General features: G+C 45.3%; 3 protein-coding genes and 1 pseudogene across 11 annotated transcripts in view; 1 reads left to right on the top strand and 3 right to left on the bottom strand.

Moving 5' to 3' along the window:
* Positions 1 to 12,854: 12,854 nt before the first annotated feature.
* LOC111590239 (uncharacterized) lies at positions 12,855 to 12,979 on the bottom strand (annotated as a pseudogene).
* A 2,497-nt stretch (positions 12,980 to 15,476) lies between these two features.
* LOC100192586 (putative cinnamyl-alcohol dehydrogenase family protein) lies at positions 15,477 to 19,245 on the top strand. 6 transcript variants are annotated; one of them, XM_008659826.3, is made up of 8 exons: positions 15,477 to 15,688; positions 15,782 to 15,848; positions 15,958 to 16,056; positions 17,036 to 17,149; positions 17,288 to 17,515; positions 17,945 to 18,230; positions 18,654 to 18,804; positions 18,888 to 19,245. In XM_008659826.3, the coding sequence occupies exons 3-8, from the start codon at positions 15,968 to 15,970 to the stop codon at positions 19,082 to 19,084; spliced, it is 1,065 nt and encodes a 354-aa protein (XP_008658048.1). In that variant the 5' UTR covers positions 15,477 to 15,688; positions 15,782 to 15,848; positions 15,958 to 15,967; the 3' UTR covers positions 19,085 to 19,245. The 6 variants fall into 6 exon arrangements, with proteins under 6 accessions (XP_008658048.1, XP_008658047.1, NP_001131273.1 ...); NM_001137801.1 differs by having other exon boundaries at positions 15,512 to 15,688; positions 15,963 to 16,056; positions 18,888 to 19,219; XM_008659830.3 differs by having other exon boundaries at positions 15,539 to 15,688; positions 15,943 to 16,056.
* A 1,169-nt stretch (positions 19,246 to 20,414) lies between these two features.
* Positions 20,415 to 26,230, bottom strand: LOC542365 (sucrose synthase). 3 transcript variants are annotated; one of them, NM_001347883.1, is made up of 16 exons: positions 25,984 to 26,230; positions 25,044 to 25,157; positions 24,420 to 24,540; positions 24,181 to 24,332; positions 23,908 to 24,100; positions 23,639 to 23,757; positions 23,324 to 23,540; positions 23,011 to 23,106; positions 22,742 to 22,915; positions 22,544 to 22,660; positions 22,284 to 22,450; positions 21,979 to 22,203; positions 21,526 to 21,844; positions 21,150 to 21,394; positions 20,851 to 20,989; positions 20,415 to 20,725 (listed from the first exon to the last, which is right to left on the bottom strand). In NM_001347883.1, exons 2-16 carry the CDS (start codon positions 25,136 to 25,138, stop codon positions 20,696 to 20,698), a joined length of 2,409 nt encoding a protein of 802 aa, NP_001334812.1. In that variant the 5' UTR covers positions 25,139 to 25,157; positions 25,984 to 26,230; the 3' UTR covers positions 20,415 to 20,695. The 3 variants fall into 3 exon arrangements, with proteins under 3 accessions (NP_001334812.1, NP_001105411.2, XP_020399433.1); NM_001111941.2 differs by having other exon boundaries at positions 26,184 to 26,230; XM_020543844.2 differs by lacking the exon at positions 25,984 to 26,230 and adding an exon at positions 25,227 to 25,810 and having other exon boundaries at positions 20,447 to 20,725.
* Positions 26,231 to 64,390: 38,160 nt separating this feature from the next.
* LOC103639732 (phosphoinositide phosphatase SAC2) overlaps positions 64,391 to 70,479 on the bottom strand; it is a 10,094-nt gene continuing 4,005 nt past the window's right edge. The window contains exons 8-16 of one of the 2 annotated variants that reach the window (XM_020544408.2): positions 70,161 to 70,294; positions 69,946 to 70,074; positions 69,420 to 69,825; positions 67,985 to 68,106; positions 67,780 to 67,869; positions 67,145 to 67,321; positions 66,884 to 67,000; positions 65,969 to 66,044; positions 64,391 to 64,977 (exon numbers count right to left, since the gene is read on the bottom strand). In XM_020544408.2, the coding sequence (XP_020399997.1) occupies positions 64,891 to 64,977; positions 65,969 to 66,044; positions 66,884 to 67,000; positions 67,145 to 67,321; positions 67,780 to 67,869; positions 67,985 to 68,106; positions 69,420 to 69,825; positions 69,946 to 70,074; positions 70,161 to 70,294 (1,338 nt within the window). In that variant the 3' untranslated portion in view covers positions 64,391 to 64,890. The remainder of the gene's footprint in view (positions 64,978 to 65,968; positions 66,045 to 66,883; positions 67,001 to 67,144; positions 67,322 to 67,779; positions 67,870 to 67,984; positions 68,107 to 69,419; positions 69,826 to 69,945; positions 70,075 to 70,160; positions 70,295 to 70,479) is intronic. The other variant, XM_020544409.2, reaches the window with a different exon arrangement.

Here is a 70,479-nt window from a genome sequence, read left to right as displayed (position 1 = left end):
CCCCCAGTCGGCTGCCTGTGAAGGCCGCGTTTATCTACGTTTCTTTTCCGCACTTTGATTTACTGTAAGAACTATATGGACGTCTCAGACGTATGATGTAATCAACTATTATTCCCTTTAAATTCTATTTTGAGCACTGTGTGATGATGTCCATATTATGTAACTGCTGTGTACGTGAATAACTGATCCTGGCACGTACATGGTTCGCATTCGGTTTGCCTTCTAAAACCGGGTGTGACATAAGTGGTATCAGAGCCGTGCTGACTGTAGGACCGCTAACCTAGAGTAGAATGGTCGTTCTAAGGACTATGGACCTCTGTCCCTGCCTTGACTTTGATATCTCTTCAAAAGTTGGTCATACCGACCAAACCTATGTTCTACTATATATTATACCTTGCTGAAAAACATGTTTTATTCTAATCCTTCATTCACTTATGATTCATTATTTGCTGGTCATATTGATTCTGTTCTCACCCTTTTGCTTGCGATGTCTTTTATAGATGGCTCGACTTAGACACACTGCACGAAAGTCAGTCATCCCCTTCTTACCCTCCCGCCTTGCTGAGCGTCCGCTTCGCCGTCCCGTGGCCGGACAGTCCAGCCACTTGGAGAGACTGCACCACCGCCTGCATGAGGAGCAGGAACGTCGACGACAGGAGCAGGAGCAGCAGGGCTCTTCCTTCTCGCTCCAGCAGGAGATAGAGTCTGTGAGGAGCTGCTCCCCTGTGCTTCCTCTGGAGCCGCCCCCTGCACCACCACTGGGCGTCCCAGCTTCTGGAGTAGCTGTTGGAGGAGACCCAGACGACGGAGATGGCGACGACAGCTCGAGCCACGACACCGACTTCTCTGCTAACCTTGAGCCGGAAGGATGGGTTGCTCGACCCATCACTCGCGACGCTGCTCGCGGGTGTCACTTCCACGATGCGCTCGACACCCTACTACGTCGGGCATTTGACCGGCATACTTGGTCCGTCGAGTATCGCTGTGTGGTCTACCAGCACAGTCGCGGGGTCTACCCGGACCGCTGGGAGGCAACCTGCTTGGTGCGCTGCCCGGAGAACAGTCTCCAGGGTGCTGAGGTCTGCTCAGAGCACTATTCTATTTCTGAGCGGGACTCAGCTGAGGCAGCCATGCAAGATGTTGCACGACGTGCGCTTTCGCACTACTGCTCGGTTTTCGGAGGGGCAGCTGACGGTCTCGACCTGAAGTATTACCCCCGCCGTCCATCTGGCAGCACAGGAGGCGTGATTGTCTCACCTGTCGGTGAGGGCAATCCTAGGTTGAGCAGCACAGTCAACCTAGCCGCCGTGCTAAACACGGAGCTGGACCATGCACTAGACGAGCTGAGTAGGGCTCGTGCTGAGATCGCCCTGTTGCGGGCTGAGCGCGCGGAACGTCGTCACTTGGATGGTGGTTCCCCCGCTCCCGTCGGGACTCAGCACCCGTACCGCTCACCCCAGCGTGGACACCAGTCTTATGGCAATCCCGACTGCAAGACCAAGATAACTCTAGAACCATAGATCGTTAGAGTTGGATCTTGTAATTAATACGATATATATATATATATACATAGAAGCTTCAGTCTTAGCGTTAGTCTCGCTCTTAGTTAAGTCTTAGTTAGACAGGGTAGTTTGCTATATCCTGTGCATTTATGTTTGTCATGATGAACCTTGTTTGGTTTGGATCTTTGTAATGATTGTCACCAGAGTGTGGGTATCCCCTGCATTTTGGTTTACCTATTATGGTAATAAAGTTAGTTATATAGTTGGGAAACCTTTTATTCCACTTTCCTCTTTATCTGAGAAGCTGTGTGGTCTGTGTTGGAGATCAGTGAAGATGCTCATCTGTTCAGTGCTGTTGAAGGATTCTATTCTCTTTCCTTATGCTGCAAGATTTGCCAGATCAGTTCTGATGTGTGGTTGCATTCTGCAGATGTCAGAGAACAGGCACAGAGGAGGAAGGCGTGCTCAGCAGGAGCGAGCCGCTCAACAGGAAGAGGTGCCCCAGCAGCAGCACCTGCCGCCCCCGCCCCCGATGTCCATCGAGCAGATGTTTCTGATGCAGACTCAGGCAGTTCAAGCCATCAGTCAGACCTTGGCCGCCATTCAGCAGCAGCAGCAGCAACAGCAGCAGGCCCCACCTCAGCCTCAGATGCCTCAGATGCCCAGAGACAAGCGTGCTGAATTCATGAGAGGTCATCCACCAACGTTCGCTCATTCTTCTGACCCCATGGATGCTGAAGATTAGCTGCGCACTGTGGAGCGGGAGTTGCATATCGCTCAGTGCGATGACAGGGAGAAAGTTCTGTATGGTCTCCGTTTGTTGAGAGGAGCAGCCCAGTCATGGTGGGAGTCTTACCTCGCCACCCATGCCCACCCTGACGCCATCACCTGGGAAGAGTTCAGAGGTAGCTTTCGTCAGTACCATGTTCCTGCAGGTCTGATGACAGTGAAGAAGGAGGAGTTCCTGGCTCTCAAGCAAGGGCCATCGTCTGTCAGTGAGTACCGAGACAGGTTTCTGCAGTTGTCTCGTTATGCTCCTGAAGATGTCAACACCGACGCCAAGCGACAGTACCGTTTCCTGAGAGGCTTGGTTGACCCTCTGCAGTACCAACTGATGAATCACACCTTCCCGACATTCCAGCACCTGATTGACAGAGCAATCATGACGGAGAGGAAGCGTAAGGAAATGGAGGATCGTAAGCGCAAGATCAGTGGACCCCAGCCTGGAAGCAGCAGCCGTCCTCGTTTCTCAGGCAATCAACCTCGGCAGTTCAGGCAGAACCAGCGTCCACCTCAGCAGTTTCAAAGGCAGTATCCTCAGCACCAGTACCAGAACCGTCAGAGCAATCAGTCATGAGGTCAGTTTCAGAGGCAGAATCAGCAGGCACCTCGTCTTCCTGCCCCAGCAAACCAACAGAACAGTCAGGCAGCACCAGCTCAGGTTGGAAACAGAGCATGTTTCCACTGTGGAGAGCAAGGCCACTGGGTGATGCAATGTCCGAAGAAGGCAGCCCAGCAGCAGTCAGGCCCCAATGCCCCAGCAAAGCAGAATGTGCCTCAGCCTGGAGCAGGCAATCGCTCTCAGCCGCGCTATAATCATGGAAGACTGAACCACTTGGAGGTTGAAGCAGTTCAGGAGACCCCCGGCATGATAGTAGGTATGTTCCCAGTCGACTCCCATATTGCAGAAGTGTTATTTGATACTGGAGCAACGCATTCTTTCATTACTGCATCATGGGTAGGAGCACATAATCTTCCAATTACTACCATGTCAACCCCCATTCAAATTGACTCAGCTGGTGGTAGAATTCGAGCTGATAGCATTTGTTTGAATATAAGTGTGAAAATAAGGGGGATAGCGTTTCCCGCCAACCTTATAGTAATGGGTACTCAGGGAATAGATGTCATCCTAGGGATGAATTGGCTAGATAAGTATCAGGCAGTTATCAGTTGTGATAGAAGGACCATCAAGTTGGTGTCTCCACTAGGAGAGGAAGTGGTGACCGAGTTAGTCCCGCCTGAGCCAAAGAAAGGAAGTTGTTATCAGATAGCTGTTGATAGCAGTAAAGCAGACCCAACTGAGAGTATCAAGGTTGTGTCTGAGTTCCCAGATGTGTTTCCAAAGGACTTACCGGGTATGCCACCAGAGCGGAAAGTTGAATTTGCCATAGAGCTTCTTCCTGGAACCGCCCCTATCTCTAAGAGAGCTTACAGAATATCTGGACCAGAGTTGGTTGAACTTAAGAAGCAAATTGACGAGCTGTCAGAGAAAGGTTACATCCGGCCAAGCACCTCGCCTTGGGCCGCCCCTGTCTTGTTCGTGGAAAAGAAAGATGGCACCAAGAGAATGTGCATCGATTACCGAGCTCTGAATGAGGTCACGATCAAGAACAAGTATCCCTTGCCCAGAATAGAAGATCTGTTCGACCAGTTGAGAGGAGCCAGTGTGTTCTCCAAGATTGATCTGAGGTCAGGTTATCATCAGCTCAGGATCCGACCTTCAGACATTCCGAAGACGGCATTCATTACCAAGTATGGTTTGTATGAGTTCACAGTGATGTCTTTTGGTTTGACCAATGCGCCAGCGTTCTTCATGAACTTGATGAACAGTGTATTCATGGATTATCTCGATAAGTTTGTGGTGGTATTCATTGATGACATTCTGGTTTATTCTCAAAGCGAAGAAGAGCATGCAGATCATTTGAGAATGGTGTTGCAGAGATTGCGAGAGCACCAGTTGTATGCAAAGTTGAGCAAGTGTGAGTTCTGGATCAATGAAGTCCTGTTCTTGGGTCATATAATCAACAAAGAAGGATTGGCTATTGATCCGAAGAAAGTGGCAGACATTCTGAACTGGAAAGCGCCAACAGATGCTCGAGGAATCAAGAGTTTCATTGGAATGGCCGGATATTATCGGCGATTCATTGAAGGGTTTTCGAAGATTGCGAAACCAATGACCGTGTTGCTAGGCAACAAAGTTGAGTTCAAGTGGACCCAGAAATGCCAAGAGGCCTTTGAAGCGCTGAAAGAGAAGTTGACTACAGCGCTTGTCCTAGTCTTGCCTGATGTGCACAAGCCCTTCTCGGTGTATTGTGATGCTTGCTACACAGGTTTGGGATGTGTGTTGATGCAAGAGGGAAGAGTTGTGGCTTACTCGTCCCGACAGTTGAAGGTTCATGAGAAGAACTACCCAATCCATGATCTAGAGTTGGCAGCAGTGGTTCACGCACTGAAGACATGGAGACACTATCTGTATGGACAGAAATGCGATGTTTACACAGATCACAAGAGTCTGAAGTACATATTCACTCAATCAGAGTTGAACATGAGGCAACGAAGATGGTTAGAGTTGATCAAAGATTATGAGTTGGAGATTCATTACCATCCAGGCAAAGCAAACGTAGTGGCAGATGCTTTGAGCAGAAAGAGCCAAGTCAATCTGATGGTCGCTCGTCCGATGCCTTATGAGTTGGCCAAGGAGTTTGACAGGTTGAGTCTCGGATTTCTGAACAATTCGCGAGGAGTCACAGTCGAGTTGGAACCTACCTTGGAGCGCGAAATCAAAGAAGCGCAGAAGAGTGATGAGAAGATCAGTGAGATTCGGCGACTGATTCTAGATGGCAAAGGCAAAGATTTTCGAGAAGATGCAGAAGGCGTGATATGGTTCAAAGACCGCTTGTGTGTTCCCAATGTCCAGTCTATTCGGGAGTTGATCCTTAAGGAAGCTCATGAGACAGCTTATTCGATTCACCCTGACAGCGAGAAGATGTATCAGGATCTGAAGAAGAAATTCTGGTGGTACGGAATGAAAAGGGAAATCGCAGAGCATGTGGCTATGTGCGATAGTTGCCGAAGAATTAAGGCAGAGCACCAGAGATCTGCTGGATTGTTGCAACCGTTGCAGATCCCTCAGTGGAAATGGGATGAAATTGGTATGGATTTCATAGTCGGATTGCCTCGCACTCGAGCCGGCTACGATTCCATTTGGGTAGTAGTGGACCGCTTGACCAAGTCAGCCCACTTCATACCTGTCAAGACCAACTATAGCAGTGCAGTATTGGCAGAATTGTATATGTCTCGGATCGTTTGTCTTCATGGTGTGCCAAAGAAGATAGTGTCAGACAGAGGAACGCAGTTCACCTCTCATTTCTGGCAGCAGTTGCATGAAGCTTTGGGCACGCATCTGAATTTCAGTTCAGCTTATCATCCGCAGACAGATGGCCAGACCGAAAGAACCAATCAAATTCTCGAAGACATGTTGAGAGCCTGTGCGTTGCAAGATCAGTCCGGATGGGACAAGAGATTGCCTTATGCGGAGTTTTCCTATAACAACAGTTATCAGGCCAGTTTGAAGATGTCACCATTTCAGGCGCTCTATGGAAGGAGTTGTAGAACTCCGTTGCAATGGGATCAGCCTGGAGAGAAGCAAGTGTTTGGGCCAGACATTTTGCTTGAAGCCGAAGAGAACATCAAGATGGTTCGAGAGAATCTGAAGATAGCGCAATCGAGGCAGCGAAGCTATGCAGACACAAGAAGAAGAGAGCTGAGTTTCGAAGTCGGAGACTTTGTCTATCTGAAAGTGTCACCGATCAGAGGAGTCAGAAGATTCGGAGTGAAAGGCAAGCTAGCACCCCGCTACATTGGTCCGTATCAGATTCTTGCAAGACGTGGAGAAGTGGCCTATCAGCTCAGTTTGCCCGAGAATTTGTCTGCTGTGCATGATGTCTTTCATGTGTCTCAGTTGAAGAAGTGCTTGCGTGTGCCAGAAGAGCAGTTGCCAGTGGAAGGTCTTGAAGTCCAGGAGGACTTGACCTACGTTGAGAAGCCAGTGCAAATCCTTGAGGTTGCAGACAGAGTCACCCGAAGGAAGACCATCAGAATGTGCAAAGTCAAATGGAATCATCACTCTGAGGAAGAAGCAACCTGGGAGCGTGAAGATGATCTGATGGCTAAATACCCTGAGCTCTTTGCTAGCCAACCCTGAATCTCGAGGGCGAGATTCTTTTAAGGGGGATAGGTTTGTAACGCCCTGAATTTGGGGGTAGAATTTTTTCTTCTTTTCTCTCACCAAATTCGGGCGTTACTCTCTTTTCTCTTTCCCCGTTTGCTCCTTCTCCCCAATTTCAAAACCAGTATAACGGCATGTGTCCGTGTCATGTATAAACCAAAACCTAAGTGTCATGGGTGTTGCATCATGCCGAAGCACATTTCTTTGTCTGATGTTGTGTGTTCGTCTCGTTCCGTTCCGGATTTCGGTTCGCGATTTAAGTCCGTTTAGTGGTCCGCGCTCGTCGTGGGTTTTCAATCCGCGAAGTGGCTCGGCCCAGCCCAACTTAGCCCAGCCCAGCTCAGCCGGCCCGCCCTGGCCTGCGCGCCCCCGGCGCCCAAACCCCCCCATGCGCCCCCACCTCTCTCCCTCTCTCATTTGGATCTCCCGCGCAACAACCTCTCCTCTCCCTCTTCCACCTCTCTCTCCCCGTGGTGCCCTAGGATTTGGAGACGGCGATCACCGGATTTTGGACCCCGAGGTGAGCTCCCCTCCCCTCCCCTTCTCCTCTCTCTCTCCCTCTCCCTCCTCTTCTTCTCCCCACGCGCGCCCCCTTTCTCTCCCTGCCCGCGCGCGACTCCGACCCCGGCGGCGCTCGCCCGCGGCGGCGCGGCGGCGCGGCCCCCGCCCGGCCTCCTCGGCGCGGCGGCGCGGCCCCTGCCCGCCCCGGCCCCCGCGCGGCCCCTCCCCCCTCCCTCCCCGCGGCGGCGCCCCCGCTCGGCCCCTCGGCGTGGCGGCTCGGCCCCCTGCCCGCTCGCCCGCGGCGGCGCTCGGCCCGCCCGCTCGGCCCCTCCTCGCGGCGGCGCTCGGCGCCCGCCCTCGGCCCCGTCCCCGGCCTCCCTCCCCGGCGGCGCCCGCCCGGTCTCCCTCCCCGGCGGCGCTCGGCCCCTTCCCCCTCCCTCCCCGGCGGCCTCGCCCGCCCGGCCTCCCTCGGCGCGGTGGCGCTCGGCCCCCGCTCGGCCCTCCCCGCGGCGGCGCTCGGCTCCCCGCCCCCGGCTCGCCCGCCCGGCCCCCGGCGGCGCTCGGCCTCGCCCCCTGCCCGTCCCCGGCTCGCCCGCCCGGCCCCCGGCGGCGCTCGGCCTCGCCCCCTGCCCGTCCCCGGCCCCTGCGCGCGGCCCCGCCCCTCGGCTCGGCCGGCCGTGGTGGCCCGGCGCCCTCCCGCGGCGCGGCGAGCCCCGCTCGCCCGCGCGCCCCCGTCCCTGGCCGGTTCAACCGCCCCCCTGGCCGGTTCAACCCCCCCCCCCCCCCCGTTCGGCCGCCCGTTCCCGTCCCGGCCTCGCCCGACCGTATCTTCGCTCGCCCGCGCTCGCGGTGATTATTCGTTAATTAGCGTGTTGCGTCGCGCGCTTCGCCGCGCGACGGATTTGTCTAAATTCAGATTCTATCTTGTGTTGCGTCGTGCGCTTCGTCGCGCGACAATCCATTTTTGTTTCAGGTTGTTTAAGGTGTAGCGCCGCGTGTGTATTCACGCGACGTTCCACTTTGGACTCAGTTTAGTCGACGTATGCCGTCGTGCGCTTCGTCGCGCGACGTTTAACGTCTCCTCGTATCTAAGGCGAAGTGTCTCGCTGCGTGCTCGGTCGCGCGACGAGTCGTTAACTTTTTAATTTGTTTTAGAGAGCTTTGTCGCGCGTCTCGCCACGCGACCATTCTTTTTATTTATCTCCACCTGCTTATAATAATTAGACATGAAACATGACTTTACTTTATGCTAAACATAGTGTCTACATTAAATTTCCTTCCATTAAGCGAGTGGTTAATTTATAGTCATGTAACGTGATCGTTTCTCGACTGTCTTTTCCTCTTTCTCTCTTAACCGTACTCGCGAGCCCGCGTGGAACGTCTGTTTACTTATTGCATTCTATTGTATGGTGTACTGTTCTTTTGTATTAAATGTGTGGATGTATGTATGTTTGCGCTCGCATAGAGAACGATCCGGTTGAAGAGCCCGAGGAACTCGCAGGAGAAGCCCCTGAGCAGCAGTCGGTTGGTGGAGGCAAGTGTCCTTTGACCTATCTCTGTCCTATTCATTCTTTAATTCACCTCCCGCTTTACATATTTATACCTAAGGTTTGACTAGCTTTTGTTATCCCTATCCTTGCTTACCTATTTGGGTTGGATTATTACTGTTTAGCTTTATGCTATTGCTCAACTCTAATCAATGAACATGATGAGATTATCTATGATACGCTGTTTTCCCTTCTCTTATGATGATGTTGTACTTGTGACCTTCAAGGGGGCTCGAGCGGTTTCTCGAGTGCCTCTCCGTAAGGACCTGTTCTATGGATGACCGCCCGGGAAAATAGTGCAACCATGAGGGTGGAATGGGATGCCCTTAGCTGAATAATTAGAGGATCCGGGGTGTAGTTCACTTAGCCGTCGTGCCGTCAATGGGGCTCGGTGTATGCGGCTCGCTCTGCCAAGGTTGATTTGTCCCTTGGGGAGGAGTGCGGTACATTTAGGAAACCTAACGGGTGGCTACAGCCCCGGGGAATCTTTGTAAAGGCTACGTAGTGATGCCCTGCTAGGCCACCTAGGTAGTGGTCAATGGGGAGTAGCTCTCTCCGGGCAGAATGGGAATCACGGCTTGTGGGTAAAGTGCACAACCTCTACAGAGTGTTTGAAAACTGATATATCAGCCGTGCTCGCGGTTATGAGCGGCCAAGGGAGCTCCAGTGATTAGTGAGACTTGATCAGAGATACTTTGGTACAGGTGGCAATGAGATTGATGGTTTTAGTTATGACTATGGTGCTGGTAAGTGGTATTCTTTCCGTTTGGAAAGGGTACATCGGGTTAATAACTTGGGTTAGTGCTAAAACTTGGCTTTCTACTAGTAAGTAATAATCTGACCAACTAAAAGCAACTGCTTGACTTATCCCCACATAAAGCTAGTCCACTACAGCCAAACAGGATACTTGCTGAGTATGTTGATGTGTACTCACCCTTGCTCTACACACCAAACCCCCCCCAGGTTGTCAGCATTGCAACCACTGCTCAGGCGAAGATGAAGCTGTGGAAGGAGACTTCCAGGAGTTCCAAGACTACGGCGAGTTCTAGGCGTGGGTTAGCGGCAACCCCCAGTCGGCTGCCTGTGAAGGCCGCGTTTATCTACGTTTCTTTTCCGCACTTTGATTTACTGTAAGAACTATATGGACGTCTCAGACGTATGATGTAATCAACTATTATTCCCTTTAAATTCTATTTTGAGCACTGTGTGATGATGTCCATATTATGTAACTGCTGTGTACGTGAATAACTGATCCTGGCACGTACATGGTTCGCATTCGGTTTGCCTTCTAAAACCGGGTGTGACAGGCCATCAGGGCTACGGCAACACAACAAGCCTTCGTAACAAACGCAACATGCGCAGTTGTGACTCGATAGTCGTGGTACAAGACAGGTCCACACAACATGCGCAACAGGCGCAATTGTGGCTCGATAATCACGAAAGACGAACAGTGCCTACAGGGCATACAAAAAAAAATACGCGACTTGACGATGACGGTCCAACTCAACAGGGGCGGTCCGATTAAACGAGAGTGCGACATAGCAATCACATGACGCAGCCAAGTTCATACGACACAAATACTGCGTCGTGTTGCCAGGGCGCAGCCAATGCCAAAACTTAGCTGATTAATAACGCAATCTCATCGGTGCGTCCGAATACCCACTATACAATTTAATCGCTCGATGTGAGTCCAAAATCTCAACGTATCATAAATATTTAGAGCGATACAAAAGTACACATCATAACTCTCATATGCATTTTAATAATTTTCTGCTAATTATCTACTATGGAAAATAAAGCAGAAAATAGTACTATAATTAATGCATAAGCATAAGCAGATCATGTGCATGAAAACATTTTCATATATTTAAACATGCATTTTTCTACTAATTATTTTACTGTGAAAAATAATTAACCGCAATATAAAATATGTTTTATTCTATTTCTTATTTGTAACCAAAAATAAATAGACTAAACAATATAAAGCATATATGAAATAATTCAACCGGAATTTTTTTATGGCGATTTTCAAGCCAACCATCGCGCGTGCTCTGCAACTATCCATCACATGGAAGCGTGATGCAAACGTGAAGTCCACCTTCACTCACGCCATTTCGCATGCAAGGCTGCTCATGCAAGGCTGCATGCAAGGCTGGGCGCATACCACTTCGCATGCAAGGCTGTTCCATAGACGCGATTCCTTTTTTTCTAACTGTCACGAGGATAACGGATCACCGCACGGTCGAATCGGATCCTAGGAGAAGAGGTCGCATCTCCGCCAGACGTGGCACACCGCCGGTGCGGGCGCGACACAGGGATGGCGCAGGTTCCCAGCTGGGCCTCGACGTGACTGTTCGGGCCAGCACTGACGCGCACGTATGGATCATGGAAATACGACACGCACGCAGTGGGAAACAGAGGGATCACAAGCTCTTGAGCGATTGAGTCCTAACAATCAATCCATCCGCGAGGACATCATCCGGCGTCATTGGCCTGCTCGCCGCCGTTGCAAGCAGGACCTGCCCGATCAGAGTACGCGCGGTGTACAGCGCAGGTCCCCGACGCGAACACACGTAGGAGCAGCGGCTCCAGGCGGCGCTCCCTAAAGCGGCGAAGGTGCTTTTTTTCACCGCTAACAATAGATTGAAAACTAAATCACAGATTCAATCCAGAAATTACATACCCCATCTCTTGATTCAGTAGACAAAAATGATAGCTGTCGCGTAGGACAGTTCGGCTAGGCCGGAGACCTGCCGACTTGACGGAGAGTTGATGCAGATCTAATCCCGTAGCAACGTCGAGGTAGAGCGTGCTGATAACGTGTTGAGAACTACGTTACCACGGATCACCAGATCCGCTCCCTTCCCTCCCGTCAGCAATAGAGGCGCAAGAAGCTGTAGAGAACCCGTCTCCCTTCCCATGAGCACGACAGAGGAAACACACGAGACACAAGATATAGGGTTGGGCCTCTGGCCTCTTTCTAATCTCTGTAATATGATGGGGTGTACATGTTCCTTATATAGAGATGTGAGACCCCTCAGGGGCAAAGCAGGTATTTGCCCACATAACCCTAACTAGGGTTACTTAACAGTCTGGTCGTTTACCTAGCTGGTAAGCCACCTCGTCAACACGATAAATCGAGCCGTTCTACCATTAATCGCCTCGTGACCCTAGCTAATCGGTAGTTGTCTTAGTTGCCCATCGCATATCTAAGCCATCGATTTGGGCCGGCTAATCGGGCTTTTGTGAGGTTTAGTCGCCCCTTGCAACCGATTAATTGGGCCTATAAACTGATAAGTCGAAGCCGTGGTGGGGTTTAAGGGCTTTTTGGGGGTAATTTTGCTTCGTTCATCTTCAAGTGCCGACAGTTTATATTCCCGAGTGTGAAAAGCTAGTACTGGATAGACGGTTTAGATACGTCACTGAGTGCCCCATGGGTCATCTTGTTTCCTATTTATTGGAAGCTACATAAAGCATCCCTATATTAAGATGAAGTAAGAAAGCATCAATCCTCTTTTTCCTGTCTTCTATGAAAGAATGTAGCTAGTTCTTTCAACCCTCTGCGGAACTGTTTGAGTTTTAGCATTGACCCCATTTCCTTTTGATCGCTTCAAACCTTTTTAGTTAGTAATGCTACTTGCAATATAGGCTAATAATACTTACAATAATAGTCCATGTTATTACTAATTTCAAGGTGGTGGTGGCAGTGCTGTTAGTAGTGGTGGGGTGGTGGTGGTAGCAGTGTTGGTAGTAGTGGTGAGTCTAAGATGGCAATTGCGATACATTTAATAGATATCATTAAATTTGGTTCTCAATAAACTAGTGATTGTTATCTAGCCATATTTTCATAACTATGTAAGGGAGTCTCGGTTTGAATGCGCTACACAAGACTAAAATCATGACACACTTAAGGAGCGTAGGACCACGTTCACGGGTATGTGATACCGAGGCCTACATAAAGCCCATTGAACCCCTAGACCAGGCTCGTCTTCGTCCCTTCTTCCATATGTGAATTATCTGGTCGACTGTTGTACTCGTTTGATTGCGATTTCAGATTTTTTGCAGTAAATCTTGTTGTGAATCAAACACCGTAAACTTCACCAAACACATCTATACGGTAACTTTATATATATATATAAAACAAAGCTATTTTTATTAAAAATTTGAAGCTGATATGGCACGCGAGAAGGCACGTAACTGATTATTGGATGTTTGGATCCACGCTACTAAATTTTAGTTCTGTCATATCATATATTTGGATGCTATTTAAAAGTATTAAATATAGTTTAACTAGTACAATGGTCGTACGTTGCAACAATACAATCATATTTGATACCTATATATATGATCTATATATTAAATATTAAACTAGTAAGAACAAATATTACAACTTATCTTAGCCAAAAGGTCAAGAAAGGTATAAATTGAAAAGGAGTCTGACCTTTTTTATAGGTCGCTCGTCCTCCTTCAGCTAGCGGGGTGGTATTATGTGGGAGCCTTGCGCTGCTTGTAGCTCCATGTCGTGTTAGGCTTGGGTTGGGTGGTTGGGTTGGATGGTTTCTCATGGGTGATAGTTGTATAGAGGAGGTGAAGACGCAACTCCTAAAAATTCACAAATTCAAACAAACTTAATCTAAATTATAAGTTAGCAAAGAATACATATCAAGCCAGAGTGAAGGAACAAGGTTCTTGCACTTGTTTGCTCTCTTGATTGTAGAATTTAGAGAGTATAGCAAAATCTCAAGTGAATATAAAAAACTTAGAATGAGGGAGGAAGAGAAAATTGCAAAAAGAAAAGCACGCAAGACACACAATTTTTTCTGGTTTGATCATCCACGTTGTGGTGTCCAAAGGACGAGGGTTATATTCAAACCTTCTCAAGTGCTGCCATGATTAACTTGAGGCCACAAATCTTCCTTATAATAGCTTCTCGAAAGGATCTCCACAAATCAGAGTCTCTTGCAGCCGTACACAAGTTTATGAAAGTTAGAACTCCAATGAACAACACGAGCACAAGAACAACATCAAAGAACAAAAACGCAAGCGTACAATAGCAATACAACTCTATCTCTCAAGAATGGGCACTTGAATTACATTGACATGTTTCTCTAATGCATAGGAATGATGTACTAACTTTTGAGTGACTTGGTATAAAGAGGATGCTGGTTAGGGGGCTATTTATTGCCCAAAACCCTCAACTAGCTATGGTGAAATTCTGCTCAGATCTGTTCTCGGCTGGCGCACCGAACTGGTTCGGTGCATTTTCGGACCGTGAACAGTAGCAGCTACCCCAGGATCCTGAGTGATGCTTTCCAAATCTTGCAGACACTGGACCGGTCCAGTCCACCACCGGATCGCCACGTGTCAAGTAGCCGCTAGAGATGCATGTTGGAGCCGCAAGTAGTCGTTACCCGCGAGGTCCTGTGCACCACGGGACCGAGGTCCGATGAATTTTAGCCAAAACTCTCAAGACTAAGTAGTTCCAATATGGTCTGGTCTGACGTGCCAGACCGTCGAAGTCGTCTACAGGGCTCTCTGGTAACTTGGTCCAGTGCACCACCGGACCAATCTCGTGAGTCCTAATCGGCTAAGTTGAAGTTCGTTTTAGCCAAAACTTCTCCAATTTGATTTGGATGGTCTTGGGAGCTATTCTATAACATAGACAAACTTTATTATTAGAGTATGTCAACCTAATCTAAGCCATAGGTTCATACTTTCAACTCATCTTTTCTCATCGTTTTACTTTTTTTTCAAAATGTTGCACTTTCTAGCTTTGTTTGAGCTCGTTTGAACTTGAATTCCTTAATTTGCACTTGAGTTAACACGCGCTCATAGTCTATGCAAATTAGTCAGTCCATTATGTTATGTTGGTCATTAATCACCAAAATATTATAGAAATGACTTATTTGCTCATTTCTCTTTCAACGACGCTTCTGTAATGTAACCATCCATTGTTAGGTGAGAAAGCGGGAAGAGGGACAAACGTACATACTTCGCTGGTGAAGCACGGCACACAAAACTATTACTTTAAAATAGCAGAGATTACAAAACTAATTAGTAATTAACACAGATGGAGACTAAATGGTAAGAGACAAACCTATTAAGGGAGTGTTTGGAATCGCTCCATGTTCCAGCTCGAGTGTGAAGCTGTAGTTCATAATATCAATTTAAATATTTTTAAAAATAATTTTAATCTAAATAATAAACAAAATGACTTATCTAAATGTCTTCTAAAGACTTACAACTCTAACTCCACGATTTTCTGAGCACATTAGGAAATGTTTGGAAGGACTTCATTTCAAGAATTACAGCTTCGTTTTTTAGCTTCACCATGAAACAACTTCAACTGATCGGTAAGACAGAGCTCAAGAGTGTTTGGTTTGCACATAGACTTCAACTTCTGTAATATAATTATTTTTTGTGAGTTTCCCAAGTTACCCTTGATGATTAGCGGGTGGAGAAAGAAACATGAATAGATAGGTCATATAATCAATGACATGGTGGGTAATTTTTATGCAATGTCACGAGGAGGTATGAAAATAGTGTTTTTGAAGCACTCTTTGGGGGAGCTTCAAAAATTTCATGAAACTAACCTCTAGTTTTATTTTTTTGAAACTAGAGCTCGTGGAGCTGGACCGGTTTGAATAGAAGCAAAAATAGACCTGAAATTTTTGAAGTGAAGCTCTTCTAAACAGGGTCTCAATGAATTGCTTCACCAACTCCACCAAATTTTCTAGAACTAGATCTATGCCCAAACAAGGTCTAAACCTAAATATTTCATGGTTCACATATACGATGATACATATTTGCTAATCATATATTAATTTCTCTAATAAATTTATCTCTTCGATTTATCTTCATCGCTATAATTAGTTTTGTATTTACAAAATATTTAACACTCGTATTTGATAATCACATGTGTTGACCTAAGCTTCAGAGATTCAAAGCAACGAAAAACAATCTACGGTTGCCAGGTCTGCGACGTCAGTGCCGACGAACTCATGGCTCGCGAGAGGCCCGTAAAAACATGATAGCCAGATCTGCGACGTCACGGCTGTCGCCAGTGATCGCCATTCGCCACCCTCTCCGTTCCATTCCAATCCGTTCAGCGGTCAGCGGAACATGATACGGTCTGCGCCCTTCCAAGCAATCACATCTTCTTCCCCGTTATAAATCGCTCACTCGCTATCGTCGGCTACCTGTATCCTGGCGACACCCAACAGCCTGCTTGCCGCGCTTGCATTGAGGGGAGTTCGGGGAGCGGCCGGTGCGGAAGGAATCGACACAGAGGCGAGTCTTTTTTTGTCCCCTCCCCTCCCCTGTAGTGTCAACGATGAAATTTCCGTCTGTTTGAGCCAGGCCTTTCGATTTACTGACTTGGCAGGAATTCATTCTGCAGTTCAGTTCACATGGCTGCTGAATCAGAGAACGGCAACTGCAAAGCTTGGGCAGCGAGAGATCCTTCTGGAGTTCTCTCACCACACAGTTTTAACCGCAGGTGGCTCCGCCTTCCCGATTGGTGAAACGTTGAATCATTTTTATCGCTCTGAATGCTGTCTGCTTACTTTGCTAAACGACAAAACCTATTCCTTTGGGATATTTGTGGAGCGTATTGTTTCTATGCCTTTTTATGTATGTTACTTTTGGATTTCAGTGTGTTCCATACCGTCTTTCAAATGAGCACATCCAGTGTGGAACAAGTAGTGCAGCTATTTCTGCTCGTGGTCTGTCAAACTAAGGCCCCGTTTGGTTAGAGGGACTAATCTTTAGTCCTGTTTAGTCCCTATTTTGCCAAATAGAAGGTCTAAAGTAGGGACTAATTGACTTTAGTCTCTAGTCCCTCACATGAGTGCTAAAAGGGACTAAAGGGCGACATTTAATTAAAGTGCCCTTACCTAGAAACTGGCGTGAAACAAGAAAATGGGTATTTCGGTCTTTATGTGTTGCATTTAATATATTTAGAATCTGTTTAGTCCCTATAACCAAACAGAATAGGTAGTCCTAGGACAGTAGGACTAATGGAACCAAACGGGGCCTAAGGATTCAAGAGCTAATTGCTAGCTAGCTAAAATTAGTCTAGTGCATCCAAACAGGAGGGCTAATAGTTGTACTCCCTCCGTTTCTTTTTATTAGTCGCTGGATAGTGCAATTTTGTACTATCTAGCGACTAATAAAAAGAAACGGAGGGAGTACTATTTTTTAGCTAAACCTTGAACTAGTTATTAGCCAACTAGCTAGCCAACACCAGCTACTTTGAGCTCCACATCCCAACTAGTAACTAGCCTTAGCTCATCCAAACAAGCCCTAAAACATGAAATTGATGCTTACTATGGGCATTTGGTGAGAATTTTAGGCCTGATGGGATTGCAGAAATTTGAGTGCAAACAGCAAAGTGTTTATCTCTCTGTTCAGCTAGCTTATTGGTTTCATTTTCATAGTCTTCTTACGAGAACTATTATATGTACGTTAATTTTCAGAGCAGTGCAAAGCGGCGATGTTTCGCTGAAGATCATATACTGTGGAGTCTGTTATGCAGACGTTGCTTGGACGCGGAATAAGCTCAATGATTCAAAATATCCTTTGGTTCCTGGGTAAGCGTTTTCAGATCAATAAGTTGAACCCCTCAGAGGAAACAAAACATCATAGTCAGGAGTGCTGATTAAGTGTTGCCCATTGTCCGAAAATGGTGTCTGTATGTACTATATATTCACAATGATTAATTTGTGCAGGCATGAGATAGCTGGAGTTGTAACTCAGGTTGGTGCAGATGTCAAAGGCTTTAAAGTGGGTGACCATGTAGGTGTTGGAACATATGTGAACTCTTGCCGTGATTGTGAGAACTGCAATATCTCTCTAGACAACCATTGCCCAAAAGCAGTTTATACTTTCAATGGCATTGATACAGATGGAACTGTCACAAAGGGGGGTTACTCCACTCACATTGTAGTCCATGAAAGGTATGTCAGTACCGTTTTGATTGGTTGTTCAAACAAGATTTTTTATATATGTATTGATAAAAACTAGTTATAGGGACGCAAACAGGTTCCATTCCATTATAGTTTGTTGATTTGTTGTTCAAACAAGTTTTTTTTTATATATTGATAAGAACTAGTTTTAGGGACGCAAACAGGTTCCATTGTAGTTTGTTCCACTGCAATTTCATTTGCCCATTTGATCACACCATGTCTTATTCAAGATGATATGCAGTTTCTTATGAGAGTGAGTAAAATTTGGGTTATTGTTGTCAATCCATTTTAATCATAATCAATACATGATGAAAGAATAACATATAGGTCCGTATAAGTCATTATTGACACCATGACGCTGGTTCAGTATAGCTTGTCAGATAAGAAATCACATTTTCTGTTGATTAATTAAAAAATTAGGTATTGCTTCAAAATACCCGATGGCTACCCTTTGGCGAAGGCAGCACCTCTTCTGTGTGCTGGAATAACCGTGTATACTCCAATGATGCGACACAACATGAACCAACCTGGAAAGTCACTTGGGGTCATTGGTCTTGGTGGTCTGGGTCACATGGCTGTGAAATTTGGTAAAGCATTTGGTCTTAAGGTCACAGTTTTCAGTACAAGTGAATCAAAGAGAGATGAAGCCATCAACCTCCTTGGAGCAGATAATTTTGTTATATCATCAGACACACAGCAAATGGAGGTACTGCCCTGCACATTGCATAATTTCAACGTACCCACACACATAGTACTGATATGAGACATTTTACTTTTGTCCTAAGTCAAAATTCTCTATTTTTGTCAAAGTTAATAGAAAAATTGTGATGGTCCATTTATTTCACTAAATCTGCTATGAAATGTGTCTTGATGGTGCATTTATTTGGTATTGTAGATGTTAATATAGTTTTCTATAAGCACATCACATTGTTTTTCACAAGGAAAGAACAGATAGCAGATCACTGTCTTTCTCATTGTTTTGCTATTTGACTTTAAAGCTCCAGGCAGCCAGTTCTGTAGATGACCATGAATAATTTTCTTATGTTGAGAATAAAGATAACAGCTAAGTAATGTTTGTTCTCCATTACCTGAAAACTGATCGTGAATATATGGTCTCTTGCTTTTGCAGTCCCTGAAGAACTCCCTGCACTTCATAATTGACACTGCTTCCGGTGACCATCCATTTGATCCGTATTTCTCTCTCCTTAAGGTTGGTGGTGTGATGACATTGGTAGGTTTTCCAAGTGAGATCAAAATGCATCCTGCAAGCCTTATACTTGGTAATTCTCTGTTCTGACACTACTAAAAAAAACATGGTAACAGAAATGAATTGTTTAAATTTAACGTGAACTGCTTTCTGTAGGTGCGCGGACCTTGTCTGGCAGTGTTGTTGGAGGTATAAAAGACATCCAAGAAATGGTTAACTTCTGTGCAGCCAACAATATCTATCCGGAGATTGAGATCATTAAGATAGATTATATCAACGAGGCTCTCGCGAGGCTTGTTAATCGAGATGTGAAATACCGCTTTGTAATCGACATCGAGAACTCCTTCAAGTAGCGTGCTAGTGCACATGCTCTCGTCTTTCTGTTAGTGTTCAACAGTTCAAGAGCTATTACAAATGTGAGTCATGCCAAATAAACTTGATGTAAACAACCATAATTGAACAGCAAGGGGAAACAGGTATATTGTGATAATGAAGTCGCTCTATGAATATTCAACTGCAGTGTTCTCTGACAAATAATAGCAACTAGTCTGTCTGCGATGTCTAAATCAGCAGGTGTGCTCTTTTACACGCAACAGTGAGTTTGAACTTTGAATACACTCCTGCCCAATACAAACAATTTACACAAACCCTACAGTTAGAAATGAATCAAAACTAAACGAACATGGGAAAGTGGAACCTTTTTCTGTATTTAATGCAGCATATTCAAGTACAAACAGAGCTTCTAAATTCCAAGCCCTATTTGGTAGTATTATTTATCCATCTGAGTTCTGGTTTTGTTTTATTTTCTGGGATGTAGTGGGGCGGTGCTCTTGTATGTTTGCTAACGGGATTTCCCCCTGGATTGGTTACTTCAGATAACTTTGACGATATGCAATTACATGATTTTTTTTTGTTGTATTGTCATGTTTCATACTCCATCCTTCCTAAAATATAATTAGGTTTAAACTAAGTATACATTCGTTCATTAATCTATGATGAATATAGTATATATATGTATGTCTATATATTATCACTTATTTGGATGTGGACGGAAAAAAAATAGACTAGAAATAACTATATCTTAGGAAGTAGGCAGTATAATATCTTAGGGTTGCTGTGCATGTTTATGGATACGTTTAGGCAGGCCTTCCCTGGTCCCTACCCTGCACCCACCGTCCCACCCTTTTTACAGCGAGATTAAAGACATCGATTAGATCATGTGATTCGACTGTGACGAAGAACTAAGCGCGTTCCGCCATTGAAAGATCCAGTACAGAAACATAGACTTGGTGGGTGATGGGCAGATGGCGTAAACAACAATTCCGATGTGACAGGAAGCGGAAAGGGAAGAGAACCGTGAGCTCTGCAACCTTGTGACTGACTCTGAGGGAACGGCCTTGCGTCCTCATTAACCACCACCTCTTTATGCATCAATCCAAGACTGCTGTCCAAACGCCATGTGAAGCCCTGCAACTGCAATAACCAAGAACATGGTCCAGTGGTCCACTGAGCAGTTGAAATTTTGTGCAACTTTACTTGGCATGGCTTTTTTTTTCCTTCACTTGTATTCAAGCAGCCATGTCTGGCACAGCAAGCTTTCTCAACAAGAAGCATCAGCCTACCACGTTAAACAGGCGATTAACAGAAGAACACAACATCGCCATCAGTCAGAACCACACGACCTGGGCAACAGAACATCGCATTGCACTCTGGAAGACAGGTGAACGAGCAGGCATTTTTATTCGAAGCAAAAGGTGCAGCCAATTCCCACCATACTAGGAACCAGGCCAGCGCTGCCCAAAAACGCTCAAACAAGGAAAAAAAACGAGAAGGAACCAAAGTTCTTGGAAACCAAGTACACATAACTCCAATACACGACTAACAATGCGAATTGCGGTGAAACAGATCGAAATGCAGGCGATGGTTCTCCGGCCTGGGCTTCTTCTTCTTCTTCTTTCCCCGTACTAATCGAAGGACAGCGGAACCTGGCTTGCCTGGATTCCAGAAAGAGATGCGTCAGTAGTTCATTCACTCGTTTAAGACTGCTGGAATGGGAACGAACACGTGATCCTCTCTGGCAGGCAGAGGCAGAGGCAGAGGCAGGCATCAAACGGCTTACCAGGCTACGGTACTTCAGGGCGTAGAACATCTCGATGTAGCGGCGGGTCTCGCGCCTCTCCAGGTTGCTCACGTACTTCCAGAACCCGTACACGCCGGTCAGGGTCATCAGCCTCTCGGAGTAGAGCTTCCAGGTGTACCTGAGCAATCCAAAGCTTGTAGTGTCAGGATTTTTTTTACTACCACTCCTCCTAACTAGATAAGGGTACAGCAGATTTCCGAGTGTCCGTGGGAGTAAAACAGATGCGCCTTCAGGCAACAAGAATTTTACATTGTATGGCAGGAGAGAAAAATGCATACTTCTCATAGATTCTCTGCAGGCCGCCCTGTGAGATCTTGTCCCAGTAGCTCGGATCTGCCTTGCATTTGTCAAAGAAGTTGACCAGGATATCCGCGGCCTTGTCGCTGTGGTAAGGGTCAATGTGCAGGCCAGATACCCCGTCCACGATGATCTCAGCAGGGCCACCATGGCAGGTCGCGATCGTTGGCAGACCGCACGTCATGGACTCGATCACAGTCAGGCCGAACGCTTCGTAGAACGCAGGCTACCCACACAAAAAAAAAACAAAGTGATGAAATGATTCAGTGACTGTTGTTGTCTGAAAGTAGATTGCACCGTTGTGGGAACTTGGGAGGTTAGATATTAGATCAAGTGTGTGTGTGTGTGTGCATATACCTGCACGAATGCGCCCTTCGTATCGCAAATGTAGCGGTACAGCTCCCCGTTGCGGACGCGGTTCATCTGCGCCGAGATCCACCGGATATGGCCCTTCAACTTGTACTCGTCGATGAGGCTGTACATCTTCTTGAACTCCGCCTGCTCCTCCCTGTCCTTGGACTCCTTGCCGTGGTCACCGGCAACGATCACGAGGTTCGCCAGCTCCCTCAGGCGCGCGTTCTTGCCGTACATCTCGACCAGGCCTGTCATGTTCTTCACGCGGTCGAGACGCGCCATCGAGAAGATGATCGGCTTCTTCTTGTCCTTCAGCACGAACCTGGATGCAAGTAAACACCAGGTGTTCAGCTCAGGTGACAGATAGAAAGATGGATAGATCATGCGATGGGTGTTGGAGTATTTACAAGCTGATTGGCTGCAGTAAGACATGCAACCAGTTTTCAGTATACTCACTTGTGCTCGGAGTTCTCGACGTCGCTGTAGATGAGCTCCTCGATTTCAGGATGGAAGGCAGTGAGTCTCTTGTCGGTTTCCGTATACGGGTAGTAAACACTCATGTCTGCTCCAGGGGAGACAATGTTGAACTTGGGATCGAAAACATCGATGCCATGGACGACACGGTAGAGCCCAGGAAGAGTGAACGCGATGTGGGACTCGTACTGCCCCACGGTGTCCTTGCTGCAGAAACAACACAGAAAACATCACATACTAGTTTTATTTACTACTAAAGCACAGCGATACTAATATACAAATTCTACCTTCCCGCGATTTCTTGGAATGTGCTGGTGATGATGAAATCGGTGTGGTTCATGGCAATAAGGTCAGCTGTGAACTGGCAAGAGAAGTGGTACTGGCTGTCGAATTTGTCCAAGTATATGTCCGAGTTGGGGTATTTGGTTTTCTCCAAGGCATGAGCGATGGTACACTGCAAGTATGTACAAAACCATTAAGCAATTGAAATAATAACTTAATAATTTTAAAGATACTCAAATACTCATGTAAAACCAAACAGACAGACCTGAGTGACTCCCAACTTGTGCGCGAGCAGAGTGGCGACTAGGTTGCCATCGCTGTAGTTGCCAATGATAAGGTCAGGCTTGGCCTGCATTTCTTTCATTATTTCACTGGAAACATCCTGCAGCACAGAATGCATGGCTTCAGTATTTACTCAAACATGCTATGCTGTGTAGGACATCCAGTCAGATAATCGGTATACCTCAGTGTATGTCTCCAGGTATGGCCAGACATCAAAACGAGAGATCCACTTGCGGAGGATGCCATTCTCATTTCTGAAGGGAACGCGAATGATGTCTGTGTGCTCAGTACCAATGACCTTCTCCAGCCGCTGACCGCACGTAGTCCCAGCAGCATCAGGCAACAGCCTGGTAACCTGCAACAAATAAGATCATGTAGGCACATTTACTGAGTAAATCAAGGCACAGTGAAAAAAAGGATTCAGAAGGTGAAACGTGGGCTCAAACATACAATGAGGATCTTCGGAGTGATATCAAGGCCTTGCTGCTTAATCCTCAGAAGCATCTCATTCTCCAAAGCACGGACCTGATCCAGAATGTACACAACCTGCAAAGCGATCGCAAATGAGAAACCTGGAAGGTGAAGTAGCTAAGGGCTTGTTTGGGTAATCTCAAATTGGAGTGGATTGAGGTGGTATGTGGTGTATTGAAGTGTAATATAAACTAATTTTTCTTTCAATCCTCTTTAATACACCTCAATTCACTTCAATCCCTCTATACCCAAACAAAGCCTAAAGGAAATAGTAATCACTAAGCTTCTGTACCTGACCGCCAGTGTCAGGGTATCCAAGCACATTGGACTGGGCGAAGTAGCCATGAGGAGACAGGATAACAACGTTGAACATCATTGGTATAGTTCCAAGGAACTTCTCCAAGTTGGCAGGATCAGGGGCCTCCAGAAGGTCGAGAAGCAAGTGGAGTGTGTCGAGTACACGCTTCGCAGTGTCACCCCAACCCTTCTCCAAGCCAAGCTCTTGGAACCTAACACAGATCATAGTGGCATTATAGGCAGTTAATCCATTTGTCATATTTCAACCAAAGTTCCATAGCAAGTACAGAACGTTTTATTGAGCATTCACCTATGGTTGAACTCCGAGTAGGGAGTGTCTTGAGGAACACTCAGTAGATACTCCTCTGCCTTTCTCAGGGATGATTGGAGACCACGAAGGCTTTGGATTCTGTCATTCAACATCATCGTCTGTAACAGAAAACAGCAGTTAGAAATAATCAGATGGCATCATTTAATCCATTTTCAGGTTATGTGAAGTTCCTAGATAATAGTAAGAAAATATTGACATCATCCATTGTGAAGCATGTGCTTAAAAGACTCTGGACTGTGGAAGCTCACCGTGCCCTTGTAGTTATGAGCCTTGAGGAAGTTCAGCAAGGGGTACAAACTCTCCTTGTCCTGGAACAACTTGGACGACAGGTGTCGGTTAAGGAATTGCACTCCATTTCCGATGGACTTCGACATGGAAGGACGAGGAAAGGAGGCATTGAAGGGCTCAAAATCAAGCTCAAGCACAAAGTTGCTGTTGGATCTGGTAAAAAAGGACTGGAATTAGTATAACTAGAATATAGACATAGCTAAAGACTACAAACAATTCATCAAAGAACTTACTGTCCATCCACCAGCTGTTCCTTGAATGCCAAGTACTCAGAAACACTCAGCTCCTCCACAGCCAGCTCACTTACATTCACCCGAATGTAATCCCAGACACCAGGCCTTGGCCTGATAGCAAGTGCAACCCATGGGGGGAGCACAATTGCTTCCTATATGCAGACAAGGGAAATTAGAAAGAGTACCTTAGTTTCAATTGGCAAGCACTCAAGCAGACATCTCAGCAGTGCTAGTGTTACCTGAGCAGCACGAAGAATGTCTTCAAAGGGTGCATACTTCTCCTTGTCACTATCAAACAGGGCATCAAACTCCGCAAGCAGCTGATGGCGCTGAAGCATTCCCTTGCCCTGGTGAACATACCTGTAGAAGTGGTATTTCACAAATAAAAACGGATGTTACATCTCAGATCATGTAATTTTTCCCCTCTTGTGATGGACATCTCATATCCTTTTTATTAGATCTGAAGGATACAGATATTAAATGGCACTTTACCAGCTAAAGACAAACAATCTGTCAAATGACGTACTACAAACTACACTGTCTTATCAACTAAATTGTACCAGTTCTAGCTTAAGGAAAAAAACAAAAGGGTACAAAAACTGAAGAACAGCTATACTATGCTTCACAATCAATAGTCTCGAGATCATAAAATCATTACATATGATAATATGAGTCAAGGATGAATAGGTAACATCCTTAGCAATTAGCATGCATGATGGTGCCAACAAAAGAAACCAAGTAAGAAGTTGCATAATCTCGTGTTTACATCTGGGTGTGCTATTAAGACAGGCATGAAGAGAATAACAAATTAACAACTTTCAGTACCGAATGAAATGCAAGTTATATGATTTTGGTAAGCCCACCTGGAAAAGAGTGCTATCAGTTCATTGGGATGGGAGGAGAAGGTGGCACCAAGGCGTTCGCGAAGACTGTGGAGGCGAGTCAGCTTGGCAGCCATGGCTCGATGGTTCAGAATACTGCAATTCGAGCTATACGGTCAAGATTCAGCAGCACCAGTTGTACAAGAACAAGAAATCAAGAGCTACCACTTAGAAAGTCTGTCTGACAAAAAAATAGATCATGCCAAAGCAACCTAAATTTGAAAAACAGATTTGTAGTATGCAGCTATACTATATATGATTCATCTCAACAGGAACACATGGAATCTTATAGCAAAACAGTTGCCACCCCCAAACAAAAGCAAGTATTGATCCTCCACCAAACAAAAGCCAGTACTGATTCCGCACAAGCACTTAGTTCTGTGATAATATTTTTAAAGAAAGAAATCAACTTGATTGGATTGATTTTCTGTCTCAAGAGTACTGATTCCATTCAGACCCTAGAGGCAGAAAATAATAGGATTTGGCTTCCCAATAAAGCACAGCGCACTGCAAGAATGGACATCACAAATTCAAATTCCTAGACTCAAGAGTTTTTCGTAGTAAAAGAAGATAGCAAAATCCAAGAAGATGCTTTTCGTAGTAAAAGAACAAAAAAAAAAGAGTTTTTTTTTCGCGCTAATAATCCACCAAAACGAGTAAACGACAAATTCATTCCTCGGATTGCAAAAAAAGTGAGCACGGCACGCAATAACAGCAAGATCTCAAGCAACCCACGGAGCTTAGAACAACTTTATCCATGTGCAAATCCAAGCTTACTACCACCACGTAACCAAAACCCCAGGAAAGGACAGGGGAGAGTTCTGTGCGCAGCACAGGCACGGTTTAGATCAGAGGAATCTATAAACCCAACTAGCCAAGAACATGTCAGCAGAGCCCAGACAAGATTCAGGCGATGACGCACCCGGCGAGTCACGGGAACACACCGAAACCGCAAAAAATGGCGGGGGGCAAGGACGCGGCTAAGGCGAGCGCTTGAGCTCGTCAGGGGACATGATCTTTTCTACCGGGACCAGCAGATTAGCTCAAAATCCCAGCAAAAACCCACCCAGAGGACAGAGGTTTAGCACGGAGATGAACAGGAGAGCAAGGCAGCAAGCATACCCCAATGGTCAACAGGGAGCAAGCAGTCCAATGGAGGAGGGAGGGAGGGTTTCTCTGGGACGGGAGAGGGACCAATAAATAGACGGGCAGCTGCTCCTAGGCTCCTAGCGCTGCGAGCGTGAGGTGCCGAGCTGGTGCAGATGGTAGGGGTCCACGTTCAAGCTGACGGAGCTTGGGAATTCGGCAATGGATAATGCCAAATTACTGTATTACTCAAAACCAGGATTTCCAAATCCTGATGGCGCACTCAATGATGCGGCAAAAAAATCCAATTAGCATATGCTGGCCTGCCAGACCAATGGCTGGCTGGTTTCGGAAAGGTTCAGACCTTTTTTTTTCTAATGGAGTCTAGAACAGTGCGGGTCGGGGTGACCTGTGTGCAGGTGCAGTGGACGCAAGGACGGACTGGCTGGCAGAGAAAGGAGAGCACGAAATGAAAGGAACCCCACAAGGAAGAAAAGAAAAAGGCTCTCTTTCTGTAATTCTTTTGAGCTCTAATCTTCTTGCAGCTGATTTGGTGAGAGCAGCCAAAAGCTGGTGATCCGACACCCGAGGTGCGATCAGCATTGCAGTCATCATCATTCAGACGCAAACGCAAATGAGCTTGTCCGGATTAAAAAGTAGCGAGATATTTCCCTCCCCCCACCCCACCCCACCCTATTTCCTCCCCGCCATTGGATTAGGGGGATTAGGTTTCCCCTCCTTCTAGAAACATAGCATGTATACTGTTTATAAAAGTAAAAGGGAAACATGGGTCTCTCAGAAAAAGCCCGTGCGCAGAACACAGCGGGGAGGAGGAAACACCAAGAACGTGCGGGCGGCAAGTGGCGAGTTCTCTACGAAAACCAAGCACAACCAAACCTCCGGAGCTGCGTCCAGTCAGCACAGCGCAAGCGACAGGCGGCAACAAGAAAGTTGTCCAGCGCAGACATGAGACATCGTTTGAAGAACAGAAAGGCAGAGGCAGGCCCCCAAACGGTGAGCGATGATGAGGCGCGCCAAACGGCACTCGCATCGGGCGTGCCGCGAGGTGTGGACTGGGGCTGGCTTGGCTCCAAACAAGAACAGAGCTGCCTATGCGGCGCTGACATGGAAAAACAAAAAAAAATGAAGAGATCCCAAACGCTTTGCGGGGAGCCGGGGGGCGATAGTACATGGTTATGCGTGTATCGTTGCAGCTCGATCCCGTCGCGTTTGACAGCTACTTCTCTGCAGCTTTTCGGCGGGAATGTATCGTCACCACCTCCGGTTTCCTTTTCGGTTCAATGTGCTGAAACACCCACGTCAGGGAAGGGAAGGGAAGGCGGGTGAATGAGATGACATCTCGGAGGGAGGCATGTTGCTCTGGCCGCCGCCGCCGGCGGCGGCGGGTGGTTTCCACTTTCCAGGTCCAAATCAGGCGATGGAGGTGCTGCTGGTTTTGCAGCATCACGCCGTGATTGACTGACCATTTTTTCTTAATCTGCAAATGGGCGTGTTTCTATTTGGGTCATCATCACAACATGGTGGGGTAGGTTGGATCAGGTCTGTCGGTGTGGTCGCCGGAGAAACGAAAAGGAAGCTCCATTATTCTGCAACCGGTGTTTCTGAGACGGTGCTCCTTTTTTAGGGGTCTTTTTTTGCAGTTCGAAGGGTCGCTGCGTGTAACTGATACGAAGTTTATGCTTGTTTTACGTTCTTATTATTGTTCTTATAAACTATAGCGTACCAGTGGGGATATCTATCCACGTATGGCCATGCACACAGTTTACGTACCGTCAGGCAAATGGTTCTGACAATGGTGGGGGGCATTCTTTCCTGTTGTATTATCTGAGATAGGAGGGGGTCGAGTTGCTGCACGCCATACTAACGATATGATCTCGAGAGAGAACAGGGGGTCAACGACGCCGACGTGGGGAGGGAAAGAGACTGCGGTGTCGAAGGGGAGGCTGGGGCTATAGATGTTTAAATGGGTGGGCCGTGCCGGCCCGGCTCGAGCACGGCTAGATCCGGCACGGATTAGAACCGGCCTGGCCCGGATTAGCTAGTGGGTCGTGTCGTGTCGGTCCACGGGCCCCAAGCGAGGCTCAAGCACGACCCGCTAGATTAATAATCATGCTGGGCCGGCCCACGGCCCGACGGGTCTAACGGGTCCATAATAATATATGACGTTTAAATGATAAAAATATTTTTAAAATATGCATTTTTAGGGTTTAAACCATATTTATTAGCTCTAAACATTTATTTACACCCACATAACCAACAAAACCACATGTTTCTTGTGTTTTATACTCTATATACAAGTATAATATATGTATTCATATGAAAAAATAGAAAAAAATAAAATCGGGTCGTGCCGGGCCTAGCCCGTCGTGCCACGCCTTCGGCCTAGGCACGGCCCGGTGACCGGGCCGGGCCGGGCCGGCATGGGCCCGGTTCACTACGTGCTGTGCGGGATTCGTGCCGGGTTTCGGGCCGCCCAGCAAGCCCGATCCGTTTGGACATCTATAGCTGGGGCTGGTGGGGGTCACGTGGATGGGATGAGGAGGGATGACATTGATTTAAATAATATTTTCTATTCAATTTGAGTAAGTGAGGGGAGATTATCCAATGTTCTGAATTGTTGATTTTATGGTGTATTAAGTCTGAGTGTAATTTGTATGGTTGATTTATTGGAGGTTATATGTGTCGGGGTTATTTGCTTGAGTGGGTTTCTGTAAAGTTTAAACTGGTGGATTATATATATAATGGTATAGATACGAGAACCAAATATTGAATGCACAACGTCTTCTATATTCATCATCTATATCTGTCATTTACAGTCTCCTCTAAAATATTCCCTCCTCTATGTATTCTTCATCTCCGGCGGCGTCTTCTATATCTCATCCTTTATACATAAATACCGATATTAGAGGCATATTTTACTTTTAATTTTTGTATATACGTATTTACCATACCCTCAAATGTATTATACATATTTTAGTTTTGCTAAATCTATTGTTCAAAGTATGAAAATGGATAGATGAGAGGAGAGAGAAACTCTATATATATAGAGGATCCAACAACGTCCTATAAATTTAGAGGACCGTTTAGAAGACGTTGTTGATACATAGAGGAGGACCACATCCTCTAAATTTAGGATACATAACCCTTTAGAGATCCTTGTTGGAGTTAGTCTTATATTTACTAGCACATAGCTCGCGCTAACGATACGATCCCATGGAAGGTTGGGGTCGACGGCGGCGGCGGCGCGAGGGGTCGACGGCGGCGGCAGTGAAAGGGAAATGTGCCCTTGGGCCATTTCTAATTGTTTTGGTGATTTAGTGTCCAACACAAGTGCCTAAGTGTCAAATGGTGGACAAAGTACAAATCAAGTATAAAGATATATTTCTCAGACTTAGTACATTGTTTTAGAGACTAATGTATGCTGGAAACAGGAGAAAACAAATTGGAGAGAGATAGCTTTGTTTCAGCCAAAGCCAGCTCTGTCTGGGTACACCGGACTGTCCGGTGGTGCACCGGACACTGTCCGGTGCGCCAGGCTGGCTCAGGCGAACTTGCTGCTCTCGGGAAGGAATTAACGGCGTACAGCTATAATTCACCGGACTGTCCGGTGTGCACCGGACTGTCCGGTGAGCCAACGGTCGGCCGGGCCAACGGTCGGTTGCGCGATCCGCGCGAGACACGTGGCTGAGCCAACGGTCGGGAGGGGGCACCGGACTGTCCGGTGTGCACCGGACAGTGTTCGGTGCGCCAACGGCTCCAAGGCTGCCAACGGTCGACTTCGCTAAATAAGGAAGGAAATCCGCACCGGATAGTGTACGGTGGTGCACCGGACTGTCCGGTGCGCCAGGCGACAGAAGGCAAGAATTGCCTTCCCGGATTGCTCTCAACGGCTCCTAGCTGCCTTGGGGCTATAAAAGGGACCCCTAGGCGCGTGGAGGAAAAAACCAAGCATTCCTTGAGCACTCTTGATCACTCACACTCCATTCTTGCGCACTTGTTCGACATTCTAGTGATTTGAGCTCCATTCTAGTGTGCTAGTCTTTTGAGCTTAAGTCTGGGTCTTGTGTGTGCGTATCTGCTGTGATCTTTGTGTCTTGTGGGAGTTGCTAATCCCTCCCTTACTCCATGCTTCTTTGTGAACATCTTTGTAAGGGCGAGAGACTCCAAGTTGTGGAGATTCCTCGCGAACGGGATATAGAAAAGAAAAGCAAACATCGTGGTATTCAAGTGGGTCTGTGGACCGCTTGAGAGGGGTTGATTGCAACCCTCGTCCGTTGGGACGCCACAACGTGGAAGTAGGCAAGTGTTGTACTTGGCCGAACCACGGGATAAACCATTGTGTCTACCTGTGTTGATTCTCTTGTGGTTATTGTGTTTCGCTAAGACTCTTCTCTAGCCACTTGGCAATACTGTGCTAACGCTTAACCAAGTTTTTGTGGCATTAAGTTCAAGTTTTACAGGATCACCTATTCACCCCCCCTCTAGGTGCTCTCAATTGGTATCGGAGCCGTTCTCTTCTAGAAAGGGACTAACCGCCCGAAGAGATGGATCCTAAGGGGAAGGGAATCGTGATCAATGATAAGGAGAAGGAGTCCTTCGTCAACGAGCCGAAGGATGACAAGCCTACTGACTCGGGCTCGGGCCACAAACGAAAGGATGGGAAGAAGAAGAAGACAAGGCGCATCAAGGAGATCGTCTACTACGACGACAGCGACGAGTCCACTTCTTCCCAAAAGGACAACGACGACAACGACTATGAGAGAAGGAAACCGGTTAATTCGAACTTTTCTTTTGACTACTCTCGTATTCCGCAAAGTACAAATGCTCATTTGCTCTTCATTCCACTTGGCAAACCTCCTCACTTTGATGGAGAGGACTACGGATTTTGGAGCCACAAAATGCGTAGTCACCTGTTCTCTCTCCATCCGAGCATATGGGAGATTGTGGAGAGTGGAATGAAATTTGATAGCTCGGATAGTCCTATGTTTATCAATGAACAGATTCATAGAAATGCACAAGCTACTACTGTGTTGTTAGCCTCTTTGTGCAGGGACGAGTATCATAAGGTGAGCGGCTTGGACAATGCCAACCAGATCTGGGACACCCTCAGGATCTCACACGAGGGGAACGATGTCACCTTGCTCACCAAAATGGAGTTGGTGGAGGGCGAGCTTGGAAGATTCGCAATGATCAGGGGAGAGGAGCCAACCCAAACATACAATCGGCTCAAGACCCTCATCAACAAGATAAGGAGCTACGGAAGCACACGATGGACGGACCACGACGTCGTTCGTCTAATGCTAAGGTCCTTCACTGTACTTGATCCACATTTGGTGAACAATATCCGTGAAAATCCTAGGTACACCAAGATGTCACCCGAAGAAGTTCTTGGGAAATTCGTAAGCGGACGAATGATGATCAAGGAGGCGAGATATGTCGACGACGCATTGAACGGTCCAATCCATGAGCCTCAACCCATTGCTCTCAAAGCAACGAGGAGCAAGGAGGCGCTACCTAGCAAGGTGGCGCAAGTTGAGGCGGCCGGGCTCAATGATGAAGAGATGGCCCTCATCATCAAGCGCTTCAAGACAGCGCTAAAGGGTCGCAAGGGGCAGCCAAGCAAGACCAAGACAAAGGGGAAGCGCTCATGCTTCAAATGTGGTAAGGTTGGTCATTTTATTGCTAATTGTCCCGACAATGATAGTGACCAGGAACAAGGCAACAAGAGGGAGAAGAAGAAGAACTATAAGAAGGCAAAAGGCGAGGCACATCTTGGCAAGGAGTGGGACTCGGATTGTTCGTCATCCGACTCCGACAACGAAGGACTCGCCGCCACTGCCTTCAACAAGTCATCCCTCTTCCCCAACGAGCATCACACTTGCCTCATGGCAAGGGAAAAGAAGGTAAGCGCTCGTAACACTAGTACTTATGCTTCTTCAAGTGAGGATGAGTCTAGTGATGATGATGAAATAGATTATTCATGTTTATTCAAGGGTCTAGATAGAACCAAGGTGGATAAAATAAATGAATTGGTTGATGCTTTGAATGATAAGAATAGATTGCTAGAAAAGCAAGAGGATCTCTTATATGATGAACATGATAAGTTTGTAGAAGCTCAAAAATCCCTTGCTTTAGAAATAACGAGGAATGAAATGCTTTCTTGTGAATTGTCTACATGCCATGACTCTATTTCTAGTTTAAAAAGCATAAACGATGACTTGAATGCTAAGTTAGAAATAGCTAATAAATCAACATCTTGTGTAGAACATGTTGTGGTTTGCACTAGGTGTAAAGATTTTAATGTTGATGTGATAGTCGCCTAGAGGGGGGGGGTGAATAGGGCGAAACTGAAATTTACAAATATAAACACAACTACAAGCCGGGTTAGCGTTAGAAATAAAACCGAGTCCGCGAGAGGGTGTAAAACAAATCGCAAGCGAGTAAAGCGGTGAGACACAAGGATTTGTTTTACCGAGGTTCGGTTCTTGCAAACCTACTCCCCGTTGAGGAGGCCACAAAGGCCGGGTCTTTTTCAACCCTTTCCCTCTCTCAAACGGTCCCTCGGACCGAGTGAGCTTCTCTTCTCAAATCACTTGGGAATCAAACTTCCCGCAAGGACCACCACACAATTGGTGTCTCTTGCCTCAATTACAAGTGAGCGTTTGATCACAAGAAAGAATGCGAAAGAAAAGAAGCGATCCAAGCGCAAGAGCTCAAATGAACACTACAAATCACTCTCTCTAGTCCTAAGGCTTTGTATGGAGTTGGGAGAGGATTTGATCTCTTTTAGTGTGCTTTGCAATGAATGCTAGCTCTTGTATAGTGGTTGGAAGCTGGAAAACTTGGATGCAATGAATGGTGGGGTGGTTGGGGTATTTATAGCCCCAACCACCAAACATGACCGTTGGTGGAGGCTGTCTGTCGTATGGTGCACCGGACAGTCCGGTGTACACCGGACATGTCCGGTGCGCCAGCCACGTCACCAACGCCGTTGGGATTCGACCGTTGGAGCATCTGTCTTCTGGGCCCACCTGGATGTCCGGTGCACACCGGACATGTACTGTTCAATGTCTGGTGTGCCAGCGCGCGCGTGCCTGACTTCTGCGCGCTTCTGGCGCGCATTAAATGCGCTGCAGGTAGCCGTTGGCGCGAAGTAGTCGTTGCTCCGGAGTTGCACCGGACAGTCCGGTGTACACCGGACATGTCCGGTGAATTATAGCGGAGCAGCCGCTCTAATTTCCCGAGGCTGCCAAGTTCCAGAGCCGCGTTCCTTTGGAGCACCGGACACTGTCCGGTGTACACCGGACAGTCCGGTGAATTATAGCGCGCCGGCTCTGAAAATTCCCGAAGCTGAGGAGTTCATCGCGGAGTCCCCTGGTGCACCGGACAGGTACTGTAGAATGTCCGGTGGTGCACCAGACAGGTCCGGTGCGCCAGTCCAGGGCACACTTCGGTATGCTTTTAGCTCTCCAATTTGAACCCAACGTTGGTCTTTTTAATTGGCTTGTTGTGAACCTTTTACACCTGTATAATCTATACACTAGGGCAAACTAGTTAGTCCAATTATTTGTCTTGGGCAATTCAACCACCAAAATCAATTAGGAAAATAGGTGTAAGCCTAATTCCCTTTCAATCTCCCCCCTTTTTGGTGATTGATGCCAACACAAACCAAAGCAAATATAGAAGTGCATAATTGAACTAGTTTGCATAATGTAAGTGCAAAGGTTGCTTGCAATTGAGCCAATATAAATACTTACAAGATATGCATGGATCGTTTCTTTCTTATTTAACATTTTGGACCACGCTTGCACCACATGTTTTGTTTTTGCAAATTCTTTTGTAAATCCTTTTCAAAGTTCTTTTGCAAATAGTCAAAGGTGAATGAATAAGATTTTGCAAAGCATTTTCAAGATTTGAAATTTTCTCCCCCTGTTTCAAATGCTTTTCCTTGCTTTTCCTTTGACTAAACAAAACTCCCCCTAAATGAGATCCTCCTCTTAGTGTTCAAGAGGGTTTTGATATATCTTTTTTTGAAATACTACTTCCCCCTTTTTAACACAATAGGATACCAATTGAAAATACTCTTTGAAAAACTACGTTTTTGAAATTGGTGGTGGTGCGGTCCTTTTGCTTTGGGCTCATACTCTCTCCCCCTTTGGCATGAATCGCCAAAAACGGAATCATTAGAGCCCTCTTGAATTACTCTCTCCCCTTTGGTCGTAAACAAATGAGTGAAGATTATACAAAAGATGGAGTCCTTCTGCTTGGTGCTCATGGTTTCTCCAAGAAAAAATGGAGAGTTGCTTGGAGTGATGGCGAAGAGATGAGTTACGGAGTGGAAGCCTTTGTCTTCGCCGAAGACTCCAATTCCCTTTGAATATACCTATGACTTGGTTTGAAATAGACTTGAAAAACACATTAGTCATATCATATGAAAGAGACATGATCAAAGGTATACACATGAGCTATGTGAGCAAGTTAGCAAAAGAAATTGCGCGAATCAAGAATATTGAGCTCATGCCTAAGTTTGTTAAAGGTTTGTTCATCAAGAGGCTTGGTAAAGATATCGGCTAATTGATCTTTAGTGTTAATGTAAGAAATCTCGATATCTCCCTTTTGTTGGTGATCCCTTAAAAAGTGATACCGAATGGCTATGTGTTTAGTGCGGCTATGCTCGACGGGATTATCCGCCATCTTGATTGCACTCTCATTATCACATAGCAAAGGGACTTTGGTTAATTTGTAACCGTAGTCCCGCAGGGTTTGCCTCATCCAAAGCAATTGCGCGCAATAATGGCCTGCGGCAATGTACTCGGCTTCGGCGATGGAAAGAGCAACCGAATTTTGCTTCTTTGAAGCCCAAGACACCAAGGATCTTCCCTAGAACTGGCAAGTCCCCGATGTGCTCTTCCTATTGATTTTGCACCCCGCCCAATCGGCATCCGAATAACCAATTAAATCAAAAGTGGATCCCCGAGGGTACCAAAGCCCAAACTTAGGAGTATAAGCCAAATATCTCAAGATTCGCTTTACGGCCGTAAGGTGAGCTTCCTTAGGGTCGGCTTGGAATCTTGCACACATGCATACGGAAAGCATAATATCCGATCGAGATGCACATAAGTAGAGTAAAGAACCTATCATCGACCGGTATACCTTTTGATCCACGGACTTACCTCCCGTGTCGAGGTCGAGATGCCCATTAGTTCCCATGGGTGTCTTGATGGGCTTGGCATCCTTCATCCCAAACTTGTTGAGAATGTCTTGAGTATACTTCGTTTGGCTAATGAAGGTGCCCTCTTGGAGTTGCTTCACTTGAAATCCCAAGAAGTACTTCAACTCCCCCATCATAGACATCTCGAACTTTTGTGTCATGATCCTACTAAATTCTTCACATGTAGACTTGTTAGTAGACCCAAATATAATATCATCAACATAAATTTGGCATACAAACAAGTCATTATCAAGAGTTTTAGTGAATAGAGTAGGATCGGCCTTTCCGACTTTGAATTCATTAGTGATGAGAAAATCCCTAAGGCATTCTGAGAGCACCTAGAGGGGGGGTGAATAGGTGATCCTGTGAAACTTAAACTTATAGCCACAAAAACTTGTTAAGTGTTAGCACAATAATTGCCAAGTGGCTAGAGAGGAGTCTCAACAAAACACAATACCACAAGAGATCAAACACAGAGATGACACAGTGGTTTATCCCGTGGTTCGGCCAAGACCAACACTTGCCTACTCCACATTGTGGCGTCCCAACGGACGAGGGTTGCAATCAACCCCTCTCAAGCGGTCCAAGGACCAACTTGAATACCACGGTGTTTTGCTTTGCCTTTCAATATCCCGTTTGCGAGGAATCTCCACAACTTGGAGCCTCTCGCCCTTACACTTGAGATTCACAAAGAAATACAGAGTAAGGGAGGAACTAACAACGCACACAAGACTCAAAATTAGAGCAACAGCACGCACACAAGTCGCAACAAGAGCTCGCAACACAACTCAATGAGTTCACAACTCAACAAGAGCTCTAGATGCTATCACAATGAACCAAATGCGCGGAATCGATGTCTTGGTGCTTAGGAATGTTGTAGGAATGCTTGGTGTCATCCTCCATGCGCCTAGGGGTCCCTTTTATAGCCCCAAGGCAGCTAGGAGCCGTTGAGAGCAATATGGGAAGGCAATTCTTGCCTTCTGCCGTCTGGCGCACCGGACAGTCCGGTGCACACCGGACACTGTCCGGTGCCAGATTTCTTTCCTTAAATGGCACAGTCGACCGTTGGCAGACTTAGAGCCGTTGGCGCACCGGACATGTCTGGTGCACACCGGACAGTCCGGTGCCCCCTTCTAGCCGTTGGCTTGGCCACGAGTCCGCGCAGATCGCGCGGCCGACCGTTGGCCCGGCCGACCGTTGGCTCACCGGACAGTCCGGTGCACACCGGACAGTCCAGTGAATTATAGCCGTACGTCGCCGGTGAAATTCCCGAGAGCGGCTAGTTCGCTCGAGATAGCCTGGCGCACCGGACACTGTCCGGTGCACCACCGGACAGTCCGGTGCTCCAGACCGAACAGCCTTTTGGCTGTACACAGCCAACTTTTCTCTGACTCGATTTCTCCTATTTCAAGCACTTAGACACAATACATTAGTCTTCAAAACAATGTACTAAGGCTTAGAAACATACCTTTACTCTTGATTTGCACTTTGTCCATCCATGGGTATAGATTCACATTTAAGCACTTGTTGTTGGCACTCAATCACCAAAATACTTAGAAATGACCCAAGGGCACATTTCCCTTTCAATCTCCCCCTTTTTGGTGATTTATGCCAACACAACATAAAGCAACTAGACCAAGTGCAATATCACTTCAAATTAAAACTCAAATTTATTTTGATTCAATTTTGGCATATATGGATCATCCTTTGCCACCACTTGGTTTGTTTTTGCAAATCAAACTCAAACCTCTATCTCTAAGTCAAACACACATGTTGAAGCATAAAGAGAGTCATTCCAAAAGAGATTAATCAAAGATTTCAAAAACTCCCCCTATTTCCCATAATCAACACTTCTCCCCACAAGAAGCCAACTTTTACAAAAGAGACAATAAAAGAGTTTTGACAAACCAAAAGCTCTACTCTACTATTTTTCAAATCTCTCAAGTGGTAGCTGATCCATTTTTCACTTTGGCCTTTATTTTCTCCCCCTTTGGCATCAAGCACCAAAACGGGATCAACCTTGGCCCTTTAACCCCATTGCCTCACCAAAATCTTCAATTAAGAGCAAATGGCAATAAGAGTTCATGAGATGAACTTGGAATAAGTTACCCTCACATCGGAGTGCAGTGGAAGTCTTTCATGGTCCAAGTCCACCTTTTCCCTTTCAAACCACCCTTTGAGACTAGAACAAGCAAACTCAAGCACATGGTTAGTCTCAAGGGTTCAAGTTGTAGCACAGCTCCCCCTAAATATGTGCATCATTTTGCAATGGACTTGTGAGGTCCGTGGAGTGTTTGTACAACTTGATCACCATAAATAAGCAACAAAATGCATAAGGAACATGATCAAAGGCATATACATATGTATGCTACAATTCAATCCAAGTTCCGCGAATCTAAGACATTTAGCTCACTACGCAGCCTGCAAAAGGTCTTCTCATCTAGAGGCTTGGTAAAGATATCAGCTAGCTGGTTCTCGGTGCTAACATGAAACACTTCGATATCTCCCTTTTGCTGGTGGTCTCTCAAAAAGTGATGTCGGATGTCTATGTGCTTTGTGCGGCTGTGTTCAACAGGATTTTCCGCCATGCGGATAGCACTCTCATTATCACATAGGAGTGGGACTTTGCTCAGATTGTAGCCAAAGTCCCGGAGGGTTTGCCTCATCCAAAGTAGTTGCGCGCAACACTGTCCTGCGGCAACATACTCGGCCTCAGCGGTGGATAGGGCAACGGAGGTTTGTTTCTTAGAGTTCCACGACACCAGGGACCTTCCTAAGAATTGGCACGTCCCTGATGTACTCTTCCTATCGACCTTACATCCAGCATAGTCGGAATCTGAGTATCCAACCAAGTCAAAGGTAGACCCTTTTGGATACCAGAGCCCGAAGCAAGGCGTAGCAACCAAATATCTTAGAATTCGCTTCACCACCACTAAGTGACACTCCTTAGGATCGGATTGAAATCTAGCACACATGCATACGCTAAGCATAATATCCGGTCTACTAGCACACAAATAAAGTAAAGACCCTATCATTGACCGGTATGCTTTTTGATCAACGGACTTACCTCCTTTGTTGAGGTCGGTGTGTCCATCGGTTCCCATCGGCGTCTTTGCGGGCTTGGCGTCCTTCATCCCAAACAGCTTTAGCAGATCTTGCGTGTACTTCGTTTGGGAGATGAAGGTGTCGTCCTTGAGTTGCTTCACTTGGAACCCAAGGAAGTAGTTCAACTCGCCCATCATCGACATCTCGAATTTCTGCGTCATCACCCTGCTAAACTCTTCACAAGACTTTTGGTTAGTAGAACCAAATATTATGTCATCGACATAAATTTGGCACACAAAAAGATCACCATCGCAAGTCTTAGTAAAAAGAGTTGGATCGGCTTTCCCAACCTTGAAAGCATTAACAATTAGAAAGTCTCTAAGGCATTCATACCATGCTCTTGGGGCTTGCTTAAGTCCATAGAGCGCCTTAGAGAGCTTACACACGTGGTCGGGGTACCGTTCATCCTCGAAGCCAGGGGGTTGCTCTACGTACACCTCCTCTTTGATCGGCCCGTTGAGGAAAGCGCTCTTCACATCCATTTGGTACAACCTGAAAGAATGGTGAGCAGCATATGCTAGCAAGATACGAATTGATTCTAGCCTAGCCACAGGAGCAAAAGTCTCCTCAAAGTCCAAACCTGCGACTTGGGCATAACCTTTTGCCACAAGTCTAGCCTTGTTCCTTGTCACCACCCCGTGCTCGTCTTGTTTGTTGCGGAACACCCATTTGGTTCCCACAACATTTTGCTTGGGACGAGGCACCAGTGTCCAAACTTCATTGCACTTGAAATTGTTGAGCTCCTCCTGCATGGCCACCACCCAGTCCGGATCTAGCAAGGCCTCCTCTACCCTGAAAGGCTCAATAGAAGAGACAAAGGAGTAATGCTCACAAAAATTAACTAATCGAGATCGAGTTGTTACTCCCTTGCTAATATCACCCAGAATTTGATCGACGGGATGATTCCTTTGAATCATCGCTCGAACTTGGGTTGGAGGTGCCGGTTGCGCTTCTTCCTCCATCACATGATCATCTTGTGCTCCCCTTGATCACACGCCTCCTGTTGATGAACCTGTTCATCGTCTTGAGTTGGGGGCTGCACCGTTGTTGAGGAAGAAGGTTGATCTCGTTCATCTTGTTCCTGTGGCCGCACTTCTCCAATCGCCATGGTTCGTATAGCGGCCGTCGGAACATCTTCTTCATCTACATCATCACAATCAACAACTTGCTCTCTTGGAGAGCCATTAGTCTCATCAAATACAACGTCGCTAGAGACTTCAACCAAACCCGATGATTTGTTGAAGACTCTATACGCCTTTGTATTTGAGTCATAACCTAACAAAAACCCTTCTACAGCTTTGGGAGCAAACTTAGAATTTCTACCCTTCTTCACTAGAATGTAGCATTTGCTCCCAAATACACGAAAGTAAGATACATTGGGTTTGTTACCGGTTACAAGCTCATACGACGTCTTCTTGAGGAGGCGGTGAAGGTAGACCCTGTTGATGGCGTGACAAGCCGTGTTCACAGCTTCCGACCAAAAGCACTCGGGGGTCTTGAACTCTCCAAGCATCGTCCTCGCCATATCAATGAGTGTCCTGTTCTTCCTCTCTACCACACCATTTTGCTGTGGTGTGTAGGGAGCGGAGAACTCGTGCTTGATCCCTTCCTCCTCAAGGAACTCCTCCACTTGAAGGTTTTTGAACTCGGACCCGTTGTCGCTCCTTATCTTCTTCACCTTGAGCTCAAACTCATTTTGAGCTCTCCTTAGGAAGCGCTTGAGGGTCCCTTGGGTTTCAGATTTATCCTGCAAAAAGAATACCCAAGTGAAGCGGGAAAAGTCATCAACAATAACTAGACCATACTTACTTCCTCCTATGCTTAGATAGGCGACGGGTCCGAAGAGGTCCATATGTAGTAACTCCAGGGGTCTTGAAGTGGTCATCACATTCTTGCTGTGATGCGCTCCTCCCACTTGTTTACCTGCTTGACAAGCTGCACAAGGTCTATCTTTTTCGAAATGCACGTTAGTCAAACCTATCACGTGTTCTCCCTTTAGTAGCTTGTGAAGGTTCTTCATCCCCACATGTGCTAAGCGGCGATGCCACAGCCAGCCCATGCTAGTCTTAGCTATTAAGCATGCATCTAGACCGGCCTCTTCTTTTGCAAAATCAACTAAATAAAGTTTGTCGTCTAATACACCCTTAAAAGCTAGTGAACCATTACTTCTTCTAAAGACAGACACATCTACATTTGTAAATAGACAGTTATATCCCATATTGCATAATTGACTAACCGATAGCAAATTATATCCAAGAGACTCTACTAAAAACACATTAGAGATAGAGTGCTCATTAGAAATTGCAATTTTACCTAACCCTTTTACCTTGCCTTGATTCCCATCACCGAATATAATTGAATCTTGGGAGTCCTTATTCTTGACGTAGGAGGTGAACATCTTCTTCTCCCCCGTCATATGGTTTGTGCATCCGCTGTCGATAATCCAGCTTGAACCCCCGGATGCATAAACCTGCAAGGCAAATTTAGGCTTGGGTCTTAGGTACCCAACTCATGTTGGGTCCTACAAGGTTAGTGCAAATATCCTTAGGGACCCAAATGCAAGTTTTGTCTCCCTTGCATTTTGCCCCTAACTTCCTAGCAACTATTTTCCTATCCTTTCTACAAATAGCAAAGGAAGCATTTAACGTACAATAAATTGTAGAAGGTTCATTCACTCCTTTCCTAGGAGCATGAATAATATTCTTTCTAGGCACATGATGAATAGCATTTCTCCTAGACATATTTCTACCATGTATATAGGAAGAACTAGAAGCAAACATGGCATGAGAGTTAAAATCATCATAAGCATTATAATTCCTATAAGCATTTCTAGTTTGTCTCTTATCATGGTACATAAACGCATGGTTCTTTTGCACACTACTAGCCATAGGGGCCTTCCCTTTCTCTTTGGCGGAGATGGGAGCCTTATGGCTTGTTAAGTTCTTGGCTTCCCTCTTGAAGCCAAGTCCATCCTTAATTGAGGGGTGTCTACCAATCGTGTAGGCATCCCTAGCAAATTTTAGCTTATCGAAATCATTCTTGCTAGTCTTAAGTTGAGCATTAAGACTAGCCAACTCATCATTAAGCTTGGAAATTGAAACTAGGTGTTCACTACAAGCATCAATGTCAAAATCTTTACACCTAGTACAAATTACAACATGTTCTACACAAGAATTAGATTTATTTGCTACTTCTAATTTAGCATTTAAATCATTGTTGACACCTTTTACAGTAGAAATGGTTTCATGACAAGTAGATAGTTCAAAAGAAAGCATTTCATTTCTCTTAATCTCTAATGCAAGTGATTTTTGTGCTTCTACAAATTTGTCATGTTCTTCATACAACAAATCCTCTTGCTTTTCTAAAAGCCTATTCTTATCATTCAAGGCATCAATCAATTCATTAATTTTATCTATCTTAGATCTATCTAAGCCCTTGAATAAGCATGAATAATCTATGTCATCATCATCACTAGACTCATTATCACTAGAAGAAGCATAAGTGGAGTCTCGAGTACTCACCTTCTTCTCCCTTGCCATAAGGCATGTGTGACGCTCGTTGGGGAAGAGGGATGACTTGTTGAAGTCGGTGGCGGCGAGTCCTTCATTGTCGGAGTCGGAAGAGGAGCAGTCCGAGTCCCACTCCTTGCCTAGATGCGCCTCGCCCTTTGCCTTCTTATAGTTCTTCTTCTCCCTCTTGTTCCCTTGATCCTGATCACTATCATTGTCGGGACAGTTAGCAATAAAATGACCAAGCTTACCACATTTGAAGCATGAGCGTTTCCCCTTTGTCTTGGTCTTGCTTGGTTGCCCCTTGCGGCCTTTTAGTGCCGTCTTGAATCTCTTGATGATGAGAGCCATCTCTTCATCATTAAGTCCGGCCGCCTCAATTTGTGCCACCTTGCTAGGTAGCGTTTCCTTGCTTCTTGTTGCTTTGAGAGCAAGAGGTTGAGGCTCATTGATTGGACCGTTTAGAGCGTCGTCGACGTATCTCGCCTCCTTGATCATCATCCGCCCGCTTACGAATTTTCCGAGTACCTCCTCGGGCGTCATCATCGTGTACCTGGGATTCTCACGAATATTGTTTACAAGATGAGGATCAAGAACGGTAAAGGACCTTAGCATTAGGCGAACGACGTCGTGGTCCGTCCATCGAGTGCTTCCGTAGCTCCTTATTTTGTTGATAAGGGTCTTGAGCCGGTTGTAAGTTTGGGTTGGCTCCTCTCCCCTTATCATTGCGAATCGTCCAAGCTCGCCCTCCACCAACTCCATTTTAGTGAGCATGGTGATGTCGTTCCCCTCGTGAGAGATTTTGAGGGTGTCCCATATCTGCTTGGCGTTGTCCAAGCCGCTCACCTTATTGTACTCTTCCCTGCACAAAGATGCTAATAGAACAGTAGTAGCTTGTGCATTTCTATGGATTTGTTCATTTATAAGCATAGGGCTATCCGAGCTATCAAATTTCATTCCATTCTCTACAATCTCCCATATGCTTGGATGGAGAGAGAATAAGTGACTACGCATTTTGTGACTCCAAAATCCGTAGTCTTCCCCATCGAAGTGTGGAGGTTTGCCGAGAGGAATGGAAAGCAAATGCGAATTCGAACTATGTGGAATACGAGAATAATCAAATGAAAAGTTCGAATTGACCGTCTTCCTGTAGTCGTTGTCGTCGTCCTTTTGGGAAGAAGTAGACTCATCGCTATCGTCGTAGTAGACGATCTCCTTGATGCGCCTTGTCTTCTTCTTCTTCCCATCTTTGCGCTTGTGGCCCGAGCCCGAGTCAGTAGGCTTGTCATCCTTCGGCTCGTTGACGAAGGACTCCTTCTCCTTGTCGTTGATCACGATTCCCTTCCCCTTAGGATCCATCTCTTCGAGCGATTAGTCCCTTTTTAAAGAGAACGGCTCTGATACCAATTGAGAGCACCTAGAGGGGGGGGGGTGAATAGGTGATCCTGTGAAACTTAAACTTATAGCCACAAAAACTTGTTAAGTGTTAGCACAATAATTGCCAAGTGGCTAGAGAGGAGTCTCAACAAAACACAATACCACAAGAGATCAAACACAGAGATGACACAGTGGTTTATCCCGTGGTTCGGCCAAGACCAACGCTTGCCTACTCCACGTTGTGGCGTCCCAACGGACGAGGGTTGCAATCAACCCCTCTCAAGCGGTCCAAGGACCAACTTGAATACCACGGTGTTTTGCTTTGCCTTTCAATATCCCGTTTGCGAGGAATCTCCACAACTTGGAGCCTCTCGCCCTTACACTTGAGATTCACAAAGAAATACAGAGTAAGGGAGGAACTAACAACGCACACAAGACTCAAAATTAGAGCAACAGCACGCACACAAGTCGCAACAAGAGCTCGCAACACAACTCAATGAGTTCACAACTCAACAAGAGCTCTAGATGCTATCACAATGAACCAAATGCGCGGAATCGATGTCTTGGTGCTTAGGAATGTTGTAGGAATGCTTGGTGTCATCCTCCATGCGCCTAGGGGTCCCTTTTATAGCCCCAAGGCAGCTAGGAGCCGTTGAGAGCAATATGGGAAGGCAATTCTTGCCTTCTGCCGTCTGGCGCACCGGACAGTCCGGTGCACACCGGACACTGTCCGGTGCCAGATTTCTTTCCTTAAATGGCACAGTCGACCATTGGCAGACTTGGAGCCGTTGGCGCACCGGACATGTCCGGTGCACACCGGACAGTCCGGTGCCCCCTTCTAGCCGTTGGCATGGCCACGAGTCCGCGCAGATCGCGCGGCCGACCGTTGGCTCACCGGACAGTCCGGTGCACACCGGACAGTCCGGTGAATTATAGCCGTACGTCGCCGGTGAAATTCCCGAGAGCGACTAGTTCGCTCGAGATAGCCTGGCGCACCGGACACTGTCCGGTGCACCACCGGACAGTCCGGTGCTCCAGACCGAACAGCCTTTTGGCTCTACACAGCCAACTTTTCTCTGACTCGATTTCTCCTGTTTCAAGCACTTAGACACAATACATTAGTCTTCAAAACAATGTACTAAGGCTTAGAAACATACCTTTACTCTTGATTTGCACTTTGTCCATCCATGGGTATAGATTCACATTTAAGCACTTGTTGTTGGCACTCAATCACCAAAATACTTAGAAATGACCCAAGGGCACATTTCCCTTTCACATTCATACCATGCTCTTGGGGCTTGCTTGAGCCCATAAAGCGCCTTAGAGAGCTTATAGACATGGTTAGGGTACTCACTGTCTTCAAAGCCGGGAGGTTGCTCAACATAGACCTCTTCCTTGATTGGTCCATTGAGGAAGGCACTTTTCACGTCCATTTGATAAAGCTTAAAGCCATGGTAAGTAGCATAGGCCAATAATATACGAATTGACTCAAGCCTAGCTACGGGTGCATAGGTTTCACCGAAATCCAAACCTTCGACTTGGGAGTATCCCTTGGCCACAAGTCGAGCTTTGTTCCTTGTCACCACACCATGCTCGTCTTGCTTGTTGCGGAAGACCCATTTGGTTCCTACAACATTTTGATTAGGACGTGGAACTAAATGCCATACCTCATTCCTAGTGAAGTTGTTGAGCTCTTCTTGCATCGCCACCACCCAATCCGAATCTTGAATTGCTTCCTCTACCCTGTGTGGCTCAATAGAGGAAACAAAAGAGTAATGCTCACAAAAATGCGCAACACGAGATCTAGTAGTTACCCCCTTATGAATGTCGCCGAGGATGGTGTCGACGGGGTGATCTCGTTGGATTGCTTGGTGGACTCTTGGGTGTGGCGGCCTTTGCTCTTCATCCTCCTTGTCTTGATCATTTGTATCTCCCCCTTGATCATTGCCGTCATCTTGAGGTGGCTCATTTGCTTGATCTTCTACTTCATCAACTTGAGCTTCATCCTCATTTTGAGTTGGTGGAGATGCTTGCGTGGAGGAGGATGGTTGATCTTGTGCATTTGGAGGCTCTTCGGATTCCTTAGGACACACATCCCCAATGGACATGTTCCTTAGCGCGATGCACGGAGCCTCTTCAATACCTATCTCATCAAGATCAACTTGCTCTACTTGAGAGCCGTTAGTCTCATCAAACACAACGTCACAAGAAACTTCAACTTGTCCAGTGGACTTGTTGAAGACTCTATATGCCCTTGTGTTTGAATCATATCCTAGTAAAAAGCCTTCTACAGTCTTAGGAGCAAATTTTGATTTTCTACCTCTTTTAACAAGAATAAAGCATCTGCTACCAAAGACTCTAAAATATGAAATGTTGGGCTTTTTACCGGTTAGGAGTTCATAGGATGTCTTCTTGAGGATTCGGTGTAGATACAAACGGTTGATGGCGTAGCAAGCGGTGTTGATCGCCTCCGCCCAAAACCGATCCGAAGTCTTGTACTCATCAAGCATGGTTCTAGCCATGTCCAATAGAGTTCGATTCTTCCTCTCCACTACACCATTTTGTTGAGGGGTGTAGGGAGAAGAGAACTCATGCTTGATGCCCTCCTCCTCAAGGAAGCCTTCGATTTGAGAGTTCTTGAACTCCGTCCCGTTGTCGCTTCTAATTTTCTTGATCCTTAAGCTGAACTCGTTTTGAGCTCGTCTTAAGAATCCCTTTAAGGTTTCTTGGGTTTGAGATTTTTCCTGCAAAAAGAACACCCAAGTGAAGCGAGAATAATCATCCACTATTATAAGACAATACTTACTCCCACCGATGCTTATGTAAGCAATCAGGCCGAATAGATCCATGTGGAGTAGCTCAAGCGGCCTGTCGGTCGTCATGATGTTCTTGTGTGGATGATGGGAACCAACTTGCTTTCCTGCTTGGCATGCACTACAAACCCTGTCTTTCTCAAAATGAACATTTGTTAGTCCTAAAATGTGTTCTCCCTTTAGAAGCTTGTGAAGATTCTTCATCCCAACATGTGCTAGTCGGCGATGCCAGAGCCAGCCCATGTTAGTCTTAGCAATTAAGCAAGTGTCGAGTTCAGCTCTATCAAAATCTACCAAGTATAGCTGACCCTCTAACACTCCCTTAAATGCTATTGAATCATCACTTCTTCTAAAGAAAGTGACACCTACATCAGTGAAAAGACAGTTGTAGCCCATTTTGCATAATTGAGATACAGAAAGCAAATTGTAATCTAATGATTCTACAAGAAAAACATTGGAAATAGAATGGTCAGGAGATATAGCTATTTTACCCAGACCTTTGACCAAACCTTGGTTTCCATCCCCAAATGTAATAGCTCGTTGAGGATCTTGGTTTTTCTCGTAGGAGGAGAACATCCTTTTCTCCCCTGTCATATGGTTTGTGCACCCGCTGTCGAGTATTCAACTTGAGCCCCCGGATGCATAAACCTACAAAACAATTTTAGTTCTTGACTTTAGGTACCCAAATGGTTTTGGGTCCTTTGGCATTAGATACAATAACTTTGGGTACCCAAACACAAGTCTTGGAGCCCTTGTGTTTGCCCCCAACAAACTTGGCAACTACCTTGCCGGATTTATTAGTCAAAACATAAGATGCATCAAAAGTCTTAAATGAAATGTCATGATCATTTGATGCACTAGGAGTTTTCTTTCTAGGCAACTTAGCACGGGTTGGTTGCCTAGAGCTAGATGTCTCACCCTTATACATAAAAGCATGGTTAGGGCCAGAGTGAGACTTCCTAGAATGAATTTTCTTAATTTTGCTCTCGGGATAACCGGCAGGGTACAAAATGTAACCCTCGTTATCCTGAGGCATGGGAGCCTTGCCCTTAACAAAGTTAGACAAGTTTTTAGGAGGGGCATTAAGTTTGACATTGTCTCCCCTTTGGAAGCCAATGCCATCCTTGATGCCAGGGCGTCTCCCATTATAGAGCATACTGTAAGGAAAATGGACCCCGGGCCTTTTGGCTAATTGAGTTTTGGTGTTTGATGATTAACACAACTTGTGGACTAATATGTTTGCTAGTGTTTATAATTATAGTTCACAGGATGCGAAGAGAATTGGACCAAGGCAATGAGGATGCAACACCTCAAAAGAAGACATAAAAAGATGCATAGGAGTCCAATACTCAAGAACAAAAGAAGCCCGAAGAAATCAGCGAAGAAATCCAAGAAGTGGGCTGTCAGCCAGCGCCTGGTGGCGCACCGGACATTGATGTCCGGTGTGCACCGGACTGTCCGGTGAGACACCGGACAGTCTGCGCAGAGAGGCCGCAGGCAGGCGCTCTCTGGCTGTAGCACCGGACTGTCCGGTGTGCACCGGACTGTCCGGTGTGCCAACGGGCAGACGGCAACGGTCGGATCCAACGGTCGACTGCTACAGGCGCCAACGGTCGGCTGACGTGGCGTGCACCGGACACTGCACAGTAGATGTCCGGTGGTGCACCGGACTGTCCGGTGCACCCGACGACAGAAAGCTGCTGCTTTCTGTCCAACGGCTAGTTTGGGGTGTGGAGGCTATAAATACCACCCCAACCGGCCATTCTCAGGTGTGAGAGCCCAAGCAACATACCAAGACACATAGTGCATATTTCCAAGAGCTCAAACACCCAAGTGCTTAATAGAATCACTCGGTGATTAGCGTAGGTGCTTTGCGAAGTGCTTAGGTTAGTTAGACCGCTTTAGCGCTTGCTCTAGGTGAACCCTAGTTAGTTGAGTGAGTTTTGTAAAACCACACAACCCCTCGGCTCTTGCGTGAGTCGTTGTAATTGTACCGAGTGGGGCAAGAGTCTTGCGAGACCGTGACAACCGCGTTTGTGTCACGGCCGCCACCGTGTACCGGAGGGAACGAGGCCCGCGGCGTTTCGGCCGGAAGCTCGATAGTGGAGACGGCGGGGAGCGTCCGAGAGGAGCCGGAAGCGGAGCACCACTTGCGCGTAGAGAAGGCCCGTGGCTCTCTACGGAGTTACTCGACCGTGGTGCTTGGCCCTCGCGTGGGCTTCCCTTTGCGTAGGGGCACCAACGAGGATTAGTCGGAACCTTGCGTGGTTCCGGATACCTCGGTAAAAATACCGGCGTCTTCCACGAGAGTTTGCTTCTCTACTTAGCTCTTTACATTCCACATTTATATTAAGCATTTAAGTTTCAATCTTATTGTCATACTTATTTAGTGTAGATTGAAACTTAGCCTTTGCGGTAGAGATAGCAACACTTAGACAAAACCGAGTTTGCACATTCTAGTTTTGATTATTTGCATAGGTTTTGCTCTAGGGATTTAATTGTGGCCTAGTTTAGTAAAAGTTTTAGGAGTCCTAATTCACCCCCCCCCCTCTTAGGCGTCACCCGTTTCCTACACATACTTCTAGCAAATTTAAACTTTTCATTTTCTAAGTTATGCTCGGCAATTTTTGCATCTAATATTGCTACATGATCATTTTGTTGTTTAATTAAAGCCATGTGATCATGAATAGCATTGATATCAACATCTCTACATCTAGTACAAATAGAAGTGTGCTCAACGGTAGATGTAGAGGGTTTGCAAGATTTTAGTTCTACAACCTTAGCATGCAACGTATCATTCTTAGTTCTAAGGTCGGAAATAGTGGTATTGCAAACATCAAAATCTTTAGCCTTAGCAAATAATTTCTCATTCTCATCTCTAAGGCTAGCAAGAGAAATATTCAACTCATCAATCCTAGCAAGTAAATCAACATTGTCATTTCTAAGATTGGAAGTTGAATCAATACAAACATGAGAATCAACCTTAGCAATTAATCTAGCATTTTCATTTCTAAGGTTGTCAATAGTCTCATGGCAAGTGCTTAGCTCACTAGACAATTTTTCACATTTTTCAACTTGTAGAGCATAAGCAATTTTAACCTTAACATGCTTTTTATTTTCCTTGATTAGGAAATCCTCTTGGGAGTCCAAGAGATCATCCTTCTCATGGATGGCACTAATTAATTCATTTAATTTTTCTTTTTGTTGCATGTTTAGGTCGGCAAAAAGGGTACGCAGATTATTTTCCTCATCACTATCATTATCATCACTAGAGGATTCATATTTAGTGGAGGATTTAGATTTAACCTTCTTCCTTTTGCCGTCCTTTGCCATGAGGCACTTGTGGCCGATGTTGGGGAAGAGGAGTCCCTTGGTGACGGCGATGTTGGCGGCGTCCTCGTCGTCAGAGGAGTCGGTGGAGCTCTCGTCGGAGTCCCATTCGCGGCACACGTGGGCATCGCCGCTCCTCTTCTTGTGGTACCTCTTCTTTTCTCTCCTCTTGCCCTTCTTGTCGTTATCCCTGTCACTGTCACTTGATAGTGGACATTTGGCAATAAAGTGACCGGGCTTACCACACTTGTAGCAAACCTTCTTGGAGCGGGACTTGTAGTCTTTCCCTCTCCTTTGTTTGAGGATTTGGCGGAAGCTCTTGATGACGAGCGTCATTTCCTCATTGTCGAGCTTGGAGGCGTCGATTGGTTGTCTACTTGGTGTAGACTCCTCCTTCTTTTCTTCCGTCGCCTTGAATGCGACGGGTTGAGCTTCGGATGTGGAGGGATCATCAAGCTCGTTGATCTTCCTCGAGCCTTCGATCATGCACTCAAAACTTACAAAATTCCCGATTACTTCCTCGGGGTCATTAGTGTATATCTTGGGTTGCCACGGATTAATTGAACTTGAGTAGGGTTAAGGAAAATAAGAGATCTTAGAATAACCTTAACCACCTCGTGGTCATCCCACTTTTTGCTCCCGAGGTTGCGCACTTGATTCACCAAGGTCTTGAGCCGGTTGTACATGTTTTGTGGCTCCTCCCCTTTGCGAAGCCGGAACCGACCGAGCTCCCCCTCGATCATCTCCCGCTTGGTGATCTTTGTGAGCTCATCTCCTTCGTGTGCGGTTTTGAGCACATCCCAAACCTCCTTGGCGCTCTTCAACCCTTGCACTTTGTTATACTCCTCTCTACTTAGAGAGGCGAGGAGTATTGTTGTTGCTTGAGAGTCGAAGTGCTCGATTTGGGCCACCTCATCCTCATCATAGTCTTCATCCCCTACAGATGGTACCTATGCACCAAACTCAACAACATCCCATATACTTTTGTGGAGTGAGGTTAGATGAAATCGCATTAAATCACTCCACCTAGCGTAATCCTCACCATCAAAAGTTGGTGGTTTGCCTAATGGGACGGAAAGTAAAGGTGTATGTTTAGAAATGCGAGGGTAGCGTAGGGGAATCTTACTATACTTCTTACGCTCTTGGCACTTAGAAGTTACGGACGCCGCGTTGGAGCCGGAGGTGGATGCCGATGAAGAATCGGTCTCGTAGTAGACCACCTTCCTCATCCTCTTTTTCTTGTCTCCACTCCGATGCGGCTTGTGGGAAGAGGATTTCTCCTTCTTCTCTTTGTGGTGTGAAGAAGACTTCTTCCCCTTCCCTTTGGAGGAATCCTTCTTCTTCTCCTTCCTCTTGGTGCGGGACTCTTCCGATGAAGTGCTCCCGTGGCTTGTAGTGGGCTTTTCGCCGGTCTCCATCTCCTTCTTGGCGTGATCTCCCGACATCACTTCGAGCGGTTAGGCTCTAATGAAGCACCGGGCTTTGATACCAATTGATAGTCGCCTAGAGGGGGGGTGAATAGGGCGAAACTGAAATTTACAAATATAAACACAACTACAAGCCGGGTTAGCGTTAGAAATAAAACCGAGTCCGCGAGAGGGTGTAAAACAAATCGCAAGCGAGTAAAGCGGTGAGACACAAGGATTTGTTTTATCGAGGTTCGGTTCTTGCAAACCTACTCCCTGTTGAGGAGGCCACAAAGGCCGGGTCTTTTTCAACCCTTTCCCTCTCTCAAACGGTCCCTCGGACCGAGTGAGCTTCTCTTCCCAAATCACTTGGGAATCAAACTTCCCGAAAGGACCACCACACAATTGGTGTCTCTTGCCTCAATTACAAGTGAGCGTTTGATCACAAGAAAGAATGCGAAAGAAAAGAAGCGATCCAAGCGCAAGAGCTCAAATGAACACTACAAATCACTCTCTCTAGTCACTAAGGCTTTGTATGGAGTTGGGAGAGGATTTGATCTCTTTTAGTGTGCTTTGCAATGAATGCTAGCTCTTGTATAGTGGTTGGAAGCTGGAAAACTTGGATGCAATGAATGGTGGGGTGGTTGGGGTATTTATAGCCCCAACCACCAAACATGACTGTTGGTGGAGGCTGTCTGTCGTATGGTGCACCGGACAGTCTGGTGTACACCGGACATGTCCGGTGCGCCAGCCACGTCACCAACACCGTTGGGATTCGACCGTTGGAGCATCTGTCTTCTGGGCCCGCCTGGATGTCCGGTGCACACCGGACATGTACTGTTCAATGTCCGGTGTGCCAGCGCGCGCGTGCCTGACTTCTGCGCGCTTCTGGCACGCATTAAATGCGCTGCAGGTAGCCGTTGCTCCGGAGTTGCACCGGACAGTCCGGTGTACACCGGACATGTCCGGTGAATTATAGCGGAGCAACCGCTCTGATTTCCCGAGGCTGCCAAGTTCCAGAGCCGCGTTCCTTTGGAGCACCGGACAGTCCGGTGAATTATAGCGCGCCGGCTCTGAAAATTCCCGAAGCTGAGGAGTTCATTGCGGAGTCCCCTGGTGCACCGGACAGGTATTGTAGAATGTCTGGTGGTGCACCGGACATGTCCGGTGCGCCAGTCCAGGGCACACTTCGGTATGCTTTTAGCTCTCCAATTTGAACCCAACGTTGGTCTTTTTAATTGGCTTGTTGTGAACCTTTTACACCTGTATAATCTATACACTAGGGCAAACTAGTTAGTCCAATTATTTGTGTTGGGCAATTCAACCACCAAAATCAATTAGGAAAATAGGTGTAAGCCTAATTCCCTTTCATGATGCTTGTAGTGAACACCTAGTTTCAATTTCTAAATTGAATGATGAAGTAGCTAGTCTTAATGCCCAACTTAAGACTAGCAAAAGTGAATTTGATAAGTTAAAATTTGCAAGGGATGCCTACACGATTGGTAGACACCCCTCAATTAAGGATGGACTTGGTTTCAAGAGGGAAGCCAAGAACTTAACAAGCCATAAGGCTCCCATCCCCGCCAAGGAGAAAGGGAAGGCCCCTATGGCTAGTAGTGCTAAAAAGAACCATGCTTTTATGTACCATGATAGAAGACAGTCTTATAAGAGTTGTAATGCTTATGATGCTTTTGACTCTCATGCCATGTTTGCTTCTAGTTCTTCCTATATGCATGGTAAAGATATGTCTAGGAGATATTTTGTTCATATGCCTAGGAGAAATGTTGTTAATGTTCCTAGGAAAGTTAATGAACCTTCTACAATATATCATGTTTTAAATGCTTCCTTTGCTATTTGTAGAAAGGATAGGAAGATAGTTGCTAGAAAATTAGGGGCAAAATACAAGGGAGACAAAACTTGCATTTGGGTCCCTAAGACAATTGTGACTAACCTTGTAGGACCCAACAAGAGTTGGGTACCTAAGACCCAAGCCTAAATTTGCCTTGCAGGTTTATGCATCCGGGGGTTCAAGCTGGATTATCGACAGCGGATGCACAAACCATATGACGGGGGAGAAGAAGATGTTCACCTCCTACGTCAAACACAAGGATTCCCAAGATTCAATAATATTCGGTGATGGGAATCAAGGCAAGGTAAAAGGGTTAGGTAAAATTGCTATTTCATCCGAGCACTCTATTTCTAATGTGTTTTTAGTTGAGTCTCTTGGATATAATTTGTTATCTGTTAGTCAATTATGCAATATGGGATATAATTGTCTATTCACAAATGTAGATGTGTCTGTCGTTAGAAGAAGTGATGGTTCACTAGCTTTTAAGGGTGTATTAGATGGCAAACTTTACTTAGTTGATTTTGCAAAAGAGGAGGTCGGTCTAGATGCATGCTTAATTGCTAAGACTAGCATGGGCTGGCTGTGGCATCGCCGCTTAGCACATGTGGGGACGAAGAACCTTCACAAGCTTCTAAAGGGAGAACACGTGATAGGTTTAACTAATGTGCAATTCGAAAAAGATAGACCTTGTGCAGCTTGTCAAGCAGGCAAACAGGTGGGAAGCTCTCATCACACCAAAAATGTGATGACCACATCAAGACCTTTGGAGATGCTTCACATGGACCTCTTCGGACCCGTCGCCTATCTAAGTATAGGAGGAAGTAAGTATGGTCTTGTTATAGTTAATGACTTTTCCCGCTTCACTTGGGTATTCTTTTTGCAGGATAAATCTGAAACTCAAGGGACCCTCAAGCGCTTCCTAAGGAGAGCTCAAAACAAGTTTGAGCTCAAGGTGAAAAAGATAAGGAGCGACAATGGGTCCGAGTTCAAGAACCTTCAAGTGGAGGAATACCTTGAGGAGGAAGGGATCAAGCACGAGTTCTTCGCTCCCTACACATCACAGCAAAATGGTGTGGTAGAGAGGAAGAACAGGACGCTTATAGACATGGCGAGGACGATGCTTGGAGAGTTCAAGACCCCCGAGCGCTTTTGGTCGGAAGCCGTGAACACGGCTTGCCACGCCATCAACAGGGTCTACCTTCATCGCCTCCTCAAGAAGACGTCGTATGAGCTACTAACCGGTAACAAACCCAATGTTTCGTATTTTCGAGTTTTTGGGAGTAAATGCTACATTCTAGTGAAGAAGGGTAGGAATTCCAAATTTGCTCCCAAAGCCGTAGAAGGGTTTTTGTTAGGTTATGACTCAAATACAAAGGCGTATAGAGTCTTCAACAAATCATCGGGTTTGGTTGAATTCTCTAGCGACGTTGTATTTGATGAGACTAATGGCTCTCCAAGAGAGCAAGTTGTTGATTGTGATGATGTAGATGAAGAAGAAGTTCCAACGACCGCAATACGCACCATGGCGATTGGAGATGTGCGGCCACATGAACAAGATGAGCAAGATCAACCTTCTTCCTCAACAATGGTGCAACCCCCAACTCAAGATGATGAACAGGAGGCGTGTGATCAAGGGGGAGCACAAGATGATCATGTAATGGAGGAAGAAGCACAACAGGCACCTCCAACCCAAGTTCGAGCAATGATTCAAAGGGATCATCCCGTCGACCAAATTTTGGGTGATATTAGCAAGGGAGTAATTACTCGATCTCGATTAGTTAATTTTTGTGAGCATTACTCCTTTGTCTCTTCTATTGAGCCTTTCAGGGTAGAAGAGGCCTTGCTAGATCCGGACTGGGTGTTGGCCATGCAGGAGGAGCTCAACAACTTCAAAAGAAATGAAGTTTGGACACTGGTGCCTCGTCCCAAGCAAAATGTTGTGGGAACCAAGTGGGTGTTCCGCAACAAACAAGACGAGCACGGGGTGGTGACAAGGAACAAGGCACGACTTGTGGCAAAAGGTTATGCCCAAGTCGCAGGTTTGGACTTTGAGGAGACTTTTGCTCCTGTGGCTAGGCTAGAGTCCATTCGTATCTTGCTAGCATATGCCGCTCACCATTCCTTCAGGTTGTTCCAAATGGATGTGAAGAGCGCTTTCCTCAACGGGCCAATCAAGGAGGAGGTGTACGTGGAGCAACCCCTGGCTTCGAGGATGAACGGTACCCCGACCACGTGTGTAAGCTCTCTAAGGCGCTCTATGGACTTAAGCAAGCCCCAAGAGCATGGTATGAATGTCTTAGAGACTTTTTAATTGCTAATGCTTTCAAGGTTGGGAAAGCCGATCCAACTCTTTTTACTAAGACTTGTGATGGTGATCTTTTTGTGTGCCAAATTTATGTTGATGACATAATATTTGGTTCTACTAACCAAAAGTCTTGTGAAGAGTTTAGCAGGGTGATGACTCAGAAATTCGAGATGTCGATGATGGGCGAGTTAAGCTACTTCCTTGGGTTCCAAGTGAGGCAACTCAAGGATGGAACCTTCATCTCGCAAACGAAGTACACAAAAGATTTGATCAAGAGGTTTGGGATGAAGGACGCCAAGCCCGCAAAGACTCCGATGGGAACCGACGGACACACCGACCTCAACAAAGGAGGTAAGTCTGTTGATCAAAAAGCATACTGGTCTATGATAGGGTCTTTACTTTATTTATGTGCTAGTAGACCGAATATTATGCTTAGCGTATTCATGTGTGCTAGATTTCAATCCGATCCTAAGGAGTGTCACTTAGTGGATGTGAAGCGAATTCTTAGATATTTAGTCGCTACGCCTTGTTTCGGGATCTGGTATCCAAAGGGGTCTACCTTTGACTTGATTGGATATTCAGACTCCGACTATGCTGGGTGTAAGGTCGATAGGAAGAGTACATCGGGGACGTGCCAATTCTTAGGAAGGTCCCTGGTGTCATGGAGTTCTAAGAAACAAACCTCCGTTGCCCTATCCACCTCTGAGGCCGAGTACGTTGCCGCAGGACAGTGTTGCGCGCAACTACTTTGGATGAGGCAAACCCTCAGGGACTTTGGCTACAATCTGAGCAAAGTCCCACTCCTATGTGATAATGAGAGTGTTATCCGTATGGCGGATAATCCTGTTGAACACAGCCGCACAAAGCACATAGACATCCGGCATCACTTTTTGAGAGACCACCACCAAAAGGGAGATATCGAAGTGTTTCATGTTAGCTCCGAGAACCAGCTAGCTGATATCTTTACCAAGCCTTTAGATGAGCAGACCTTTTGCAAGTTGCGTAGTGAGCTAAATGTCTTAGATTCGCGGAACTTGGATTGATTTATAGCATACATGTGTTTATGCCTTTGATCATGTTCCTTATGCATTTTGTTGTTTATTTATGGTGCTCAAGTTGTACAAGCACTCCCCGGACCTTACAAGTCCATTTGCAAGTGATGCACAAATTTAGGGGGAGATGTGCTACAACTTGACCCTTTGAGACTAATTGTGTGCTTGAGTTTGCTTAATTTAGTCTCAAAGGAGGTTTGAAAGGGAAAAGGTGAACTTGGACCATGCAAGACTTCCACTGCACTCCGATGAACGAGTAACTTCTTCCAAGTTCATCTTAGTACTCTTATTGCCTTTTACTCTTAGTTGAAGATTTTTGGTGAGGCAATGGGGTTAAAGGGCCAAAATTGATCCCGTTTTGGTGCTTGATGCCAAAGGGGGAGAAAATAAGGCCAAAGCAATAAATGGATCGGCTACCACTTGTGAATTTTGAAAATAATAATAGAGTTAGAGTTTTTGTTTGTCAAAATACTCTTAATTGCTCTTATTGTCGAAAGTTGGTCTCCTGTGGGGAGAAGGTTTAATTATGGTAAAAAGGGGGAGTTTTTGAATCCTTGATCAATTTTTCGTGAAATATCTCTCTTTATGTTTCAACATGTGCGTTTGACTTAGAGATAGGAAATTGAGTTTGATTTGCAAAAACAAACCAAGTGGTGGCAAAGAATGATCCATATATGCCAAATTTGATTCAAAACAAAATTGAGTTCTTATTTGAAATGATTTTGTACTTGTTCTACTTGCTTTATGTTGTGTTGGCATTAATCACCAAAAAGGGGGAGATTGAAAGGGAAATGTGCCCTTGGGCCATTTCTAAGTGTTTTGGTGATTTAGTGTCCAACACAAGTGCCTAAGTGTCAAATGGTGGACAAAGTATAAATCAAGTATAAAGGTATGTTTCTTAGACTTAGTACATTGTTTTAGAGACTAATGTATTGTGTCTAAGTGCTGGAAACAGGAGAAAACAAATTGGAGAGAGATAGCTTTGTTTCAGCCAAAGCCAGCTCTCTCTGGGTGCACCGGACTGTCCGGTGGTGCACCGGACACTGTCCGGTGCGCCAGGCTGGCTCAGGCGAACTTGCTGCTCTCGGGAAGGAATTAACGGCGTACGACTATAATTCACCGGACTGTCCGGTGTGCACCGGACTGTCCGGTGAGCCAACGGTCGGCCGGGCCAACGGTCGGCTGCGCGATCCGCGCGAGACACGTGGCCGAGCCAACGGTCGGGAGGGGCACCGGACTGTCCGGTGTGCACCGGACTGTGTCCGGTGCGCCAACGGCTCCAAGGTTGCCAACGGTCGGCTTCGCTAAATAAGGAAGGAAATCCGCACCGGACAGTGTCCGGTGGTGCACCGGACTGTCCGGTGCGCCAGGCGACAGAAGGCAAGAATTGCCTTCCCGGATTGCTCTCAACGGCTCCTAGCTGCCTTGGGGCTATAAAAGGGACCCCTAGGCGCGTGGAGGAAAAAACCAAGCATTCCTTGAGCACTCTTGATCACTCACACTCTATTCTTGCGCACTTGTTCGACATTCTAGTGATTTGAGCTCCGTTCTAGTGTGCTAGTCTTTTGAGCTTAAGTCTGGGTCTTGTGTGTGCGTATCTGCTGTGATCTTTGTGTCTTGTGTGAGTTGCTAATCCCTCCCTTACTCCGTGCTTCTTTGTGAACATATTTGTAAGGGCGAGAGACTCCAAGTTGTGGAGATTCCTCGCGAACGGGATATAGAAAAGAAAAGCAAACACCGTGGTATTCAAGTGGGTCTGTGGACTGCTTGAGAGGGGTTGATTGCAACCCTCGTCCGTTGGGACGCCACAACGTGAAAGTAGGCAAGTGTTGTACTTGGCCGAACCACGGGATAAACCACTGTGTCTACCTATGTTGATTCTCTTGTGGTTATTGTGTTTCGCTAAGACTCTTCTCTAGCCACTTGGCAATACTGTGCTAACGCTTAACCAAGTTTTTGTGGCATTAAGTTCAAGTTTTACAGGATCACCTATTCACCCCCCCTCTAGGTGCTCTCAGGCAGCAGCACAAGTGAGGGGGGTCGATGGCGGTGGTAGCGCGAGGGGAGGGGTTGACAGCGGTGACGACAGTGCAAGTGAGGGAAGGGGTCGACGGCGATGGCAGCACGAGGGGAGGGGTTGACTATGGCGGCGGCGGCGCGAGGGGAGGGGTTGACAGTGGTGGCGACAACGCAAGTGAGGGAAGGGGTCGACGGCGACGACAGCACGAGGGGAGGGGTTGACTACGGCGGTGGCGGCGGCGCAAGTGAGGGGGGAGGGGCGACATGACGCGGAGGAGGTGGAGGGGAGGCTGGAGTTGTGGAGGAAAAGATGGGGAGGGATGATAGATGATTCAAATAATAATATCCATTTAATTTGAGTGAGTAAGATAGAGGGATTATCTAACGATCTGAACCGTTGGTTTTGATGACGTGTTAAGTCTGAAAGCATAATATTCGGTCTAGAAGCACATAAGTAGAGTAGAGATCTTACTATAGACATGTATACCTTTTAATCTACCAAATTACCTCCAGTATCGAGGTCGAGCTGCTCATTTGTCCATATATAAGTCTTGATGGGTTTGGTGTCCTTCGTTCAAAAAAGTCTTACTTGTATTTAGTCTGATTGATGAAGGTGGCCTTCTAGAGTTGCTTGATTTGGAATCTGAGGAATTACTTCAACTCCCCATCATGGACATCTCAAATTTTTGTATCATAATTCTACTAAACTCTTCACCAAATGACTTGTTAGTAGACCTAAAGATAATGTCATCAACATAAATATGACATACAAACAAGTATTTTTCAATTCCCAAGACATGAGATGGTTCTATGAGATCTTTTGTATTAAAATGCAAGGACAAAAAACTTTAGTCTCAAATAGCAGATTCTTATCACTCTTGTTTAATAGGATATCTTTCACATATAGCATGAGAAACATAAATCTCACATTCTTAAACTCTACATAAATGCAATTTCCTCTATGTTTTTCTTAAACCTAAAATTGCTAATTGTCTTGTCAAACTTGAGATACTATTGTCTCGATGCTCGCTCTAACCCATAAATGGATTTTGTCAGACCACATCCTAGTTTTTTATCCTTCATGACAAAACCTTTGGGTTAAGCCATGTAGATATTTTCAACTAGTTCACCATTAAAGAATGTTGTCTTTGCGTCCATTGGATGTAACTCTAAATTGTAACGTGCGAGAAGCACCATAATTATAATAAAAGAGTGTTTTGTCGAAACAGATGAGAAGGTCTAATTGTAATCGATTTCTTCTATTTGAATTAAGTTTTTGGCTACATGCCTTGATTTAAATCTTTATTTCCTTTGGAGTCATGTTTCGTCTTGTAGACCCATTTGTAGCCTAGCGTCTTAGCACTTCTAGGAATTTCTACTAAACCCTGAACCTAGTTGGCACTCATTGACTTCATTTCACCCTTCATGGCCTTAAGCTACTTGGACGAATCAATACTTCTCATGGCTTCCTTAAAGGAGGTAGAATCACCCATGATGTCTATATCCTTACTCATATAAAATACATCTTTACTTTCATAAACCTCATAATCACTAGGAATTGTTGATTTCTTGTTCCTTTGAAATTTTATAAGATCTTTTTGAACAGGTTGAAACTTTTCATTTGAATTGTTCTATCTCCTCATCTACCGGGGCAGCGACCTAGGGCAACATGATCGAGGAACGAGGATTCAGAAGCATTGACGTCTATATCTGAAGGACCAATAACAGGTGTCACAACAACCGGTGCTGCAGCTACGATAGGGTATCAAGAAAAAGGCTAAAAAATAATTGGAATTGGAGCACAAAACCGTTTCTCATTAAGGTCAATCTCTCAAGGTACAATGGTCTCTCTAATTATATCGTCTTCTAAAAACACAATAAATAACAACTTACTGTCTTAGAATCTAACTTTTTTTTGTATTACCAATACCATAGATCATAGGCCGTTATTAATTCTTAAAAGTTGTATAAGGCTATAAGCTGGTGTGATGCAGTCTGCTTATTAAAAGTTGTATAAGGCTTTAAGCTGATTTTTCATCGTGGTGTAAAATGGGTGAACTCTTACTGTTATCCATTCTTAACAGTCTCTTTTTCAGAGAGCTCTTCTTGTTTTAGCTTTAACCATTCGAAGGATCCCAATCCGGCAGGTTTAAACAAACATGTTACTAGCGCATTTAGGATCCAAACGCCGATGACTCATCACAGCGGAAAAAATATTTGCTCGCTTCGGATTAAAGCCGGTTGTTTGCACTGCTGTAGCTGCAAATCTAAAGAGACAATAGTACTACAGAAGCAGTATAAACCAGTACGAATTAAAGTCAAACGAATAAGCTGATTAAATCCTTAATAGTGAATAGAATCACGCTTATTTGCCGTGTGCATCCATCCCATGATGCAGAGTCTAGAATGGCTGTTTTCCCCCTTTGGCTAAAAAAACGCCCTCCGTTTAAGAGTCCAAAGTAAAGGTCAAAGTCGTAGCTAGGAAATAGAAAGCAAGACTCCGACGATAGCAACCAATTCAGGCATCCATTCTCTTCCGCCAAAGGAATGCAGAATTCCAGAAGCCAAATACCCAAAGGTGAACAAGCATCGAGAAATTTATACCCGCATGAACAATGAAATCCAAGTCTTTTATACTTGTGTACTCTCTCTTTCCGTTCTAAAATATAGTTCTTTCTAGGTCTCTTATTTTCCTGTCCACGTTCGTATAAATGATAGTAAAGATGAACATGCATACAAATTATATTCATAGGTTAATCAATGAGTATATGTTTAGTCTAAAACGAATTATATTTTAGGACGGAGGAAGCATTTTTTTTGATTTTTATGTTTATATTTAAATGGACGATGATTAAACTAGACAGGTATACAAAACACACGCATTAAGTATTGTACGAATCTAGTAACACCCTAAAACGAATTTTAATTTTAATTTAGGGCGACAGAGGGAGAACGTTTGGAATAAACTACTACCGCAGAAGCCAAATGAAAATCCGATCAGGTAACCTTAAGATCTTAAAAAAACGACAATTTTTTTGAAGTGCTAAATCTTTGTTTTCAGCGGTAATAAGCAACATGTCCACTAGTGTATATGGGAGGGAGGTAGTACAAGATAGGGTGTGCATTTGTGTACTGTTCATGGAATCATGGGTGAGGGTGAGTCTACCTGCTGGTATTAGGCCCCCTCTGGAAAAAAGATTCAGAAAGAAAGGAAAAAACTTCCCGATGGTACTTTTGCAGGGACAATGAGTTAGAGAGAGAGAGAGCATGTACGTATTTTGAGCAAAATATGAAGCAACCATCATCTTGCGTTGCGAATCAATTCGAACCACATGAGCGCAACACACCTGCAGACTTTTCATTCGTACACGTCTAGACTCTCACTCTCACGTGGTGCCAAGGGAACGAAGCGAGTTCAGCAGGAATGGCGCCGTTCTAGATGCGTTTACTTTTTGGAAGCGATTCTTTACGCGGCGAAACGGCAAGACAAGCAGGCAGTAATTCCCTGCATCGGTTGGCAACTTGGCATATAACTGTATGTTTTTTTTTTGCATTTATTAGGATGATGCCAGTTTCGAAGTTGGATACACCAAACAAGCGTCAAAACAGAAGGCGAGAGAGCTTGGGGGGCAAAAGAAAAAAAAAGGATATTTGCTACCAACTCTACAGTGCAAGATAGAAATAGTCACTAGAGTTGCACCCAAAAAAAATGCTACACGCCACCATAACGCTTAATTTTTTTTTAAAAAAAAAGAAATAGTATTTTCCACTTACACTATCCTGTTTTGTCTTGGCAAACGAACGCCCACCATTAGACATCTGGCACACAATGAAAGCAACTTTTGAGCTTGTTCATGTAGTCCTATTGGAGCTGAAGGCACGGTAGGACGAGTGGTCTAAAAGGTGACAAGCTAGCTAACCCCATCAACCACTACAACAGTTGATTGAGCAGCACTCAAACCCTCCTCCCTGCTCCTCATCCTTATCCTTTTGCCGTGGGCCTACGATCCTAATAATATACGTGCTCCTGTGTATATTATGTTGGGGTCGAGGTGACGTCGCCAATTAGGGCTGATTTGGTGATTAGGGATCCCTAGGGGATCCATGGGGGAGGAATCCCCTTACAATTCAATTTTGAATAGCAAGAGGATTTCTTCCCCTCGGGATCCCCGGTCACCAAATCATCCCTTATGCAAGTGACCCACCCCGAGTATTATGTAAACTCCACTGGTACCACAGATATTTCTCTGACATGTCGCTTGCTAGCGCTGGAATGGCAATAGACAGCGACAAAGTCTAGAGATGGCAATAGTTCAGATTCCTCGCTATGGCTAGTTTGAGAATCTCATTTTTCTAAAAGATTTTCATTTTTCTAAGGAAAATTAGTTCATTTTTTCTTGGAAAAATTTGAATCACTTGGGAAAACGGTGCTCCCAAACTAGCACTTACGGATAGAGATGAAGCAATTTCTTCCCTCGCGGGAATGTAAACGGGGACAAATTCTTCCCCAACGGGGACGGAGATAGAGAAGCATTCTCTATCTCCGTCCCCCGTGGGGACCCGTCAAACTTACGTGTGACGATATTTTTTTATAATAGTTAATGATAAAAATAAATAATGATCTTGTTAAGAGATCACTCGTTGTACAAATGTCTTTATTTTGATGTACACATAATATTTTTTTTAATCTGACAGTGTATGTAAATAACAATGTTTTTCATTAATAACAAAGAAAGTATGTCTTGATTATAATTTAAGTGGGACGGGATCCTGGACGGGGATTTATCTCCGCGCGGAATGGGGATGGAAAAGAAATATCCCCGCAACCGTTCGTGGGGATCCCGCGGGGATTTTTTTTGTCGTAGGAACGGGGATTGGAGGTAAAACTCAACATGGAATTCTCCATTGCCATCCCTACGACAGACCAACAGAATCTCCCTTCATCTGGTCCAGTGAAAGTCGGATCACTTTTTTTTTGAAACGAACCAAGCAGAAGGGTTGTCAATTATATTAATAAAGGAGAAGGGTCCAGGCCAGACAAAACAACAAACAACAGGCGGTTGGATTGGGACATCAACACGCCGACACCATACAAACTCAACTCGCCGGTTGGATGGGACATCAACGCGATACAATGCTCACCACCTACCGAATGCACAAACATCCCAGACAACGGGAGCACCTCACACACAACTCATCCAGAGTTATCGTTGTCGAGCTCGACCCAAGGGACAAGCAGCTCAAACTCCACAAGATAGGTCGCACATAGCCAAAGAAAACACGACGACGCCTACAATCAAACACCAGCACAGAAGGAGGAAGATTTTGGTATGCCGTCGTTGCCAAACCTCAACACACCCCACCCGAGACAGCTATGATTCTTCACTGAGCTTGAACCTCCGTCCTACCCCTGGTAGATGCCCGACCCTCTAAAACAATCCAGTCCACGAAGAAGGGGACTCGTCAGCTATCATCATTGCCGAGCCACAACTCCTGATGCGGCAGCTTCGACTTCACGTTGCTTTGCGTTACTGGCGGTCCGACACTGACGCCACGGTTTCCTTTTCCTCATACAGGAAGAGGTGAATTAGCATGACAGAGGCCATAACAAATTCCTGGCGTATTCGTCTTGCATTAGCGCCTGGCAGACGTGCCCCTTCGCGTGTCGCCCACTGTTTTGGACTGGGATCGATCAGCGTGCGGCCGCGTTTCAGCGACAGAAACGACTGACGAATTAGGCAGGTCCAGGTCCAAACCAGGCGGAGACAAGCGTGCCTGCCTGCCTGCCGACGCGCTTATCAATCACATGGCTGAACAGGGCTGGAAAAGCCAGATCTATATGGTGTATGGTCCTATACTCCTATGGTCTATGGACCGTGCCTCAGCTGTGCCCCTGACCACCACAGGCACATGGTCCTGAGATCTTTCGAGTTCTCGTCAGCGTGTCCGGATTTGCTTGCCTTGTTATTTATCGTCATCAGGTGTCTCTTCAGATAGTGGCCGGCCAGCAGTTTCCAACAAGCCATGCAAGTGCTACTACAGGCAGCTACAGAGCTGATTCACAGAGCACAGAAAGGGGTCAGGGTCACTCGCACATAATCAGTCAGATACTTAAAAGAGCAACCTGCAATGTGACGAACGGTCCAAGGGGGCAGTATCGGTAACAGAGGGGTTTAGTACGATGGGAAGTACACAACAATCTCGCCTCCTGTTGCCTGCCACAGAAGACACATGTACACGATTCCAGAAGGGAAAGACCCCCAACCGAGGGGGGAAAATGATGCTTTTTTGCCCACCTCAACTCTCACAACGGCGAAGCGAAAGGTGGGAGCACCTGGGACATACATATATATTTACACAATGGAGATGGAGACGATGATGTCTGGACAATGGTACATCTTCAAAAGAATATACTACTACCTACCACCTTCTTTCTTTCCTTTTTTTTTAAAGAAGAACAACAGCGATGCGCTATCTACCCGCCTGGTGAGCAAGCTCCAATCAATGAACAGAATGGTACACTTCCCTAGACAAGTCTGCTAACAGTGTGTGCGACTCTAAGCCCCGTCATCATATTTGGCCGCGAGGAGAATGCTGATGGTTGACAAGCAAATCTCGTGCACGTCGATGGTGCCCTCCTTGCTTGCAATGGTCTTTGAGAGTTATGATGCTTTTGGAACCAGGTTTGGGTTGCAAGTGCAACCATCGTGTGGCTTGGTTTTACATGGTAAGCCCACCTTGCGATGTCAGTACCAAAACGCCTCTCCTTGATTGAGCCACTGCACGAAATCCTTTGAAAACCCCTGGGCGTGGATCCCAGAAGCTTGATCGTCCTGAAACATCCAAATGAGATGATTCGTTTATTTGTTGTGTGAGACCTCTATTACGAAAGGTCAGCAAATGTAGTCTGCCGGCGATAGTCATACAATCCAAAGTTCCAAACACACACAAAAAAAGAAGAGGGAGGGGGTCTATTTCAAGAGAAAAGGCACCAGGGTTTTCAATTCCATGCTAGCAAGGCCAAGAATGAAGACAGTCATGCTGATTTTAGCAACCTCTTGATGTTGTACTTACATTTTTTGTCAACAGAATACATATTAAAAAAATGGCATGCCAGAATGGAACCAGAACTAAGTACTTCAGGATAATTCAGGAAATTAGGCCCAAGAGGCTTGTGACAGGCCTAAAGCCTCCTCCAACAGGTCACATGAACACAATATCACACAAACACACACACACACACACACACACACACACACAATCATAAGTGTTTTGGTGGCCGAAATGATTTAGTTTTTTTCTAGTTTTCTCTTCTACTAATATAGCCAATGTGAGCTAAAAATCAGCTAAAGGGCATGTATGGGCCATGGACCGGGTGGCCTGGGGCTTGTATTCACCCCTGCCCAGACACATGATTATTTCCAACAGCTTGTAAGCCAGTGGCGAAGCTAGAGCAAATTGGTGAGGGACGCCATGGGTGCATAGACTTGTATTATAATTTATAAGGAGTGCAGCATACGGTGAAATTTTACTCCTAATCACTGTTTTTCAATATTTGAGGGGGTTCAGCACCCCCCCCCCCCAATCACCAAGGAGATTCGCCCCTCTTGTAAACCCTAACTGTAGTAAAAAGGAATGGGCATGAAAGTCATAAAATATAACAGACAAAGTGGCAGGTCAGAAAAGAACCCAAATACAGTGACCATTTTCAGATTGGGTCCATGATGGTTAGGTAAAACAAAAGGTTTTGTAAACTACGGTTAAATTACGTAAACTGGACATGAAGTAGTAGTAACAAAAAGTAGGATTGTTGATTGCACTAACCGTTGTCCCAGATATTACATCACGAACACCACTATCAGTTGAAATATTCACATCAGGAGTGCTTATGGCTTTTGACCTGTTTAAGCATAATGCACAGCACGAAAAATAATAATGAGGTTATAAACATTCGTCTACATATCGATTATAAATGTGTGATGTCCGCCAGCAGTTCCATGTACACTAGGATGGAGTGTTAGAAAATACATGGCATTGGCAACAGAAATGTCAGGTTTCATTTTCAAGCAAACAGTTGAGAGGTTCCGATCTCTAGCGAGATCCTTGGAGCTTGCTTCACTGATATGGAAATATGGCTACGCTTGTGTGGTCAATGGTGCAATACCAAGCAATCGATAGGGAAGAGGCTCAACTGCAGTGTGATATGGAGATTAATGGTCTTACAAAGCTTGCTGTGAACATGTCCTAGTGTGTGGAGTTCTCTGCTGATCTCAACCCTCTTCTGTAGTTCTGTGGCACAATGTTTTTTTTTAAAAAAAACTCGACCAGGGGGTAAGACAAGCCTCAGGCATTATATTAAGAAGAAACCTTCTCAAACAGGTCGAGAAAACCCCTAAACCACTAACACCCATACACAGCGGCATTTCTGTGGCACGATTTGTAATCCATGTGTGTGCTTCGTGCGTGTTTGTGTTTCTGTTGCACGATTTGTAATCCATGTGTGTGCTTTCATGGGTGTTTGTGTTTCTATGTGTTTTGGAGTGTATGTTCTACTTGGACTATTTCCTAGTTAATGCAATGATGCTCAGGTCTCCTGATAATCTGCTTAGACATCTGAGAAAAGATGTCAAGGAGTTAATAAAAAAATGATTCTGACTGTTATTTCTGTGTATACCATACCATGCACAAAAAGACACGACACCTGATAGACCAAAAAAGGGAAAGCACAATATGAACAACCTTTCATTGTCTGAAGCTGTAAGCCAGTCAAGATCCAAGAAATTTGAATCACCAGAACCATTGTAATAGTCTAGTTCACAGCTTATATGCTTAATGTGAGACAGTGTCGGAGTATACCTGAGTATTTTTCAAGAGAATGAAGAATTAACAACTTATGTGTCAGATGCTAACATCTAAAAAGTATACTTTAAGATAATGACTCTGCTACTAAAAGAAGAACAGGAAAGATGGAGTTTCAGAATCCATATAGCATAAACCAACCTTGACTTTGACATGCCATTGTCACAGGCTGTATCAGAACTCCGGTTTGGACGCTGCCCTTCATTTTTTGAACCAGTAAATGCTAACTTTAAAATTCCATTTGGGCCATTACTGGATATTGATAGTTTGCTTTTATTAAGAATGCTGCCATCTGATCTTGCCCTCTTCATCAATTTACTGACAAATACATACAACCTCAGATAAATAACAAGATAGATTGTTTTGACTCGCACAATGCATGTAAAGTGAATAACAAGAAGAACATGAAAAGATATAAATGATTCCTTGTTCCCATATGAAAAAAGGTAAAGTGAATAATACAACTTCTCCATCTGAAAAGCACTGGTTAAACCAGAACAAGTGGACCAGATATTGTTGAACAATTCTTTGTGCTCTCGTGTAAAGACTACTAGTTAATTTTTTGTCCCACTATCACTTATATTGTGTCAATTTAACGTGCTATTGATAGGAGAGAGAATAAATATAGGTACTTCATAGTCATGCCATCTTTATTGATAATTCTGCCATTGCCCCCCAATTCATAGAGAAGCGTATATTGTTTTTTTATTAGGAGCACGTCATGTGTACATACTTAACCCTGTAAGTTCAAGCATAGATATATATTGCTAGCTTACCATGTCTCGTCATCAAGTACATGCTCATCACCAGATTCTGGCTCCCAAAGTGCAGGTTTTCCCACCTGTGGCTGGAAGTATCCTAAAAATCTGAAATTTAAAATGCATGGGGAAAAGAAGTGAAATAAACTTAGTCCATATTCATAGTATTTTCCAAGTGAAATTTCAAAAGATATAAGATCACTCATATCTTAATCACACATACAAGTTTATCGCAGCTTGTTTGTAAGCATCCATATATGCATTACTGTAGTACCGTTGCAGTGTCCTAAAGAACTCTTGAGATTGAATGGCAAACTTCAAGTGCCCTCTTTTCGCAGAGAATATCTAGACATGAAACCACAAGGCAAGTTCATCAGAGAAGTGCGCAAGAACAATTCAACACGAAAAGAATGTTGAATGCCATAGAAGCAATCTGACTTGCAAAAATGTCAATAAATATATTATTGGATTAAAACTAGCCACCAGAAACCTTATCAGTACAACTGTGTGAAAATTCAACGATTGAATAATCTTTTAGTTTAATTGACATATTAATGTAAGGTTACAATTAAGCTATCTTTCACTTCTGATTCATTTGTTGCAGTCCGCTCTGCACAGTATCTATACATTATTAAGCTCCTCGGATCAGCAAGTAATGTAGAATGCACAGAATGAGCACATACTAATTCTGTTGTAACTGACAAGTGTTAGTTCAGTCCACTGAATACCGTTACATGCAACAGTTCCTTTTATACTGTACAGCAGATCAATCTAGGTGCTGTGGACCCTGTCACCCTATTTAGAAAGAGCAACATCACACTTTTCCCTTTAATTCCAACTTTTACTTTCACTTATGGATTAGAGAAAAAGAGCATTTTAGAATCGTATATGGCCCCAGTTAAAAGAAAAATTGATCCACGTAAGATAGATAGGATGATAGAATATAAAAACAAATTGAAATAATGTCAAGGGAGTAGAATAAAAATGCAATTTCAAAAATAAGTGCCAACTTAATTGAGTAAAATGAACAGACGAAATGATAAGAGTAATCTGTACGAAAGAAGCTGCATCACACTAACCTATATGATAAATATTAAGATAAGTAAATAGCAGAGCAATGGACTCACAATTCGCGTAGTAGTTGATACACTGTATAATTAATTGCAATAATATCGCTGCCACTGTATGATAGTGTCACCCTAGCTATTAAAATAAGCAGCCTCAGTCTCAAAATCTTAACTGAGCCTATATGCTTGTTGAACTTTTTTAGAGCTATTAATCAGCATACTTGATAGTCTATTTTAAAATTCCCATATCATAAACTGTGGATTTCAAGTACAGAATATTTCTCAAATCTAAACTTTCATAACTCCAACAAGCTTCATAGTTTTATTTCACTTTTCAGAATGAATACTAGTCTTTATGCCACTCATGCTGGCCTGGCATAATTAGTTCGATTTGAAATGTGAACACTTAAAGCAGACCAGATGCAAAGTTAATGGAACAAACTTGGACAAATTCTGAAATAATGTAATAGCATATGAATTATGCAATGCAACCATTCCTTATTTCAACAAACAAGCATACTGTGGAAGGAATAAAGAACCTATAGTTTTTTTCTGACAGATAGAAGAATATAGCAACATTGAATGTAGTACCTTATTGTGAGCAGCCGAACCACCATACTGTAAAGCAAGTGTGTCACCCATGCGTTCATAAAAATGCATCAAATGTCGAGACAAAGGAGAGTCTAGATGAACTTCTGGAGATTCTACAGAACCAAGTGCATGTAACTGGTGTCCTAAAGCAGCTAGGCCATAGGCATATTGAGCAACATTTGTGCGATCCAAACAATCTATACAGTTTGTACGTAAGACACCCTTTTGAAATTTTGGACGCTTTATTTGAGCAGATCCATTGACCTCAAATTTATCTTCCGCAATTCCATTGCCAGGATCAGAACTACCACAGGTATCTTCTTGGGAAATGTCATCAAGATCATCAACATAATCTGCATTGCCACAATTTTTGTCATCACACGCATGATGACCAAAACCAATTTTCCTATAAAACAAAAAACCAAAAATAAGAAAGTGTAACTGTCAAGCCATCCAAGAGGAACCTGAAAGTAGGAATTCAAATTGAGTAGCATAGAAACCAGCATAGCAAATATCAAAAACTTACAATGTAGGGCTTAAATTAGGGGAGCCCTTTGCCCTTTGATCTGGGGAAACTTGACAATAAAAGAATTCTGTCATGTTCAAAGCTTCAAATGCCACTTTCAAAAGCACTTGAAGGGCATTTGTACTTTTGCTGAAATACAAATTTTATTAAGTTATGTACACAAAAACGTCAAAGTCAGAACATAAATTTGAGGCGCATAACATAAGAATGAATACCTTTGAGAGTTCTTATGAAGATCCCAATGTAAAAATCTTAAATGATCTTCACCTGGTAGACCACTATTAATAATCTTTATTGCTCTGTCAAATTCCCAACGGAGTATGATTTCACGTGGTCTCTTCTCAAGTGTCTTCAAGAATAACACAAAGTAAATTTCAAACGGGTGATTCTCATGTATGACTTTTGACTTGTATGTAAAAGATCCAACACTCTCAAGGTGCAACTGGTCAGCCGGACACGCCAAAGAAGCGGTCTGCTGAGCCAGCCCGGGTTCGAGTCGCGACACCAACTTCTTGAGAAAAGAAGTCAGGGGGA

This window comes from Zea mays, chromosome 9, assembly GCF_902167145.1.
Source record: "Zea mays cultivar B73 chromosome 9, Zm-B73-REFERENCE-NAM-5.0, whole genome shotgun sequence".
In the NCBI taxonomy this organism is placed as follows: domain Eukaryota; kingdom Viridiplantae; phylum Streptophyta; class Magnoliopsida; order Poales; family Poaceae; genus Zea; species Zea mays.
The sequence above is the reverse complement of the archived record's forward strand: the minus strand, read 5'-3'. Positions and strand labels throughout refer to the sequence as shown.

Coding starts and splice junctions, on each gene's coding strand:
- LOC100192586 (XM_008659826.3), top strand. CDS start 15,968: ATGGCTGCTGAATCAGAGAACGGCAACTGCAAAGCTTGGGCAGCGAGA. Junction 17,516..17,944: donor CACATTGTAGTCCATGAAAG/GTATGTCAGTAC, acceptor TTAAAAAATTAG/GTATTGCTTCAAAATACCCG. Junction 18,231..18,653: donor CAGACACACAGCAAATGGAG/GTACTGCCCTGC, acceptor TTGCTTTTGCAG/TCCCTGAAGAACTCCCTGCA.
- LOC542365 (NM_001347883.1), bottom strand. CDS start 25,138: ATGGCTGCCAAGCTGACTCGCCTCCACAGTCTTCGCGAACGCCTTGGT. Junction 23,541..23,638: donor TACTCGGAGTTCAACCATAG/GTGAATGCTCAA, acceptor GATCTGTGTTAG/GTTCCAAGAGCTTGGCTTGG. Junction 22,916..23,010: donor TCACTCCGAAGATCCTCATT/GTATGTTTGAGC, acceptor TATTTGTTGCAG/GTTACCAGGCTGTTGCCTGA.